General features: G+C 39.4%; 2 protein-coding genes across 6 annotated transcripts; both read right to left on the reverse strand.

The window, feature by feature from the left end:
* Positions 1-6,195: 6,195 nt before the first annotated feature.
* On the reverse strand, positions 6,196-29,081 carry LOC122048019 (kinesin-like protein KIN-8B). 5 transcript variants are annotated; one of them, XR_006130712.1, is made up of 6 exons: positions 28,627-29,081; positions 28,183-28,539; positions 28,025-28,102; positions 27,807-27,925; positions 26,217-26,452; positions 12,192-13,311 (listed from the first exon to the last, which is right to left on the reverse strand). XR_006130712.1 is itself a non-coding variant. In XM_042609614.1 (5 exons), exons 2-5 carry the CDS (start codon positions 28,228-28,230, stop codon positions 8,723-8,725), a joined length of 300 nt encoding a protein of 99 aa, XP_042465548.1. In that variant the 5' UTR covers positions 28,231-28,539; positions 28,627-29,081; the 3' UTR covers positions 6,196-8,722. The 5 variants fall into 5 exon arrangements, 3 of the variants coding, with proteins under 3 accessions (XP_042465548.1, XP_042465546.1, XP_042465547.1); XR_006130713.1 differs by lacking the exon at positions 12,192-13,311 and having other exon boundaries at positions 25,988-26,452; positions 28,183-28,381; positions 28,493-28,539; XM_042609614.1 differs by lacking the exons at positions 12,192-13,311; positions 26,217-26,452 and adding an exon at positions 6,196-8,777.
* Positions 29,082-66,616: 37,535 nt separating this feature from the next.
* LOC122049706 (pterocarpan synthase 1-like) lies at positions 66,617-67,347 on the reverse strand. The gene has a single exon (XM_042611063.1). The coding sequence runs from the start codon at positions 67,330-67,332 to the stop codon at positions 66,823-66,825; it is 510 nt and encodes a 169-aa protein (XP_042466997.1). The 5' UTR covers positions 67,333-67,347; the 3' UTR covers positions 66,617-66,822.
* Positions 67,348-72,089: the final 4,742 nt, after the last annotated feature.

Genomic DNA, 72,089 nt, shown 5'->3' on the forward strand with positions numbered 1-72,089 from the left:
GATCCAAATCACCTAGGTCACGAACACAATTAAATATCTATTTCCAAAATCGGCTTCCAGTACTGCATGGCGAGGCACATTGCCTTCTTGGATATGGGAGCAATCACCACCGACTAGACAAAGTCTTTTAAGGAAATTAAATATTTAACCTTCCCATAGTAACCCTAGGTTAACCACTAAGAACAATCAAATCACAAGGAAAAGAAAAAAAAACAAAAGAACACAACTTCGAAAACTAATTCGAAAAAACTAGAATCGCATGCCTCTTGAATTTGGTATTTTTACAAAGAAACAAAACTAACATGATGCGGAAAATAATTATTAGTTATACCTTTCTTTGTGAATAATGACCTCTTGATCTTCTACCGTATTCCTCTTCTAATCTCGGACGTTGTGTGGGCAACGATCTTCCAAGACAAGAACCACCTAGCACCTTCTTCTCCTTCCTTCAAGTTTCGGCCAAGCACAAAACCTCCAAAGGATGAAGAACCTTTTCCACCAACCAAGCTCCAAAGGATGCAAGCTTTCTCTCATTCTTCTCCAAGCTAAGATCCGGCCACCACTTGATCTCCAAGAGGAAGAAGAGGTTCGGCCACAAAGATGGAGAGAAGAGAAAAGGGAGAGGCCGACCACACCAAGGAAGAAAAGAGGGAGAAATAGAATAGAAGTTGTTACCCTTGAAGGCACCCAAACCCCCTCTTTTATAATCCTTAGCTTTGGCAAATAAGGAAATTTAATTACAATAAAATTTCCTTAACTTTCCTTGACATGAATTAATTAAGAAAAATTAAATAATATTTCCTAATAACCCATGTCATGGCCGGCCACCTCATGGAAGAGCAAATAAGGCAATTTTCAATCAACCAATTAAAATTCCTTATTTGTTTCCAGAAATTTTAAAAAATAAAATTTCTCTTTAAAATCCCTTCATGGTTTATAAAAAGAAATTTCTATAATTTTATTTTTCAACATGTGGATAATTTACAAAGAAGAAAAATAAAATATCCTTTTAATCTATAAATAAGGAAAGAGATTTTAATCTCTTTTCTTAATCTTTTGTAGAAACTTATAAAAGAGATATTTTAATTTTTTTAATCTCTCTTTTAAATTATATCTTCCACATAAGAAAATTTAAAATTAAAATTCTTTTCTATTTTAATAGGGCCGGCCACCTAAGCTTGGGTTCAAGTTAGGGCCGGCCACCCATGGACCAAGGCTTGGCCGGCCCTAGCTTGGTCCCCAAGCTAGCTTGGCCCCCAAGCTAGCTTGGCCGGCCCCTACAACATGTGTATGAAGGTGGGTATAGGTGGGTATAGTACTCTATAACTAAGAGGCTACGATAGGGACCGACAGGAGGAATTGGTTTTGGTCTCCCGATAAAATTAAGCATCCCGTGTTCGCCCCGAACACACAACTCAATTTTATCAATAATAATTCATTCCACTAGAGAACTATTATTGAACTACCGCACCAATCTCAAATTACATTTTTGGGCTCCTTCTTATTATGAGTGTGTTAGTCTCCCTGTGTTTAAGATGTCGAATGTCCACTAATTAAGTGAGTTACTGACAACTCATTTAATTAATAACTTAGTCCAAGAGTAGTACCACTCAACCTTATCGTCATGTCGGACTAAGTCCACCTGCAGGGTTTAACATGACAATCCTTATGAGCTCCTCTTGGGGACATTATCAACCTATATCACTAGGACACAGTTTCCTTCTATAATCAACAACACACACTATAAGTGATATCATTTCCCAATTTATCAGGCTTATTGATTTATCGAACTAAATCTCACCCATTGATAAATTAAAGAAATAAATATCAAATATATGTGCTTGTTATTATATTAGGATTAAGAGCACACACTTTCATAATAACTGAGGTTTTTGTTACTTTATAAAGTCAGTATAAAAGAAACGACCTCTTATGGTCCTACTCAATACACTCTAAGTGTACTAGTGTAATTATATAGTTAAGATAAACTAATACCTAATTACACTACGACCTTCCAATGGTCTGTTCCTTTCTATCTTGGTCGTGAGCTACTGTTTATAATTTATAAAGTTCTGATAACATTATCTTCTGTATGTGACACCACATACCATGTTATCTACAATATAAATTAATTGAACAACTACAAACAAATGTAGATAATTTGACCAAATGTAATTCTTTATTCAAAATAAATGTCTACAAAAGCTTAGGCTTTCAGTATACACTCTAATACAAGTTTGTGTCAATTTTTGAAAATAGGAAGTATTTTCTTAGAAAACTTTTTTTTTTCTTGATAATATATACCCTAAGTAATATCTACATGAATTTTCATAATTTTTAGAGTTTTGTAGAATTTTTGGGGAGTTTTTGAAGTTCACTGAAATCAAACTTCAAAAAATTAGGCATTCAATCGATCACCCGATCGATTGAAGTGCCTCAATCGATCGGGTGATCGATTGAGAAGGTTGTTTTTGTGAGCAGAAGCTGGCTGGATCGATTCTCCGATCGATTCAAATATCCTGAATTGATCCATTGATCGATTGAACAGGCTTCAATCGATTGGGATCTAACCCCAACCGATTGGGAATGCTGATATTGACTAGGCAAGCTTAATTTCAGCACTTTAAATCAATTTTAGTCTAGGTAACCATTCCTAACCCCTCAACACATATTTGGACACATTTAGGGGAAGTTTTCATGATGAAACATGGATGAATTGGTTAAGGGAGACTAAGTAGAGGTTTAGGTTGAGGGTGGTTTCAATTTTGAAAATTTTGAACCTCAAAACTTCTAAATTTGGGTTTCCTAAATATTTGGGGATTCCAAGTCATTGTTGGTGCAATGACAGCAGTTTGAAGCATGTCTTTAGGGGGAGTTACTCTTTAAAGACATGGAACTTATTTTTCGAAACCATAGAAGGTGGTTAAACCTTCGTTTAAGAAAAACAATGCTCAAGGTTGAGTATTGAAAAATATTGGAGAGTTGATATCTTTATTGTGGGGTTATGGATGCTCTAGGATGAGCATCATAACGTGAAGTAATACTCCAAGGTGAGCATTCAATATAGTGAAGGATAAAGGACCTTCATTGTTGGATTGGTTAACGCTCAAGGATGAACGTTAAAGATAATGAAGGGTATGTGACCTTCATTATGGTGTTGTGAATAACGAATGAAGTTGTGAACAACGGTGGGTAACTGATGTTCGCCATTTTGCATGTCACGTGGCACATCAAATTAATATAGATTGGAACCCACATAAACTAAATGAAACAAATGTCGTAATAAGGAGTCCCAAGTCGTATTTTTCCAAGGATAAACTAGTGAGTTGTGTGAGTACTCTAGAATTGATTCACATGAAATTATTGCATCAACAAGATCAAAGAATAAGATCAAATAAGGTTCATTCTCATCTAAACATGATCCATTTCCTTCTCATCAAATAAACACAATTGAATTCGGATTCTTAAGTATCATCTCATCAAATGAGCTAATTAATACACATACCATTCCAATTCACAATAACAAAGCATTCAAACATTCAAATTCACAGTAGCCATTAAACTCAAGAACTAAAGACAATTGCAAACCGAAATCAACATTGCATTCACCATTATAATCCAATTCTATACTCATCTCACCTTCCAAATCTTCAATTCTCAACCACAATCAACAATTAATCTCAAGATCTCAAACACAATGTTATTGGACAAAGTTAACAATCGATTCACAATTTCAATCAACTTAAACATTCAAAATAGAGGTAATAATCGAAAACTCAAGTAGCATTTAACATGGAAACAAGTTCACAGTAACAAGATTGATTGTATAGAGCAAGGAATTGCTAACAAATTTACCTAACCTATAAACAAGCAGTAATAGATTTTCAGAAACATAACAGAACCTAAATCAATTCTAATGGGTTAGTAAAATCTAGATTTGTAAGCACAAAATCAAAATCTATAATATAAAAACTCAAACGAAATTGAAATTGCAAGAGAAAGTATCAGATCTGAAGATCTGAGAAAATTGATGAACAATTCAATGACAAGATAAAGAAATCTAAAACTCTAGCATTCCACGAACTCCAAACCCATAGCAGATCTTCTTCATTCTGCCAGAAACAGAGATACCTCTGGAAAACATCCTTCGGGCAACCACCTTTGAATCTTGAGCTTCCCACTCATCCAGACGAATATTCATAGCCTCTGGAAAACATCCTTCGGGCTCACAACCAAATGAAATTCTCAACGCACAAGGAACAGAGCATGAATCTGTAAGTTGCTACACTCAACCGAATGATGAGATCGGCTGGAGTCGTTGATGGAATGGTAATCGGAAATGCGATCAGAAGCTTCTGGGAAACACCCTCGAGAGCTCCGATGCCGATGGAAATTCAGATCTGGGAAACACCCTCGACCGCTCTCTGTGACCTCGGACGAAGATCGCCGGAGCTCAGGAATCGTCGGCGATGAAGAAGAACTGCTTGCGAATCTGGAATTGGGGAATGGAGTCTCGGCGACGCGGAGAAGAAGAACAGTGAGGAAGTCGTGAAATCGCCGAGCCCAGGGAACTGTAGCTTCTCATGCGGCTTTTAAACCTCCTCAAAATTGATCGAACGGTCCAGATTGATTTGGGATGGATCAACGGTTGGAGCATCTCGGATCTGCTTCAAAACTTCCGGATCTTCATCAATGGACTGGATCTGCTCCTCATTAGGTCGGATGGACCAGATTCTCAACGGATGGTTCAAATCTACTTGATTGTAGATGAACGGTCCAAATAGCTCCAAGGTGTGATCGTCTCATTCAACCCTATATTTGAGCCCGAGTGTGGTCCAATCTGATCGGGTCCATGACCCTTTTGATGCCTACAAAATCATAATCAAATATTAACATCAAATACCATGAAAATAGGTTAATTTGTAATTAGGTCCAAATTCAAATGCAATTATGAAATATGATGTAAAATGTGATATTAAGCTATGAAAACATCATGAAAAATATGCATTATGAATTAAAACAATATAGCAAAATCATGGTTATCAAATCCCCCACACTTAATCTTGGGCGTCCTGTTCAAGTCAAGAAAATTAAAAATCATCTCCACAACAATTCCCTAGAAATACCTAAAAGATGGTAAGAAGTAATTAACTAAGGTCATCTTAAAGATCACAAACAATCATGAATACAATTCAAACAATAATCAGTAGGTATGGTGGTTTCAATCCAATTGAAGAATTAAACAAGTTGCAATCTCACAAGGTATTCACCTATTCTAGCCCTCACACTCAAAAATGCATATAAGTGGAGTTCACACAATGTCACTCACAACATTTCACTACCATAAGCTTGCTTATTTTCTAATTCTCCGCCACTATAAATTTAGCATATATGAATAAAAAGGAATTTATCATGAAGAATTGAAATAGAATCAAAAAGGACAATGAAGGTGAATGAAATAGGCAAAAGAAAAGAATTTAATGAAAAAATTGAGAAGATAAGAGTATTGGAGGAATATACTTGATGAGTTGACCATTTTGATGTGAAAAGAGATGAATATCATTTGTCATTACCAATTCAAAGTATCAAGCTAACCTCTCCTTTAATTTGAATGCAAACATTGAATCTTGATACTCTCTCTTCCATATTTGATACTCTTTTGATGTGCCATTTTTCAACTTTTTCTCTCACTGTTTTTCCATTTTTCCACTTAAATTCCAGCATTTGGAAGCTTAACAATCTCACATCATATAATGGAGAAGAGTTTCCTCCCCCACACTTAAACTTTTGATCGTCTCGGGTAATAGAATAAATCACAACTAACTGAAACGCTTACAGGCACACTTCTTGTTTTCATTCTGCATTCTGCAGAATCTGATCTCTATCTCCCTCTGTTTCTGTGGTGTATTGCAGGTACAAATGTCTCCTAATGCAGCAGAAAACTCTCCATTTCTGAACAATACAGCAATTTCAGATTCAAGCTAAAGTATTTCTGCATCTCCAACATTCAGAAACTAGATTTAATTCATTCAAATTACTTATCAATGAGATAAAAATGGCTTCACTTAGATTTAATGCATCTCCAACCCCTCATTAGTTTCTTCAAAATGTATGCCACTGCTGCTGTAATTTCAGTTTCAGAATTGCGATTTTTGAATTTGCAAAACAAGAATTCTAATTTATAGAACACTTGGATAAGGAAGAATAACATGTCACAATGAGAAAACAAGAAGTTTACTGGAGTTCATCAATAACCAGGAAGCTATACAAAAAATGTGGCACATAACTAATCCAAATTGAGACACAACTGCTACCCTGCAACCAATCACTTGACAGTAGAAGAATCTCAACAAATAACTTCCAAAAGTGAAGATGCCAATTAGCAATGACAAGACCGGAGCTTTATTTCCAAGATTAATTTGGCACTAAACAGTATAGTACAATTGGACAACTCTGGGTTCATTATATGTAGTGAAGTTTCAACCCAAAGCTTTATATCCAGTCCAATATATCCAACATCAGATTCAACAAAACTAGATTATGAAATCTGTAGCTCAGTTTCAGAACTAGGTAGGCACAAACTTCTTCCAGCAACTTCCAAATCAAAAATCAGATTCAGTTTCCTTGTGTCTCATTGGTTTCTATGCCTTACTGCTAGAAAATCAGAACTTCCTTGGTTGTAAAGTTTTGAATTTCCCATAAAATCTCACTTGCAAATTCCATTTCTGCAGATTTCTGATTTAATGGACTGGTTCCTGATTAGCTTTTAACTTTATAACTCAACCAAACTCACTTATTTCAGCATTGAAATGTTGCTGCCAATTTCAGAAATCAGCAGCTCCTGCATTCAACTTTCCTTGAGATTGCTTATGATTAGAATCTACAATTAACTCTGGCACAAAACAGTATTAACTTGATACTTTGCTGCTGGTCAATGAACTCATTAAAATCAGCACAACAACCATAGCCTTTTGTAAATTCTGAATTTAATACCAAGCAAAACAACACCTGATTCAGGAAAATTAAAAGGTATTGAATTCCTATCAAATCCTGAATTTAGATACTCAAATCTGTCAAGGACTTAAAACACCAAAGTTCATTCTCCAGAAGGGGTCCTGTTATACTATTAACAGCAGTGATTCAATCAAAATTCAAATTCCAGAATTAACAACCAGCAAGTTCATCATCAACTTCTACTGTAATTTCAACTGGAAGTGTTGTGTGTCAATTGCAACTTGATACTTCAAAATTTTGTCCAGCAGGTTTGTAAAGAATTGAAAGGTAGTAACATTTACTTGAAACTCAGATTTAGAAGTTGTCTTTATGCATAAATTCGATAGAAATAAACTCACATAGTCCAAGTTGATACTTCAATTTCAGGAATAAACTTTACTGTAAAAGATTGCAGTTTCAAGCTTGATTCTTGCAGATTTGTGTTACTGCAGCCTACTCTAAGCACGCCTTTTCATTGACACCAACAATGTTCAGATTCAGTCATGTTCACTAGCATTCCTTCAGCCTTTCATTACTCCACAATTTCAGTATCTATTCCTGCAGAATTCAGCACAGCAGCATCTCCACTTACTGTCCTCAACACCCTTCACTACCCCAACTTACTTGCTTCAGATCAGAACTGGAATGAAAAATTGGCACAAAAATAGGGTTGGTCTCCAAATTGGCACATAGGTTCAGTTTCTGAAAATTTCAGAAACCGTACACTCAGTTTCCAGCTCCAAAATCCAGGTTAAGTATTCACAAATCAATTTCAAATCCTTAAATGTATTTAGTTCTTGTATATTTCTCTGCAGTAAATAAAAGATTTCACAGCCCTTGTAGAGTTAACTTCAGCAATCTTTCAATTTTCTGCAGTTATCAGCTGACTTCAGAAATCCAAAATAGGTCTGATACACTTTCATCCAGCTTCCAACTTCTGATAATAGTACTGATTCCCAGTTTAAGAAACTAACTCTTTTTTTTTCTTGAACATTTCACACAGCTTCTGGAATTTGAATCTAGGGACAGCAAGGAATTTAGGTTTTCAAATTCCAGAATCAGAATTTTAATCACATGAGACTTGAGAAGAATGACTTATCCTTGAGTAAGCAAGAACTTCACTTGGTCTTTCTACTTATCAGAAACTTGCCACAAAAACTTGGCACGCCACATGTCAAAGTTGATACATCATTTACAGTTTTAAAAATCTGTTGCTGCTGATAATTAGAATTGGATTGAGCTTCAAAGCTACAGATATTCAGCGAAGCAATCAGATTCAAGGTATTCTCTGCATTCAAAACTGAATGATGGAACAAAAATTTAATTCGAATTTGAACTCTACTAGCTGCAAATTCAGTAACCAAACTTACTAATTCAATTTCTGATTTACTGCACACTGCAATTCTGCACTTTTTTTTCTCTACTGATCTCCTTCAAAATTCAAGCTTCATCATTTATCTATTCAATGAACTATCTCATCCATTTACTCATTTCAAGCTTGACCAAAATCGGTTCCAATTTAAAAACTTAGCTAAAACAAAACTAAAGAAATCCCAATGCTGTTCAGTTCTAGATTCTCCAATTCCAGAATTTTGTTTCAGAATCTGTTTACATCTTGAACTTTCTACTTAACAGAGAGTTGCACAAGATTCTTGACACACAACATTTGAATTTGATACTTAGCTCATAAATTCACTTTCACAGATTTGCACAGAATTTTGTTCAATGGTCAGAATTCAGCAAGTTTCAGCAATTCACTTCCTATGCACTCCCCAGATTCAGCACTGCCCAAATTCAGCAATTCATTACTGAAATTGTTCAACATGGTTTCTGGATTGTAACTTCTTCAAATATTCAGAGTTATGGCACCCAAAATTTTTTCCATTTTGATCAAATTCCAGTAGTTACAAGAGCTCAATGTTTCAGCATTTTGTCTTTCTATTTTGAACACTGCATTTCTGTTTTCCACTTTTTTTTTCTTTTCTAATCAACCCACCCTTAAGTCAAGTTAATAAAGAGTTAAACCTTTAGTTCATTTATGACAAGAGTCCTAACAGATTAAAATCTAAATTTGCTTCCAACTACATCACAAATTCAGCATCTTGCAATCTGTATTCTAGCTGCCCTATAGAAGTCATGGAGATAAGAATACAATTTGTGTGTAAATGCAAGGGCTTAACTCTACTTTCTCACTGAATTTAGTTAAAATACAATTCTGGAACTGAAGACTTTGTAGGATTTAAAGTTCAGTTTCTAGCAACTCAACAACAGAATTTCAAATTTCAGCATTTTCAACACCTTCTTCCAACATATGTCTCAAAGTTTCGATTGTATCAACATAGTATCAAGTCTTAAAATTCTAAGCAATTGGAGCTTGCTCTTAACATGATAAAACTCAAGAAATGGATACATTTAACATGAAATCTTAAGAGCACTCCATTTATAAAAGCATTTTCAGAATTTCTTCTTTCAGAACAGTAGAAACCCTATCATTGGCTAGATTTTGAATCCCTACCATTAACAAATGTATCCAAACCTTCAAAAAAAAAAAAACTACACGTCTCCCCCACACTTAATCCTTTGTCATCTTGTAAAATCTAACTCATCAAGTATTCAACCAAAACACTCAATTAAAGAATGACAAGCAAAGATTATCAAGAATTAAAATGCTAGATGAGAATGTATAAGGAAAATTGTGAGGGAAGGAATTGAAAAGTATGAAGGGGAATAAAATTGACAAAATCCTCAATTTTCATGCACACAAATGCTATTGTGACTTTGAAAAGAAACTAAGCAAGTTCTAGAGTTTCAATTGCTATGAGTGCATGCCACACAAGAGAATATAATAGTGTATAGGCTTAAAATGGTCCTCTCTAGGTAATATTCATGCAATCATGCCTAATTGATCAAATTGGAATCCACCACCAAATTAACCAATATCATGCAAGAAAAGCATTCAATCATGTCACATGACCTAAAATTGATGATCAAATTTAAGAAACTTTTACCATCTTAAAGATATTACGTAGAAAACTCCCATGAAGACTCTTATTCAAAAATGACATACTATATACTAAACAAAATGCAAAATATGAAAGCAAAGTGTGGAAGTAAAATGCAAATATAGGAAAATGAAACTAAAGAAACGTATAAAGAATTTATTAACGAAGCATGAATTAAAATGCAAAAGAAAGCTAAATTAGAACCAACTCCCCTTTAATTCCGGCGGTCGAAGAAGATTTAGCAACAAAATCCACACCGGTAATGGAGTACTTTTGGTTCCACTAAAATTCTTCTTATTAATCATTTTTCCATTGAAATCTTTTTCTGGAGGTCGGAGGCGGTTCAGTCTAAGTACCCACTCCGGAAGCTTATGTTCTCCTACACAATCAATAAAAGACAACCTCTCCCACACGCATGTGGGATTAAAAGAAAATAGGAGAACATTAGTGTGGGTAGAAAATATATCAATGAATGAATCACATCTAATAAAATCAATAATTGGTACCTCAATTGAATTTTCTGAAAAATCACAAAAAATACTCACCTTATCATTTTGAAAGGTACCTAGAGTGGTGATTGTTACCTCCTCTTCATCAAGATATGGCTCAAGCTCTTGTTCTATTGACTGTACATCCTCATGTAGTGATTCTTGGGTGCTTAGCTCCATAGCACAAGTCCCTACACTTACATCTTCAATTCTTGGTGATTCTTGAGGTAATGCTTTCAGTAAGCATTCCCCTACACTTAAATCATCTTCAAAAATATGTTCAGAACCTGAATCACTAACAACATCTTCAGCAACAATATCAGTAGGATCAGAAATTTGCATAAGTACATAATTATCACAAAAAAATACTAGAAAAATCATGTGAATTGATAGAAGTAGGGTCAGGCCTGACAGAATCACTACTTTCCATCTCTCCACTGGAATTTCGTGCTTGCAGTTGATTGATGGATGATGCAATTTGATCCAACTGTAACTGTATGTTCTGTATCCTTGAGAATTGTTGCTCTTGATGTTCATTCATTTCTTGCATAATCTCCCTAAGTTTCCATGTTGTCTCATCCATTTGGGGTGCGTTCTGTTAAAAAGGTTGTAGCATAAAATTTGTTGAAACTTCTTGAAACCCATATGAACTCTGGTAGGTTGGAAATGACTTAACAAACTGTCCTTGTGCACTTTCATACCTGAAACATGAATTATCCACCCAATTAGCATTAAAACCATTTGAAAATGATTCATACCTATTTTGTTGATCCATGTTTGGGTAAATTTGATACTCAGGCTGAAAATGATAACTCTCCATTCCACCTCCAAAATTCTGAAAATATGAATCCATGCTAAAGAAATCTCCTGTTCTTCACTACAACACTAAACATCGAAATTAGAAAACTTAAGAGCATAAAGTTTCAATCACATGAAATTATGAACAGTAAAAGCACTTAAAAATTCAAAAACAAACCAACATGAAAATACAAAAAGAATTAAGCAATCAAATCAATCAACATACTAACAAATAAAATCAATCAATGCTAAATCTAAAATAAACACACACTACTAATTGTTCCCCGACAACGACGCCAAAAATTGATGTTCGCCATTTTGCATGTCACGTGGCACATCAAATTAATATAGATTGGAACCCACATAAACTAAATGAAACAAATGTCATAGTAAGGAGTCCCAAGTCATATTTTTCCAAAGATAAACTAGTGAGTTGTGTGAGTACTCTAGAATTGATTCACATGAAATTATTGCATCAACAAGATTAAAGAATAAGATCAAATAAGGTTCATTTTCATTTAAACATGATCCATTTACTTCTCATCAAATAAACACAATTGAATTCGGATTCTTAAGTATCATCTCATCAAATGAGCTAATTAATACACATACCATTCCAATTCACAATAACAAAGCATTCACACATTCAAATTCACAGTAGCCATTAAACTCAAGAACTAAAGACAATTGCAAACCGAAATCAACATTACATTCACCATTATAATCCAATTCTATACTCATCTCACCTTCCAAATCTTCAATTCTCAATCACAGTCAACAATTAATCTCAAGAGCTCAAACACAATGTTATTGGACAAAGTTAACAATCGATTCACAATTTCAATCAACTTAAACATTCAAAATAGAGGTAATAATCGGAAACTCAAGTAGCATTTAACATGGAAACAAGTTCACAGTAACAAGATTGATTGTATAGAGCAAGGAATTGCTAACAAATTTACCTAACCTATAAACAAACAGTAATAGATTTTCAGAAACATAACAGAACCTAAATCAATTCTAATGGGTTAGTAAAATCTAGATTTGTAAGCACAAAATCAAAATCTGTAATATAAAAACTCAAACGAAATTGAAATTGCAAGAGAAAGTATCAGATCTGAAGATCTGAGCAAATTGATGAACAATTCAATGACAAGATAAAGAAATATAAAAACCCTAGCATTCCACGAACTCCAAACCCGTAGCAGATCTTCTTCATTCTGCCAGAAACAGAGATACCTCTGGAAAACATCCTTCGGGCAACCACCTTTGAATCTTGAGCTTCCCACTCATCCAAACGAATGTTCATAGCCTCTGGAAAACATCCTTCGGGCTCACAACCAAATGGAATCCTCAACGCACAAGGAATAGAGCATGAATCTGTAAGTTGCTACACTCAACCGAATGATCAGATCGACTGGAGTCGCTGATGGAATGACAATCGGAAATGCGATCAGAAGCTTCTGGGAAACACCCTCGAGAGCTCCGATGTCGATGGAAATCCAGATCTGGGAAACACCCTCGAGCTGGATTGCGGCGGACAGAACAAGCACTGCAGAATGGGAAACACCCTCGACCGCTCTCTGTGACCTCGGACGAAGATCGCCAGAGCTCAGGAATCGCCAGCGATGAAGAATAACTGTTTGCGAATCTGGAATTGGGGAATGGAGTCTCGGCGACGCGGAGAAGAAGAAGAACAGTGAGGAAGTCGCGAAATCGCCGAGCCCAGGGAATTGTAGCTTCTCACGCGGCCTTTAAACCTCCTCAAAATTGATCGGACGGTGCAGATTGATTTGGGCTGGATCAATGGTTGGAGCATCTCGGATCTGCTTCAAAACTTCTGAATCTTCATCAATGGACTGGATCTGCTCCTCATTAGGTCGGATGGACCAGATTCTCAACGGATGACTCAGATCTACTTGATTGTAGATGAACGATCCAAATAGCTCCAAGGTGTGATCATCTCATTCAGCCCTAGATTTGAGCCCAAGTGTGGTCCAATCTGATCGGGTCCATGACCCTTTTGATGCCTACAAAATCATAATCAAATATTAGCATCAAATACCATGAAAATAGGCTAATTTGTAATTAGGTCCAAATTCAAATGTAATTATGAAATATGATGTAAAATGTGATATTAAGCTATGAAAAGATCATGAAAAATATGCATTATGAATTAAAACAATATAGCAAAATCATGGTTATCAATTGCTCTTCAGGGAGAGAGTTCTTTTTGATGTATGCCAATAGGGGGAGAATGTAGGTTTAAGTTAGGCTTTCATTCCCTAAAGAGGGAGATTGCCCTCTAGGAAAGGGGGAGAATGAAGGAAATCCTCATTCATACTTTAGCAGGAAAGGAAGTTGAGGCTATGAGATTAGCCTAACTTAAAGGTATTGTCAAATATAAAAATGTTGGTGCGGGAAGCATCCGACGATCGAACCTTAGTTTTGATAATGGCAAAGGATTCAAAGTTAAGTTAGTGTGTGATCTAACATGTTTGAATGAGTGTTTCAGGAAAGTCCTAGCTGCGGTTAGGCAGGTGAAAAACCCTAAGGGGTGGTAACCTTAGGTCCTAGGGGACGGTAACCCTAGGTGGAGGAAAACCCTAAGGGGCGGTAACCTTAGGTCCTAGGGGGTGGTAACCCTAGGTGGAGAAAAACCCTAGGGGGCGGTAAACCTAGGTCCTAGGGGGTGGTAACCCTAGGTCCTAGGGGGTGGTAACCCTAGGCGAAAAGTCCAGTCGGTCTAGAGGACCAGACTGGCATAAGGTAATCTCTCCTGAGGGGAGTAGGTGAGGACGCGTTCCCCGTAGAAGGAACAGTAGGCGTCGGGTCGACCTAGGGTTTTCGGTTGGGAATCCGAAGTCAGACTCGGACAGTCCGAAGACTGTCAGTTATTCCTTACTGTGTTTTATCAGATTCTAACACTGTCTTGCAGGGGATTTTGCTCGGACTAACCTGGTTTTGCAGGTGAGGAACCTGTTGGAAAAAAGTGGTCCGGGCGCCCGGGACCAAACTTTATCCCTGCCGCGACTTCGCCACGTGGAGCATCCTGGTTGGTTGGCCACATCGCACTCCAGGCGCCCGGAAGGGATCCAGGCGCCCGGAATGTCATATAAAAAGAGGGTCGAGGGTGCAGCCAAAGAACAACACATTCTAAGCTTTCTTCTGTGAAGTGCTGCCAACGAGACGACCTTGAAGTGCTACTACTCGACGTCGACAACCCGAAGCTCAGACTCTTCGATCTTTTGTTGTCGGTATTAGTTTACTTATTGCATTAATTGTAATTCAAATTGTAATCTTTCCGATATATAGTTGTTGTCCACCGAAAGCGGTCAAGGACCACGGGCCTTCGAGTAGGAGTCGCCATAGGCTCCGAACGAAGTAAAACACCTGTGTCTCTGTGTGTTTGATTTTACTTTCCGCTGCGTTTCTATTCTGTGTTTTAAATCGTTAAAATAGCCACGAGCGCTATTCACCCCCCCCCTCTAGCGCTTTCAATCCATCAATTGATATCAGAGCGGGGTCATTTTGAATCGGTGCAACCACCATTCAAAATATTTTTTTCGTGGTATTTTTTTTTTTTTCGGAGTCGATTAGAATTTAGCCTCATAGTTATATTCTAATTATTTTTCCCTCGAATCGGTTTTTCTCGGAATTGGTGCAACACCACGAGTTCGTGATCCATTTTTTTCCTCTGATTACCAATTGACCAAGTCCTGGGACATTTTGTTGGTTGTTTTCGTTTTAGGTTAATCGAAATGGCCCTTGAGAAGGCTACAAGATGCACGCCTCCGCATTTACGGAGACGACTTGGTCTTGGAAGGGTCGGATGGGCATATCTCCATACTCACTTTGAAGTCCGGATGATTGTCAAAACCGGATTCAAACTACCATCCGATAGCGTCGAAACCACTACCATGGACCGGGATGCAACTTTGATCAAGAAAGTGGAAGCTAATGCCAAGGCAACTGCACCTCGAGTGTGGCCTATCAAAAGAAGAACTCAACGGCGTCGGCCCCTAGTGCAAAGAGTTATGGGAGAAACTAATTGAACTTCACGAAGGACATCCGACACCAAAGTAAGTAAAAGAGACTTAATGTTTAATAAATTATTTAACATCAAATGCAGGAAGGTGAAACACCGACTCCATGCCGGATCCAAGATCCGCTCAATGGTCTTCATGTAATTGGACGGAAGGTAGACAATCGGGACATCATAAGGTATTCTCTAAACGCCTTTCAAGGAACACCTTGTGGGCATCCATGGTAGATGCTTAGTCTCCAAGGACTTATCTACCATTAAATTAGATGAACTCTTTGCAGAATTCGAACTTCACGACTAACGTCCGACCAAGAAAGGGTTGGCTTTGGTTGCGGGAGCAGGGAGATCGCGTGAGTCAAAGATCGGCGAAGAACCAACACGAGTCGGGAAGAAGAACCGGACTCGGAAGACGGCGATGAACTTACACCGAAATAGTCAACTTAGTAAAGAAGCTGCGAAAGAAGGGCTTGATAAAAGGATCTCGGAAGGCCATCCGATCTAAAGAAGCCCAACCAAGCTCGAAGGTTAAATTCAGTGACGTGCTACGGTGCAATCGAAGGGTCACATCAAGGCAAATTGCCCAAATCAAGGATTCAAAGAAACCCGAAAGAAAGAAGGCATTGAAGGCAACATGGGACGAGTCTTCTTCCGAGGAATCCGACGAAGAAGAATGAGCAGACAACTTTCTCGCCTTGCCGGGGACTACACATGGATCCGGAAGTGAGGACGAATCGGGCCGAGTCAGAGAAGCCACGGATCGCGTCCGCTTCGAAGGGCCGAACCCCTCTATAAGTAAAAGTCGTTTATACAGTTTAATTAATTATTTAATGCATAAAGTAGCTAAGTCCAAGATTCGAATTAAAGCGCTTCTAAAGGAGGTAACACTCCTTAAAGAAACGCCTAACAACGAATCCTTAACTGATCAAGTTCAGACTGGAACTTCAACTCAAGTTCAAAAATTTGAGGAAGAGAATTCCAATATGAAAAGTCAAGTCAATGACTTGAAAACAACTCTAGAGTGATTTTCCTTGGGATCCAAGAATCTTGACTTGATTCTTGGAACTCAAAGGGCAATCTACAATCGAACTGGACTAGGATATAAAAAGAAGTATAAATCTTACCTATCCTTAATAAACAAACCAAATAGAAAATTGGTCCAAGCATGGGTTGCCAAGTCCAACCTGATCAATCAAGTTGGACTTGGACATTATTGGGTTCCTAAGGATCAAATACATTACCTCAATAAACCTTATCGAGGCTATGATCCAGGGGGAGCTAAAACAATAAAAATTCGAAATTAATCTAAAAACTCAAAATTAAAAATTCGAAATTAATCAAAAACTCAAAATTCGAAATTAATCTAAAAACTCAAAATTCGAAATTAATCTAAAAACTCAAAATTAAAAATTCGAAATTAATCAAAAATTCAAAATTAAAAATTCAAAATTCAAAATTCAAAATTCAAAACTCAAAACTCAAAACTCAAAACTCAAAATTAAAAATTCAAAATTCAAAATTCAAAACTCAAAATTCAAAATTCAAAACTCAAAATTCAAAATTCAAAATTCAAAACTCAAAACTCAACATTCAAAATTCAAAATCTAAAACTCAAAATTCAAAATTCAAAATTCAAAATTTAAATCTAAAACTCGAAATTCAAAATTCGAAATTAATCTAAAATTCAAAACTCAAAAATCAAATAGAAGGAGGGTCCAGAATAGCTGGCAACTCCGAAATCTATTTACCCGACAGGGTAACCAAACTTAATCTACCCAAAATGGGTAAACTAGAGTAGATTACTCGGATGGGTAAATAAGGATAGATTAAAAAGGGTTAAATTTTAACTTGAAGCACAGTACTGGTGAAGTTTTTGGATGATAGTACGTTGGGAAAACTTGGGCATCGCATGTTTAGGAAGATATGACTTCGACCTGGTGCATTTGGCCAAGTGGAACTAACCGAAGCTACCCTTAAATGGATCATAACTAGTTAGACCAAGGTTTAGTATTAAGCTAAATGGGTAGGACTATTTGGGAAACCTCGAAGGCATGGTTACTTTAATGAGCTCCTTGTGACTCACCATAGCCCAGAAGTTTATCCAAAGAACGTTTACTTGTTGAACCCAAAGCTAAACCCGAATCTAACATAAAGTTAAACATAACCCTATAAATTGAACTAATTCATCTCACAAAATAATAGGATCCCCTGATTGAAAACATACATCGGGTGAGATGACTAAGCAAATTTAAATCTCCCTCCAAATTACTTAAGTTAAAAGTTAAAAATTTCCAAATTAAATAAACTAAATTTCAAATCAAACATTTTTAAAATTAAATTAAATTAAAATTTTTTAATTAAAACAAATCACCAAATAAACTCAGATTAGGTAAGATGCTAAATTAGGGACCTACTTCAATCAAACTGTCTTTTGATCCATCAACTTCTTTAAAGCTTCTTAGCTTACCTGCGAAGACTTTCAAAATTAAAATTTTTCGCGGTTGATACGGAGTCGTGACTCAACCGAGGTCATCAGTTCTAAAATTTCTTACAATGGCTCCTCGGTAAAATTTCTATCCCCTCCTAAACTTTATTTCTTATAATGCTTGTTTATTTCTTAGTGTAATATTAGTTTGAAATTTAGGAAGCGTTCTAAATCTAGTGCTGGGCCCTCTACACCTAGCATTGACCCTAGGTTTCCCACCGATGAACTTAGAATTAAGTTTATGTCAACAAATTACATGGCCATTAGAACCAAATGTATAGATAGATCGTTCTTTCTACGCTCTTGTATTCCAGTCTCCGAGGCTATAAACCACTATAGGTTGCGAAACCTTGTTGAGTGCACCAGCCCAATCAACATAAGTTTATGTGCCGAATTTTACAATAACCTAGTAAAAGTAGACGACTTCTCCTATACCACTAGGGCAGCTGGCACGGATATCACATTATCTCCCACTACCATTCGTGAGTTTCTAGGGTTACGAGAGTCACCCTGCACCTTTTTATGCTATCCTCCTAGGGAGCTACCTTTTGGAGATCGCTACTCACATATTACCCTCGATACGATCTATTCGTATTTCTTTGAGGACCAGCGTGATCCCACTGAGACCCAGTTTAGGTCAGTTAACCTTAGAATTCAGGACTACGCCCTTTATAGGGTTCTAGTGCTTTGTATTCTACCGCTGACCACTCACGACATTACCGTGATGCGTCCATTTCACTCCTTTCTTCTCTATGCCCTGTGTCATAGGTTAGACATAGACATCAGCCTACACATCTTTTCCACTATTATTTACGCATCTGGATACGTGACCAGCAGACGAGTACATATGCCTTACTATTACATTCTGACAGCTTACATGTCCTCATTGCACATTGATGTCACCGGAGGTGACATCCGCCACATGACCGAGTTTGAAACTTTTCCTAGCAAATATCCATATAGATGATGAAGGTACCATGTCCTGGCGTAGGGGCGGGGGAGGCAAAGCAAGATGAGTTCATGTTGGCACTATTTCCTGAGGAGGCTGCTCCTGCCCCACCACCACCTCGAGCACCACACCCAGCACCCCACACTCTAGCTGATCGGGTTTCCGGACTAGAGAGGGCTATGTCGAGTCTCCAGAACGAGAGCTCCGAGTTTCATCAGGCCATGCGGCGAGAGGTCTCCGATCTTCGACGAGAGGTTCGACAGGAGGTCTCCGACTTACGACGAGAAGTACGGCAGGAGCTCTCCGACCTACGCCGAGATCTACGAGAGGACGATCGGGCTCGTCACACTGAGCTCCTGACACTACTCCGGTCGCTGGGTTCCGGACCACCTCCCTTATCATCTCAGTAGCTCCGACTGTAGCTCTATTATGACTCTAGTACAACATGTGACAGCTCTATTATGACTATTTTATCTATGTCGACCTTTTAATCTAATAGATTGTTTTACTTCTGACTTGATTGACTATACCTTAATCTAATAGATCAGTCTTTTAATCACATTTTTGAAATTCTAGGCAAACTTTGATTTTTCAAAATCCCCACTTTACTAGACTTTCAAAAGTTGGAGTTAGCCTAGGATTTCTCCCTAGAAATCATGTTCCCCTAGGACTCAGCCAGAGCATCTCACAAGCACCTAGGTTTACCTTTATTGTGTTTGTAAAACATAGAACGGTGTGAGATGCATAGGGTTCAGCCTGGACTCGAGAATGCTTATTTCTGTGCATCAATATGAGTCTGGGCGTTAAATACGTGACTAAAAGTAATCAAATCAAGTCTTCCAGCCTTAGTCAAATCTAACTGGATCAATTGACTTGACTTGACTAACCAAGTGAACACTGTTGCCCTCTATGCAATCAGCAAGTAGCTAAACGGTTAGACAGTTGGTGAAGGAAATAATAGGTTTAAACATGTCTGTACTTAAGGGATCTGATACCTAATCAAAACAAATCTTTACTCATGCTTGGACTTTAGGGCTCTGATACCTTACTAAAAAATGGTAAGCTATTAAAAAAAAATAAGGCTATCGCTTCTCCTTTGTCTTAAGTATTCTTGAAATTCATTTCAAAGCAACTTTTTCAAAAACTTTCTCCAAATTTTCAAGTGTCCTCTATTTTGAAAAAAAAATTTCTCTTGTTAGAAAGTTATTTAAGCTGAAACCTTTTTCGAAAATTCGTCAAGTTAAAAAATTTTAGAAAATTATTTAAAGCTTTGAAAATTTTTTTTAAGTTGAAAATCTTCCTTGGAAATTTTCTTTAAAAACATGAATATTTTCTCCAGAAAATTTCTCAAGCTAAAAATTTTGTTTGAAAATTTTTTTTTGTATGAAAGCTTCTGTGAAAATTTTGTAAACTCCTAAAACACACTAAGAGTTCCTCTTTGCAAATATCTTCAAGCAAAATCAATTGACATAATTTTGAAATATCGCTTTTATAAGGTGTTACCTTGCTCCTTGCCTAAGTTAAAATGTTTTCTGCTAAATTCTGTCTTGAAAAATTAAGTTTTTCAAAACTAGCTCATTTTTGATATATGGCAAAGGGGGAGAGTAGAGAAATTCAATTCAAAGAAAGAGTAGAGAAATTAAAAGAAAATATTTTAAAAGGTAGCTTGTATAAGGGGGAGAGATGTTTATCTTGCTATCACGCTTATCTTGTTTCTTATGCTTATACATAACTGTATATTTTTTACTTAACATTGAATTTCGGTTGTCATTATCAAAAAGGGAGAGATTGTTGGTGCGGGAAGCATCCGACGATCGAACCTTAGTTTTGATAATGGCAAAGGATTCAAAGTTAAGTTAGTGTGTGATCTAACATATTTGAATGAGTGTTTCAGGAAAGTCCTAGCTGCGGTTAGGCAGGTGAAAACCCCTAAGGGGTGGTAACCTTAGGTCCTAGGGGGCGGTAACCCTAGGTGGAGGAAAACCCTAAGGAGTGGTAACCTTAGGTCCTAGGGGGTGGTAACCCTAGGTGGAGAAAAACACTAGGGGGCGGTAACCCTAGGTCCTAGGGGGTGGTAACCCTAGGCGAAAAGTCCAGTCGGTCTGGAGGACCGGACTGACAATCTCTCCGAGGGAGTAGGTGAGGGCGCGTTCCCGTAGAAGGAACAGTGGGCGTCGGGTCGACCTAGGGTTTCCGGTTGGGAATCCAGTCGACTCGAGCAGTCAGAAGACCGCCGTTATTCCTTCTTGTGTTTTATCGATTCTAACACTGTCTTGCGAGAGTTTTGCGGACTAACTTTGGTTTTGCGGTGAGGAACTCTTTGGAAAAAGGTGGTCGGGCGCCGACCAAACTTTATCCCTATGGCGACTTTCGTGGAGCATCTGGTTGGTTGGCCAGTCACACTCCAGCGCGGGGATCCAGGCGGCCGGAATGTCATATAAAAAGAGGGTCGAGGGTGCAGCCAAAGAACAACACATTCTAAGCTTTCTTCTGTGAAGTGCTGCCAACGAGACGACCTTGAAGTGCTACTACTCGACGTCGACAACCCGAAGCTCAGACTCTTCGATCTTTTGTTGTCGGTATTAGTTTACTTATTGCATTAATTGTAATTCAAATTGTAATCTTTCCGATATATAGTTGTTGCCTACCGAAAGCAGTCAAGGACCGCGGGCCTTCGAGTAGGAGTCATCATAGGCTCCGAACGAAGTAAAACACCTACGTCTCTGTGTGTTTGATTTTACTTTCCGCTGCGTTTCTATGCTGTGTTTTAAATCGTTAAAATAGCCACGAGCGCTATTCACCCCTCCCCCCCCCTCTAGCGCTTTCGATCCATCAAAAAAAAGGGGAGATTGTTGGTACAATATTCCCTGGGTCAAGGTTGACCATGTTGACTAAGGTTGAGTTGGCTCAAGCTTGAGTCTTGATGTCTTTATGTTTGAGTTTCGATATTTGATAATACATAGAGATTACAGGTGCAATCGTCCGTTTGGGGAGATTGCAGGTGCAATTCCCCTTCGGTCAAGGTTGATCAGTTAGAAGTGAAGAAAAGTCAAGTAGGTCAAAGGGTTGATCAGATACTTGACTATGAAAGTCCTGGTGAGTGGAGTGAGACAGATGGAAAACCCTTGTGAGTGAAGCTAGGTGAAAGTCCTAGTGAGTGAAGCCAGGCAGATGAGAAACCTTAGTGAGTGAAGCTAGGTGAAAATCATGGTGAGTGAAGCAAGACAAATGGGAAGTCCTACTGAGTGAAGCTAGGCATAAGTTAAAGTCCTGGTGAGTGAAGCCAAGCACGAGAAATCCAGGTGGGTCAAGGTTGATTGGACATCTAGTATTGGTAAGTCCAAGTGGGTCTAGGCTGATTGGACACTTGGCACGAGGAAAAAAAGTTTAAGTGGGTCAAAGAGATTGGTCGGACACTTGGTGAGGAAGTCCTAGCAGGTTGAGGGTGATCGGATGCTAGGCATAATGTTCCAACAGGTCATGGTTGACTGGATGTTGATTTTAGGAACTTTGAACTTGATTTGGCAAGTCACAAGTGAGCCAATCGATCGGGTGAACGATTGGGTGAGTCCCATGATAACTCTTCCTCCCAATCGATCAGTGGATCGATTGGGAGGGAATTGTCGTCGCACAGAAGCCTTCCCAATCGATCATCCGCTCGATTGGGAGCCTCCAATCGATCGGGTGATGGATTGGGAGGCTGGAAATTATAGGAGAGCCTTGAATCGATCGGGCAATCGATTCCGACTATTTCCATAGAGCACAGAGGCGCTCTGAATCGATCGATCGATCGATTCAAAGCCTCCCCAATCGATTGAGAGAAATTCAATCGATTGGAATCCGACCGTTGCGCAGGTTATAGCCGTTGGCGAGCGATTTCCTCAGAGCTCTTCGATTCCTTCTCCATGCGATCACAGTGATTTCTCCACAGAGACTCGCGCCAGTTCTTGAAGCATTCTTGGAGCAAGGGTTGCTGTCCTTCCAAGATCAAGAGGCGTTCAACACAAGAAGAAGAAGCTAGGGTTAGGGTTTTATGCTGTAAATTTTGTAAGATTTTACTTATATTCGCTACCCTTTCTTTCTTCTTGTACTGAGTGTTGTAAGGCTTCTCCGCCTTCGGTAGTTAGCGTAAAGGAGTGTTTTCATAGTGGAGAGTGCTCGTGTGTGTGGATCCTTGGATTAGTCATATCTTCTTGAGGTGGATACCAAGTAAACCCTTTGTGTTAGCGTTGTATTTTTGCTTCTTGTTCTTTTCGCTACATATCATCACCAAGAAGCAAGCAACGACGAGTGCGACGAGCTATTCATCCCCCCTCTAGCACATTTCGACCCTAACAGTGTGGGGTCCTGCTTTTATTCTATCTAATCAAGATTTTCTTTATTATGTTATTTTTATTGATAATTTTAGTAAGTTTATTTGGATTTTTCCTATAAAAAAAAAGTCTGATCTCTTTGATATTTTTTATCATTTTCAAAAGCATGTTGAATTTTATTTTGATCGTAAAATACTCTCTTTTCATTTTAATTGGGGAGGAGAGTATCAAGCCCTTCATCGTTATCGAGTCTCTTGTCCCCACATTTCAGAACAAAATGGATCCACTAAGAGGAAATATCGTCATATAATTGAAATTGCCTTAGCCCTTCTTAATTATGCATCCGTTCTACTTAAATTTTGGGATGACGTTGTCCAAAACTCAGTATACCATATTAATCGTTTGCCCACTCCACTACTTCAAAACAAAAGCTCCTTGGAAAGTTTTTATAATCGCTCTCCGGATTACTCTTTCTTCCATATCTTTGGTTGCGCATGTTATCCTTGGTTGTGACCTTTCTCTAAACATAATTAAATGCTTGATCTCAATAATGTGTTTTCCTTGGTTATAGTAATTTGCATCATGGGTATCGTTGCCTACATATATCAACTGGGCGGATATATATTTCTTGACATGTTACTTTTGATGAATCTCTCTTTCTATTTGCAGTTGTTCCCTCGGACACTCCCTCAGATAATCAAGCCACTTTTTTTATTTTTACTAATTGTATACCTGAACTATCATAGGTTGCTCCAACAAGACATACTCAAAGTACAAGGGAAAATGAAATTTTAGGCTATGCTCCATCCCCACCAAATCTTGCAGACTCAACATCTAGCAATGTTTCGCTCTCTAGTCCTAATTCCCATCAATTTGACCATTCATCTCCGAGTAGTTCTGATGATGATACTCCTCGTTGTATGTTTCCTCTAAGCGAGATTTATGCTCGATGTCTACCAATTTCCACCCGCTATCCTTTTCCACGGGCTCTAATTACTTCTTCTAGTTTTGTTAAACTAACTAGCTTTACACAGGGAGTCAAAGACCCAAATTAGCATGTTAAGATGACTACAGAGTTTGATGCTCTTCTCTGTAATAAAACATGGACCTTAGTTCCTCGTATTCCGTCTATGAATATTGTAGGCTCTAAATGAGTTTATCGAATTAAATATCACGCATATAGATTCATTGAACGTTACAAAGCTCGCCTTGTTGCAAAAGGTTTTAATCAACAACCAGGTATTGATTTCAATGATACTTTCAGTCCAGTTGTCAAAATTACAACTATCAGATTGTTACTGTCTATAACTATTAGCTCCAATTGGCCGATACAATAATTAGATGTTTCTAATACTTTCTTTCATGGTTAAATTGAAGAAACTGTTTTTATGGAGCAACCACCAGGTTTCATCTACCAGCAATTTTCAACCCATGCTTGTAAACTTCAAAAATATTTATATGGCATTTGACAAGCACCTTGTGTGTAGTTTCATCGTCTATCTAATTGGATTCACATTCAAGGTTTTTCTGAATCAAAAACTGACTCTTTGTTATTCTATGAATGCAATGAAAAATTTATTATATTTTTCTAATTTATGTGGATGACATTTTAATAACTGGTAGTGATCAATAATGCATCTTTTCTTTCCTCCATCTTCTTAATCAAGAGTTTCCGATTCCGGATCTCGGCAAAGCTCATTTTTTTCCTTGGCATTGAGTTTCTTCCACATATTGAAGGTTATCTTCTCTCCCAGAGCAAATATATCATTGGACTTCCTCAACGAGCTAAAATGGATGGCGCGCGTCGTATCTCCACACCAATCATTGAAGGAGGTTTTAATGATCCTTCTTCCTCTCCTTTAATGGCTGACCCCAGATCTACCGAAGTATTATTGATGCCCTATAATATGTTACCATTACATGACTTGACATTGCTTTCGCAATTAATCATGCTTGTTAATTTATGCATTCTCCCACTGAGTACCATTGGAAAGATGTTAAGAGAATTCTTCGTTATCTTAAAAGTATGATTTTACATGGTCTTCTCTTATATCATCAACCCCCACTAGAGTTGAATGCCTATAGTGATGCAGATTGAGCCGGATTTCCTGAAGACAGACATTCGACTAGTAGATATGCAATCTTTTTTTAATGAAATCTTATTTCTTGGTTCTCAAAGAAGCAACCCACAGTCTCTCATTCTAGTACTGAAGTTGAATACAAAGCTATTGCCAATGCGACATTCGGAATTATTTGGCCCAATCTTTTCTTTCAGAATTATATTTTTCTTCACCCGCTACACCCAAAATCTGGTGTGATAATATAGGAGCGACTTATCTTGCAGTAAATTTAGTCTTTTATGTGCATACCAAATATGTGGAAATTGATTTTCATTTTGTTTGTGAATGTATCGCGACTCGACGACTTTTGGTTTCTTACGTCTCTACAAAAAATCAAATTACTGATATATTCACTAAGTCATTATCTAGATAATGTTTTACCAAGTTAGCAATCAAACTTAACGTTCGGACACTCCCGTTGAGTTTGTCAACGACTAATGACAACAAATAATTCACTACAACAAAAATAACTTTTCGCAACAAGAAAATTCACTTTCCGCAGCGTGCATTGCGCGCTGTACAATTAAATGCTATTGAAAGTCCTAGATTATCCGTAGCACGCAATGCACGCCGCGAAAAATATTATCTACAGCATGCAATGCACGCCGCAGAAAATATTATTCGCAACGCGTAATGCACACCGCGGATATTTTTTTCTACGATGTGCATTGTGCACTGCAGATAATATTTTCTACGGCATGCAAACGTATGTTGTTGATGATCTTATCTATATTAAAAAAAATCAATTTCATTAACAAAGACAATAAACTAAAAGTTTACAACAAATTTAGTGCAAATCAAATGCACACCGTTAATAAAAATCATAGTTTTTCATTATAACAAAACAAATTATGAAGATCCAAAACAAGTTACGAAATCTCTACCAAACTAGCTATTACATAATCCTGTTAAATTCTGTTATTACAAACTGGCTATTAATAAAAGTCATAGTTTGTAAGAACATATTTGTAGAGAAAAACACTATCCTGTTAAATTGTGAGAAAAAATAGTGAAATTTAACCGTACTTGTCCACTATACTTTTCCCTTGTTCAAGCTTCTTCAACAATTCAAATGCTTGATCTAGTCTTCCTAAATAGAAATTATCCTTTGCCTTCAGGAGCAACGTCAACGATATAGAGGGAAAAAAGTATTATAAAAGTTGCTAAAAGCTCAGAAAGAACCGCATCCACTCATCAATTTGTTGTCTCAAACTCTATATCGAGCATTGGTCTTCAAGGAACAAACCCAAGGTTCTACATCCCTAAAAACGCATTGCATAAGATACAACAATATTAAAACAAACTAGATTTTTAGAATAATATAAAGGGAACAATAACACTGAAACAATACAGAGGGATTTTGGATGTCAGACTAGAGTATCGGAGTGTCAGTGCTTGAATTTGTGTTAAAAGGGTTCTCTCACAGGAAACTTAATTTTGCTTATAGAATCACATGAATTTTGAAGAAGTATCAATAAAGCACTTACCCTAAATCTATGTGGTTAGTGACAAATTTGTTAATTATCAGCACATTGCTAACATGATGTGAGGAATTAATATTTATATAGTGTAGAAACTATGTCGAAGACCCCATCCTAGAATTTCATATAATATTAGTAGCAAGAATAACATTTCTGAAGCTAACATCAATGTGTATACAATAAGTAGATGACCACTTTTTGTGTGATTGTTGTTTAATTTTAGCCAAACAAGGGACTATAACTCATACTCATAAATCTACACGGCTCAAGCATAACTAAGCAGATCCAACACTAAGTTTTATAAAACAAAGTAGCTTCGAAATGGGTGGCAACGCAGAATATATTTGTTGGTTTCTTCAGCAAGCTTCATTCGACTATTAGTGACTTAAATGAAACATTTCAATCATCCATGCACAAGCATACCTAAGTCATTGTTGTTCATGCCTTTCTTCCAACAGCATACTCACTCTTAATTAGTTGTGAGAACCAAACCATCAAAAATCAATAGGTAACTCTTTCTTCCAAATAGGTTACAATATAGTTAATTATTATGGTTCATATATGGCTGGAATGAGCCAACAGAAAGCATAAATACACATTTTTTCCTTTTTCAAATTACTCAAACCCATTTTATGTATATCTTAGACATTGAGTGGATTCTTCATATAGTTGGACCCTTTAATCAGGTAAAAATGTAATTTGCAAGAGAAACTAAGTATGACCATTATAAGAAAGGTGACTCACTGGTCAGATGCATAAGGGGCCAGAAACACAAAAGTTTATCTCCTTGCATCTTTCTCATAATCACAACTATTATTAATTTATGATCAGAAAAAAAGGATTTTGAGCTAGAAACATAGAAAATACATAAGCATAATGAATCACACCATCCTTATAATTATAATATCAAAATAGAAAAAAAAAAAAAAAAAAAAAAAAAAAAACACCTTTCCTCTTCCTCAAAAATGCACATGAAATTACGAAGAATCAAGAAACATAGAAATAGCTGAAGTTTACACAGGGTGATGCGCATATACAAAAATGAAAAATAAACCAGAAACACAAGGAGAAAGTGGGAAAAAGGGGGAAAATACATAAACCAAAAACACAAGGAAAATAAATAAAAATCACATACCATGTATTGGAACAACTAGGTCCAAATACATTATCAAAGTTATATCTTCTTTCTTTAGTCCGATTTTGTATGAGGTCAAGATAGTCCTTTGACAAGTCAAGATCTAAGACAATTAAGCTCTGTAAAGTAAGAAACAATCATCTCACAGCTAGACTCTAGAGAGAAAAAATTTTACTTGACAAAGAATAGGGAAAACATAAATAATCTGTAGTTAACACCTTATCATCCATAACTTGAATAATATGCATGCACTGCTTTTGTTCTGCTTCAGTCAATGGCCTACATTTTACTGCCACCTACACAAAGAAACTAGAATGTGGCATTACAGTAACTCTTTTGAAAAATTATCAAACTTTTACTAAATTGAAAGGCATACCAATATACTTGTAGTCCTTTTTGATGATGGAGCTCTAATGCTTGGCATTGCTGATCAAGTTTCACCAGGAGTAACCTCTACTAAAATAATTATGATACACATTTGAAATCTCAAATGTTTTTTTTTTTTGACAATTTACAAAGTTGTTCACTTTCTCTGGTACTATCTGTTAGTCTTGTCATTAAACAAAGCTTCGATACTTGTCCAATTACAGCCAAAGCCAACCAAGGATTGTTGCATGTCAGTATAGAAATTGTTCTATCAAACTCGAACAAGATCTAAAAGAGAAAAATCAATATTGCAAACTAACTTATCAGTCTTGTGCAGAGAAATATTCTCCCATAGTAAATCATCCTCCTACAAGAAATCAAGATCCAAACCCTCAAAACCTCAATTTTACAACGACATCAACATATCAACAACCAAAAAGATGGGATTTGGGACCTGAGGCCTGAGGGGTCCAAGTTACGATATGTCGGTCCTTCATCGAGGGGGCAGCCGATGAAGGAGGTTTTTGCCGAGGAGGTCGAACATAAGGCTCCACGCATAGGGTGAGTGTTGGTCACTGAGGTAGAGGGATCCCCCCAATGGAAGAAGCAACGGCGACATCTGGCTGGGAGTAAGAGAACTTGAGCATGACCTCCACATCCTGCGAGGAGACGCGGACGCCAGTGTCATCGAGGGTACGATCGATGGAGGAAGGGGTGGAGGAGGCGAGGATCTCGAAGAGAAAACAAGCGGAGACTCGATGAGGAGGAGGATGAGAAGAGGAGGAGGAGAAGTAGCGGAGGCGAGCGAAGCGGAGGAGTGAGAGGGAGGTGGGTGGTGGATTGACGAGGAGCGGACGAAGGAGAGGGAGGAGGGTGATGAGAATTAGGGATTGAGCGTCTGTCGGGTGAGTGATAAAGTCACGGTCACGGATGTTTAAACATATGGTATTGACGGCATATTTTTTCTACGCGCTTTTGTTAATAATATTAATAAGTATTAACAGCACATTTTGTATTGTTGATATTAAATTTTAACATGTTGTAAAAAAATTTATTGACTTATCTTTTAATATTATAGAAAAATTTATTGACAGTTTATGTTTTATGCATGCTATCGTTGGTATAAATATGATATTATTTGTAGCGTATATAATTGGGCGTACCTTAAAAATATTATTAACAGCGCGCTTTAATCGCGCGCCGTTGATGATGAGTTGCGGAAAGTTATATTTGTTATAAAAGCAGTTATGAAAAATAATTTCGAATTGATTTTAATCAATCAAGATTTATCATATTTGAAATCGTAATCAAAGATTGAAAGTAAAAGATACTATTTCTAAATTTATTATATTCACTATTATTATCATTATTTAATATTATATTTAATATTTAATATTTTCATTATTAGTTAGATAATTTATATAAATAAGTCTTTGACTTCGTCAATAAGATCATCTAGAAATATTGATTCACTATTTTTCTTTATTTCTATCAAGAAGGATGACATGTAAATTAAGTCAACGGACTTGATGCATTCGAGGGACGAGAAATTACGGAAGAGTATACTGGTAGAGAGAGAAGGACACACATGATATTTTCGAGAGATAAGAAGCTTGAGCGAAAGATTACTCAAGGAGAAGATCAAAATTAAATTTGGATGAATTCAATTTAGAAAGACAAAGAGTCACTCAAGCGATAGGAGAAAAAACCAACGGCTGGAGAAGACGCCGGATCTCTCTGACTAGAGAAGACGCCGGACCTCTGGGCCTTTTTTTTCTTAAGCTTTGACCATATATAATCCATGACGCCTGATAGCATCGTCCTTTTCTAGGCCTTGATATGTCCATCCTTCATGGTCATGCATGGATGTTCCTCTTCGATAAATTAAATTAATTTTTAATTGAGAACAATTTTTTATAATAATCTCCCAACAAAACTCAAAACTCAGGACCTTAACAATATTCAATTCAATCATAAAATGTTTTGTAATGACATCTAATAAATCGATGACGCAGTCGCTAGGCATAATTTTACTTATTTAACATTAAAGTCTTCTTAACTGCATTTGGGGATAGCAAAATACTCAATAATTTGCAAAGAAAAAAAATTGCTTAAATATCCACATAAATTTGCATTAGAATACTTAGCATGATTTTTGTTTTTTTTGGGTTCCTTTTTAATCCAATCCTCAAGGCCTTTGCATTATTGCATTACTCATTAAGTTATGATTTTTTTATTAAAAAAAAGTAAAAAGTTATTTTTGAACAAATTTTAATTAGACAAGTGATTTATTTTTTACATTTCAAATTTGATATTAGCGTTGACGGACTTTAAAAAAAAAATCGCTCCTAATTATTACATGTTTATAGCCAACCAATCCATCTTATTATTAAATTATAATAATTTAAAAATGCTCGGATCGGAGATTGCAAATTAAACACAGCAACATGCCAACACACTTCACTTTGTTGTGAAAAACAAAGAGAACAAAGAGATAGACATAATTAATTCACGATATAAGCATTGCAGTAGATTATAAAGCATCCTGTCGGGTATCACTCATGCGGTAAAAAGGTAAGCTCCCTATCAACCCAGTTCATTTCAGGATCAATACGAAAGAGATAAATATAAATAAATAAATTTATGTCTCGTCAATCCGAGATTTAACCTGAAGACTTCATGGGACAAATAGCCAAGTATTTACCACCTAGCTATCACCGTTGTCAAGCCTTCACTACTCTTTCTCCTTTTCTTCGTCGCAACCTCTCAGGCTAGAGACTCCATCACCATTCACCTCCATTTCTTCATCCACTTAATCCACCGTGAGCGAGCTACGTTATAAGTTGAGCAGTCCGAGCCAAGCCATCTGGCTAATGACACCTCGGGGACTATATATGCCTTCTCATGGTTTGTCGTCGAAGACCGCAATGCTGCCGAAGCCGCTGGAGTTGACGACGGTGATAGCGGTGGCGATGAGGCTGTTATCATTCTCGAGGATGAAGAAATGGAGGTGAGTGGTGATGAAGTTTCTCGCTTGAGAGGTTGCGATGAAGAAAAGGAGAAAGAGTAGCGAAGGCTTGAATGAACAATAATAAGTTATATATATTTCTGATTGATATTGGAGAAGATATTTTAAGGTGAGTGGTGATGGAGTCTCGAAGCACTTAATATAATTTTTTGGTTTATATATATAATATATATATATATTAAATCTAAAATAATTAGAAATAAAAAAGTTACGTACTCATGTGGTAAAAGGCGAAATCGCTTGCCCCCATCGTACCCGACCATCACGAGAGAGGTAAATCACAACATTCTGACTGAGCATGTGGCAGGTGGGGTGAGTTGCACAGGGACCGGGGATTTACGCCCCGACTACCCTGAGTTTCGACCCCACCATCTCATGTAGCAAGTATTCTATCACGTACCAAATCGGATAACATGTGGGGTCAAAAAAAAAAAAATTTACGTACTCATGAAGCGTACCACATAGGAAGGAGATAATTGAAATTGGAGGAGATATTTTGAGATGAGGGGTGATGGTGTCTCTGGATGATTGAATGAACAATAATAAGACACGATTAGGAGATGATTGATATTGGAGTTGATATTTTGAGGAAAATATATATATATATATATATAAATAATATAATATCTATCTCCAGTTCGATACAATAATTGAAGAGTGCATGCCGACTATCAATCATATATATCAAAAATCAAATAATGCCAACTGCAGTCATTCCAAGTCCCTTAATAAGGTTAAAACCGTCTAGTTAGAACATGGTTGAGACATAGAGTTATCATATTAAGTCCTAGGTTAAAATTTAGTGTGTTTGAGTATGTCTTTCGTTATATTTTAATCATTGTACCAATGATTAGTAGTCATATGTAATTTATCTTTTTCATATTGACCTAGAGACAAATTGGCGGGAGCGCACTAATCACCTTTTGCCATGTGAATAAGTTAAAATCTCATCCATATCATATTACATCTAGGAAGAGTTTAAAAATTTTATGATCATGAACCATATGTTAGGTATCAACCATCATTAAAAATAGTCAGATTGTAAAAATTTAATATTTGAATTAAAAATAATCATATATATATATATATATATGGTCTTTATATTTTTGAAATATAATTATATATATATATATATATGGTCTTTATATTTTTGAAATATAATTCTAATCCGCTTGTATGCTTATGTAATTGTTGTTGCATATACTATTTAGTGTCAACTTGTTAAAATTGTTAAGATCTTGCGAGTTAAAAAGGGGGTTAAAGAGCTCCAAGCACTTTGTTAATTGAACTTGTACAATAAAATCTTTGATGACACGAGCAAATTAGCACACACAAAATACTAACAATTTTGATTTACTTAGTATCCGTCTCTTAGATGACTAATTCAAAATTTACTCTTAGTGTTCTTGTTTCACTATAAACTTCTTCTTTTTAGATATCTTCCGAAGACAAGAAATCTATTACAAACTTTTCTTACAAGAACACAATAAACAAATACAAAACACAAATACAAATGGAGAGTAAAATAACTTTACAACCAACACTTTGCTTGCTTCTTTATCATTTTGGAATGCCTTCTTGATGGTTGAAAATGTAATAGCACTTCATCTCTAATCTTTTAAAAATTGGCTCCTTCAAATCTTCATAAAATCTTCTTTTATAAGGTTACATTTGAGCTAATTTCTGCTTACTAATTGATTGGTAGACTCATCAATCAATTGTCCCATTGGATCTGACCGCTTAAACCTATAAAACAACTATTTTTTTACTATACCAATCTATTGGCGAGAGTCGATCAAACCAAACGATTCGGAAGCATTTTGTTCACTGGAAATAAGCTATCAATTGATTGCTTCAATAGATTGCACTAATCGATTGGTAAGTAGTAAAAATATAGATCTCCGAACGAGCTCTGTTTCGCACCAAAAATCATCTTCTTCTAATATCAGAGTCAAAAAGTTATAGCTTTTGAAAGTTTGCTCTGTCGGGGTTTCCTCGTTACCTATTATCCGATCACTTTAGACCTGTTGAGACTTTACGCCTTATGTCAACTCCTTGTTGGACTTCCAACGACTAAGTATTTGGTCAACTGTGACCCATTTAGATTTTTCTCATGTTAACTAACTATTGGGCTTCTGATCACCAAGTGTTTGATCAACCGTGACTCATTTAAACTTTCTTCTTCTCATGTCAGCTCCTTGTTGGACTTTTGATCACCAAGTGTTCGGCCCACAGTGACCCACTTGGACTTCTCGTCTTCGTGTTAACTTCCTATTGATCTTTCGATCACCAGGTGTTTGTTAACCGTGACCCACTTGGACTTTTCTCGCCTCATGCCAATGCCATGTTGAACTTCCGATATCTTCAAGTATCTGATCAATTTTAACCAACTTGACTTCTCGTACCAACTCGGGGTTGGACTTCTAACATAGTCAAGTATTCGATGAATCTTGACCTACTTGACTTCTTGTGGCAATTCCATATTGGACTTCTGACATCATCAAGTATCCAGTCAACCTTGACTTCTTCTTCACTATCAAATATCTAATCAACCTTAAACTACTTGTCATCTTACTAACATATTGATCAAACATTGAAATCCAAATTCAAGTCAACTTAAGCTTAGTCAGCCTGATCAACCTTAATCTGAGGTCTATTGCACCAATAATCTCTCCCTTTTTAATATTTGACAATATGTTTAAGTTAAGCTAACTCATTAGCCCAAATTTCCTTCTTCATCATTCTTCTCATGCTAAAGCATGAATAACGGTTTCTTATCTTAAACTCTTCATTCTCCATCTTTGGCACATATCAAAATTTTTTTCTCGAGATCCATTCATCTTAAACTTCCAATATCACAATAGGGGTTCCCTAATTTCTTATGGCTGAGTAATTCGTAAAGGTTAGGGTATTCAGGTAGAAGGAAGAGATGTGGTATAACAATTAAAGCTTAATTTCCCAGCCTGACATTAATAGATGTCTTTCTTTAAAATCTGTACTTAATAAATTTCAACTGTTGATCAGTTATAGTTAAGTATGGAAGCATGTCTAGCGAATTGCAACTGTTGATCAGTTATAGCGAAAACATGAACTGATATAGTATCTTATCTACTTGTTTCTGGTAAGAATTTCTATGGTAATAAGGCGACCGAGGAACGACGAGTGGATTGCAAAAGAACAGGTCCTAACTTGGTTATAAAGGCAGGAAGCCTAGAGTAAAACCAAGGGCACACCTGTTTAAGCAAGAAAACTTTTAGAACCTCCTAAGCTGTAAGCTATAGAAAATATCTAATCAGAAATCCGTAGTAAATGTCAAAACACTGGGAAGAACAAATACAAAAATGGTACACCAAATCTCACACTTCAAACCTTGAATACCTTGACCTTGCTCAAAAACAAGAACAACCAACCGAAAGAGAATTAGCTCACAACCTGTCTGTAATCTATGATAGAATCTGTTTATCCTGTTGAGTACATCTAAAAAATTTTAAGCAACTCCAGGAACAAATAGATTCGTTGAAACTTGAAAATCAAAAGCTAGGAAAGACAGTAGAATATTTAACACAAGAGGTAGTTCAGAATAAACCTCTTACTGAAAGACAATTGAAAGAAATAATCTTGAAGACCATAGAAAGACCCAAACAAATTGAGGAACAAGCTTTAAAACTATCTGAGGAATTGAGTAAAAAACTAAGCAGGGTTGAAAAACGACTGCAGAAGGTAGAAACTTGGGTTTCTACATGAGCTTTATAAATACTCAAGCAACAACCTCTTACAAAGAAGCCTTACAAGCAACAGAGGGAATAGAATCACCAGCCTTAGGATTTTGCAAACCATCTGAATATAAGGGAGGCATAAGCAATAACATTGCCCTTATTAAACAAGCAAATACCCAGATCCAGTTACTTGTGACAATTTTGGAAAAACTTGAAAGTTTAGAGGAGCGTGTTAAAAAGCTTGAGACAAAGATAGTCCCTCAACAACCACAACCTTTGCCTGAAAATATAATTCAGAGCCTTACAGAAAGAATTAAAACTCTTTCCATTCAAGAAAAACCAAAAGAAGAAAAGGGCAAGTTAAGGGTTTTCACTGATCCATTTGTAATATTAAAGGAAGAGAAGGCTAAACTCAAGAAATGACTACCCAGACTTCAAATCCTCCTGTTACAACCCTTACAAGAGTAGCTGAAGAAGCACCCTTATTTGAAGACCAGGTCAAAGAATATCGTCAAAATCAAAGACGACGATATAATGTTCAAAGAAGAATTCAAAGAATAACTAGAAGGCTCACTGGAGGAAGATTTCAAAATTCTCTAGAGCAACAGCTTGACCCCCAGGTGCAGTTAAGACTATCTATGCAGGAAAGAGCAGCAATAGTCCCTGCTGAAGTTCTCTATCATTCCAGAAGAGATGATATGCACCATCGAGTTTATATGCACAGGTCTGAAGAAGCTATGCTGGTTACTAATAATCAAGTTGATAGAGCTTTTGTTCAACCGGAAAGCTTTATTCAACTACAAAGAAGTGGTATGCGATTTTTACATATGGGAGTTATTCAAGTTCGAATACAAATCCTCCATCGACAAGAAGAAGGAACCCTTGCATTAATAATCTTCCGAGATAATAGATGGCAAGGAGATCAATCCATATTTACAACTATGGAAGTTGATCTAACTCACGGAAGTCAGTTAGTATATGTAATTCCTGAGACTATGCTAACAATTTCTGACTTCTACCAGAATATTCAAGTTTCCATCCTTACAAGGGGCTATGAGAATTGGCGAAATGGTGAGGCAAACTTATTAATCACTCGAGGATTAGTAGGAAGACTGTCAAATACCCCAAATGTTGGCTTCGCCTATAACATACAAAATGTTGTGGATTATTTAACAAGTCATGGTGTTCGAGCCCTTCTTGGACCAAGATACAACACCAGAGATATTCAAGGACATAATTGGGTAATACGACAATCAATGGTAAGAGTACCAATGCAGCCTACGGAGGTAAATACAAGAAACCTTCTAGATGGAAGTATTTCCTTACAATTTGATACTTACCAACCTGCTACAACATCTTCACCAGTACGATATAATTCTAAAGATGAAGAAATTTTATCTGATGAAGAAGAGATTACTAATCATACTATTGCAGTACTGGTAGAGGACACAATAGAAACAGAGGAACTATTAGTTCAAAGACTCACTCCTACAGCATTACTACCACAACGAAAAAGTCAAGGAGCTGCGGGCTATGATATTGCTGTTGACCAAGAATACAATTTGATAGCACAGAAACAAATGAGTCTTACAACAGGGATATGTATTCAAGTTCCCAAAGGAACTTATGCACGGATTGCTTCAAGATCTTCATATGCACTTCAAGGTATCATAATTATGGGAGGAGTAATTGATTCTGATTATCGAGGTGAAGTCAAAATCCTGGCTTACAATTCTTCTGATGCTGACATTTATATTAAAAAGCAAACGTTTGTTGCACAATTAATTCTGGAAAGAATTTTAACCCCATCAGTAAGGGAAGTGACTTTATTACAAAATACACAACGAGGAGGTCAAGGCTTTGGATCTACCACAATACAGGTATGTTCCAAAAACAGAGCAAACCCTTTATGTTCTGGGTGTTATTACTGCTGCAGTGATGAAGATTGCGCTCAAGAATATGATTTCTATGTGCAACCGGAACGACCTAGCAAAGGTAAAACTCTTGTAGCACAAGAAGAGCAAATAGAAAAACAAGCCCGAAGAAGACATGTGGTGCAGTATAAATTATTTGAAGAGGAAGCCTATCAAAATCTTATTTGTGGCCCAAAGTCATTACCATTAGCACAAGCTGCGAGACAATTACGAAGCTCCAGGGAGTATCGACAACAACTACAGATATTGCATTCCCCCCCTCCCCCTTAACACTGAGTCCTCGCAGTCCTCTAGTTCTACACAATTTTTAGCTGTTTTTAATGATTCTGACACTGATGATGATAATTACCTTCAGTATCTTGCTTTACAAGATATACCATCTACCTCTGAGGAAGAATTCATCAACCCCTTTGCGAAAGGTGGTGGGGATGCATTATTGCTGCTTCAACAATTTCCAATCCTAAAGATGACTGGGTTTCAGAATACCCTCAATTACAACAGCTACAGGAGACTATTTACTCTCAAGAAGCGGCCTCAAATTATCAACCTCCTGCTGATACCACTATGAATCCGATAGGTATCCTCCCAATCGGCAGACCAAGGAAGAGCCGGTAAGTCTTGCGCCCCCAAGAGAGCCACGAGGGACATTCAAGAGAAAAGAAACTTCTGAATGGTGGAACTTACCTACTGCACATCAACAAACAGGGGCAATACTCACTCTACCAACACAACTAAATAGAATTGAAGACGTATTCTTGAGATGGGAAGCTATCACAAAAAATGTTGTGGCCTTGCAAAATTTCACTGATACTCAAGATAAGGCAGAATTTATTGAAAACTTACTGGGAGAAGCAGAAAGATTAACCTGGATACAATGGAGGATGACTTATCCAAATGAGTATCAAGAATTGATCAATGCCAGTGAAGGCAGAAATGGAACTCAGAATATTATCTCCCAAATCAGAAGAATATTTCTTCTTGAAGATCCATTTCAAGGATCAACCGATATGCATGACAGAGCTTACAGAGATTTGGAAAGATTATCCTGCTCCCAGGTAAAAGATATTATTCCATTTATGAATGAATATATGAATCTTGCTGCCAAGACAGGAAGGCTATTCACAGGGCCAGAATTGTCTAAAAAATATTGGCTTAAATTACCTGGAGACCTCGGACGAAGGATAAAAGCGGCATTTGATGAAAAATATCAAGGCAATACCATGGGGGTACACCCAAGGGTAATATTTACATACAAATACTTAGAAGAAGAATGCAAAAAGGCGGCATTCAGCAAATCTCTCAAAGGTCTGACCTTCTGAAGCCAAATTCCAATTCCTGGCTATTATCAGAGTCTAAAGAGAAAGTACGGAGTAAGGAAGTCAACAACTTACAAGGGCAAACCTCATCAATCTCATGCCCGCATTGAAAAGAAGAAGCATCTTATCAGAAACAAAAAATGTAAGTGCTTTTTATGTGGAGAGGAAAGACATTTTGCTAGGGATTGCCCAAAGGAGTACAAAAACATTAAGAGGGTGGCCATATTTGAAGGGTTAGAACTCCCGGAGGATTATGAAATTCTCTCAGTCAAAGAAGGAGAAGAGCAATCTGATGCTATTTATAGTATTTCTCAAAATGAAGACCACCAGGCTAATTCTATCCTCAGTCCAGAATTTTTATGTGTGTTTATCGAACATACCAATACTTACATGATAGGAAAATCTGGAGGATGGCAACCTATGGTCCGAGTTCCCAAAATACAACATGATTGAAATCATATATGGGAGATTAATGGTGAAATAAATCCTCAATATCAGAAGTGTACATGTTGCAAGAGAGAGACCATGAAGAAACACCGAATACATTGTAGTTCTTGCAATATCACTTCCTGCAGAATGTGCACTTGAAATTACTTTGATATGGTAATACCAGTTGACAGGTCAGTCCCTATACCATTTGTTCCGCAGAATCTAATACAGGAACAACAAAATTACATTTTATGGGCAAAAACAGAAATAGAAAGATTACAACAAGAAATAGCAAGAATCCAATCCCTTGCATAACATCAGCAGAATATTCTTCGGCAAGAATTCAATAAAGAAAAAGAAGAAATTCTTAGAAATGCAAGTGTAGATAAGCTCGAAGTTGACACCGAAAATGAAGAGCTTAAGCTCAGAAATGATGCCCTAGAACTTGAGAATGCTGATCTCAAGAAGATACTTCAAAGGAATAGTGTACCAGAAGACTATGATGCCGAAGAGGAAGTTAATGTTCTTATTGACTCAGGGAGAGAAAAAGTATTTTCTGTAGAAGAAGCTCAGCAACCTAAGAAAAGAAGTAATGGGTTATTTAACCTAATAGTTGAGCTGGACATTCCGGGAATCGAAAAATTCAAAGTAAATGCTATTCTAGATACAGGAGCAACCACGTGCTGTATAGATCAAGTATCCATACCACCTCTAGCTATTGAAGATAATACTTTTGTTGTAAATTTCAGTGGAGTCAACTCCAAGACAACAGCTAATAAGAAGCTGAAGTACGGAACTATGAGGATAGGAGAACACAACTTCAAGATACCCTATACATATGCGTTCCCCCTTACACTTGGAGGTAACATAGCTATGATCCTTGGTTGCAATTTTATTAGAGCTATGTATGGAGGTGTCAGGATTGAAGGAGATGAAGTGACTTTCTACAAGAACGTCACCACTATAAAGACTCAGCAAACAGTCCCTGAGGTAGCTGCACTTGAAGAACTTGAATTAGAAGAAGAAGAATATTATCAGATTCAAGAACAGGTTTGCACCTGGACACCCAGTCAAAATTTAACTGATTTCATCAAAGACTTAACAGATACTGGTTATATTGGTGAAAATCCAATGAAATATTGGGCCTCTAACAAGATTCTTTGCAGCTTAGATATGAAAAACCTTGATCTTGTGATAGAGGACAGACCCCTTAAGCATGTTACACCAAAGATGCAGGATTCCTTTAGACATCATATTGAGGCATTACTAAAGCTGAAAGTTATCCGGCCAAGTAATAGCAAACACAGAACAACCGCAATTATTGTTTATTCTGGAACAACAGTAGATCCGAGAACTGGTCAAGAAAAGAAAGGAAAAGAAAGAATGGTATTCAACCACAAAAGATTGAATGATAATACGCACAAAGACCAGTACAGCCTACCTGACATTAATACAATTATTCAAAGGGTTGGAAGGAGCAAAATTTATTCAAAATTTGATTTGAAAAGTGGATTTCATCAGGTTGCAATGAGCCCTGAATCTATTCCATGGACAACCTTTTGGGTTCCAGATGGGCTCTATGAATGGCTTGTTATGCCATTTGGTCTTAAGAATGCTCCTGCTGTGTTTCAAAGAAAAATGGATTTTTGTTTTAAAGGTACAGAACAATTTATAGCAGTATATATTGATGATATTCTTGTTTTCTCAGAAACGGAAGCAGAGCATCAGAACCATCTTCAAACACTTTTTCAAATTTGCAAGAAAAATGGGCTCATCCCAAGCCCAACAAAAATGAAAATAGGAAGCCCTACTATTGAGTTCCTCGGAGCAACTATTGGTCACTCAAAAGTTAAGCTACAGCCTCATATTATATCTAAAGTAGCTGACTTCAAAGATGAAGAATTGCAAACAACTAAGGGGCTCAGGTCATGGCTCGGACTTCTGAATTATGCCAGATCTTATATCCCTAATATGGGAAAAATCATAGGCCCTTTGCATTCCAAAACATCACCAACAGGGGAAAAGAAAATGAATTCCCAAGATTGGATGTTGGTAAGGCAAATTAAGAAACTAGTCAGAAACCTCCCAGATTTGACAATCCCTCCAGCCTCTTGCTATATTATAATTGAAACGGACGGTTGCATGGATGGATGGGGAGGAATCCTCAAATGGAAGCCCCAGAAATTTGACTCCCCAGCTTCAGAGTTAATCAGTGCATATGCTAGCGGAAATTTTTTCCCACCAAAGTCCACTATTGATGCAGAAATTCATGCTGTAATGAACAGTCTGAATAATTTCAAGATTTACTATCTTGATAAAGAAGAAGTATTAATTCACACTGACTGTCAGGCAATAATTAGCTTCTTCAACAAATCTGCTCAAAATAAACCATCAAGGGTTCGGTGGATAGCATTCACAGATTTCATTACGGGGCTAGGAATAACTGTTCGCTTTCAGCACATTGAAGGTAAAGATAACACCTTAGCTGACGCATTATCTCGCCTTGTTTGTTCCATGACAAGTACATGGCATCCTCAAGACAAAGACTTAACTATTCTAGCCTAAGTGGAGGAAATCTCGAAGCAACTAACACAGAAGCCCAGTATCAAAGCATCCCAACAGTTAAGGGACCTTATCGACTGTTGGATCAATATGAATCACTTACCCAAGGAAGAAGCCCAAATCTTGAATTCCTTGGGCCTGGAGAAAAAGAGCTCAGAACCCACCTGGAAGACATCGAATGGACTGCAGCATCCCACGTCCTCAATCACATATGGGAGCTCAAGCTTATCCTCAACGCTAAAGAAAAAGACTTTTATTACAGAGGACAGTACAACAAGGGCCTTTACTTTAAAGATGCCCTTCCAAAAGTGATAAAGACAAAAGAAGCATTATTGGACCTCTTTATTCGGGCACAGAACATCGTGCAACGAGTAAAGGACACACCACCTTAGAAAACGGAGCGTAATGGACCCAAAGAATCCAAAAGGAAATCTATCTTTATCAGAAATGTGGATTGAGCCTCGGGGAGCCATCCACCTGTCTATAAAGAAGATACTTCCTCATTAAGTATTCTAGACTTAGTTGTAAAGGTCTAGACTTAACTGTAAAGGCAACTAGTGTGTGAAATAATTGGGGAAGAAAAACAAAAGAGATAAGAACCCGTGAATGTTGATGGAGCCCAATGAGCACCCAGTTCACGCTTCAGACTCTCTTAAGTTTTTCTATATAAATGCAACCCAAGCTCATTGCTGGACACACATCGCACTTCGATACAAGTACAACTTTGAGATCTGATATTTGATTTTGTAAGTCTTTATAACCTTAGTCTTGTAATTTCTAAGTTCTCTTTATTACATTATCTAAGTTTGCAAGACCGTTCTATGTATATCACGCCTTTTTTTGGTATCGACGACGCCTACTCTAAGATCGAGACCTTTCGGACTTATTGATGGGTAATCTACTAAATTCTCTATCAGTAAACTCCCGATAGAGAAATTGAATACTAGAAGACTATAGGATAGCGTAACAAGCTACACTTCCTTTAAGCAAATATGAAAAAAAATTAACTTAGTCACCAACACTGAAGATGGAAATCTGGATACGCTCGTGTGATGGTGTTAGTCTTCTAGCAGCGATCGGGCGCAGTGGAGTAGTAGTGTAATTGCAGTGTGAAGACAAAGTAGCAGAACAATCGTTTGAGCTCGTATGAAAGTTTTGTTTGAAGTACTATTCGAACAAGGCATTTAAAGAGTGTTGAGGGCGCCTCCAACCTCATCTGAGACGCTTCCAACCTCAAATCTGATTATGTAATCTTCTGCCGCTTATATGCTCTGATGCCTGCAGTTTCTATCCGTGCGAGGGTGCTTCGAAGCGCTTTGAGGTACCCCTAATGCACTTCCGAGGCACCTTCAGTGTATTCTAGGGTGCCTCCTCATAGCGCAAACTTTATCTCTGTGAGGACGCTTTCATTCGAGCTCCAAGGAATTGATGACTAGTAATGGTGCATGCATTACTCTGCGGTGGATGCATGATAGTTGATGGATATGAAGATATGCAAGCTCAAGTTGACATCTAATTTATGTCTAATTTGTTGGATCGAGACCGCGCTAGAGGGGGGGGGGGTGAATAGCGCTCGTGGCTAAAATCGTTCGATTATCGGAATCGTAAAACGTAAGAGTTAATGCAGCGGAAATTAAGTTAAGAGACACAGACACGAAGGAGTTACTTCGTTCGGAGCCTAAGGCGACTCCTACTCGAAGGCCCGCGATCCTTGATCGCTTACGGTGGGCAACAACTATAAATCCGTTAAATAGTTACAGATTGCAAGTACAATAACTAATAAAATATACCAACAACAATGTAGAATCGAAAAGACTGAGCTCCGGGTCGTCGGGGTGTACTTGCAGCACTTCAGGATGGTCGTATTCGCAGCACGTTGCAGAAGATTGCTTTTGAAAGTTGTTCTATTGAAGCTGCACCTCAACCCTCCTTTTATATGTGGTTCCGGGCGCCTGGATCCCTTCCAGGCGCCTGGAGTGTGATGTGGCCAACCAACCAGGATGCTCTATGTGGCGAAGTCGCGCAGGGGATAAACTTTGGTCCCGGGCGCCCGGACCTGTTCCGAGCGCCCGGACACTCTTTTTCCAGCAGGTTCCTCACCTGCAAACAAAGGTTAGTCCGAGCAAAATACCCTGCAAGACAGTGTTAGAATATGATAAAACATAGTAAGGAATAAACGATAGTCTTCGGACTGTCCGAGTCTGACTTTGGATTTCCATCCGGAAACCCTAGGTCGACCCGACACCTACTGTTCCCTCTATGGGGAACGCGTCCTCACCTACTCCCCTCAGGAGAGATTACCTGATGCCAGTCCGGTCCTCCAGACCGACTGGACTTTCCGCCTAGGGTTACCACCCCCTAGGACCTAGGGTTGCCGCCCCTTAGGGTTTTCCTCCACCTAGGGTTACCGCCCCCTAGGACCTAAGGTTGCCGCCCCTTAGGGTTTTCCTCCACCTAGGGTTACCGCCCCCTAGGACCTAAGGTTGCCTCCCCTTAGGATTTTCCTTCACCTAGGGTTAAGATAACAAGGAATCTTAACTTTGAATCCCTTTGCCATTATCAAAACTGAGGTTCGATCATCGGATGCTTACTGCACCAACAATCTCCCCCTTTTTGATTATGGCAACCGAAATTCAAAGTTAAGAAAAAATGCAATAAAGATACGCATAAATAAGCACAGGCATAAATAAAGCATAGGCACATTCACAACAAAATTTTCGTTTTAATTTTAATTTATAATATTCTTTGAATTTCTTCCTACTCTCCCCCTTTGCCATATATCAAAATACCCAAGAGAGTGAAGAAAATCTGGGCCTTAGCTTAACTTTCAAAGATAATTATCAATCTTATCTTCCAATCTTTTAATTTACTTTTGATAAACACTTAGTTTTTCTTGTAAGACTTTTAGATAGGTGAAATCATAATTTTGAAAGCAAAATTCTTCCTTTAGTTTGAGAGATACTTTTAGCTGAGATAAAGTTATTTTGTCTTTAAATAGTAACTTAGCAAATTTTTGTGATTTCAAAAAGATTTAGTTTTTTTTTTTTAAAAAAAAAAATTGTTTTGATGAAATTTCGAGAATGCTTTGGAAAATACTTAGCATTTTCAGCAGAACTTAGCATTTGAAGACTCAAAATCACTCCCCCTTAATTAATGCCTTAATAAATTTTTGAGTTCAGGAGTTCAAGCATGAGAGGTTAAAAAATTATTTTCCTAATTTTCCATCTCAGTCATTCTAGATTAACAAGCATGTTTAGCATATGAGTGAGTGTGAGATGCAGTTTACTTTAATTTACAACATTGAAAATATCAATTAGAATTCCAAATAAGTGACAATTATTTTGAAGATTTAAAAATTAATTGAGTTTAGAATTTCAAAGAATTTAATAACTTCTGAAAAGGGTTTTGAAATTAATTTTTCAGAGGATATTACAAATGATTTTTCAAATAATTTTTTAAGTAGTTTTGAAATAATTTTGAAATTAATTTTTCAAGGAATTTTTCAAATGATTTTGAAATGATCATTTTTCTAATGATTTTACAAATAACTTTTTAAGTTTTAAAAGATTTTTACAAGATTCTTCAAATAATTAAGTTTTTAAAAGATTTTTAAAATAATTTTTCAAAGATTTTTCTAATAATTTTTAAATGATTTCTTAAAATATTTTTCAAATAAATTTTAAAAGAATTTTGAAATTAAGTTTTGAAATGATTTTGAAAAGATTTTTCAAATAAACTTTAAAAGAATTTTGAAATTAAGTTTTAAAGATTTTGAAAAGATTTTTCAAATAAATTTTAAAATAATTTTGAAATTATGTTTTGAAATGATTTTGAAAAGATTTTTCAAATAAATTTTAAAAGAATTTTGAAATTAAGTTTAAAGATTTTGAAAAGATTTTTCAAATAAACTTTAAAAGAATTTTGAAATTAAGTTTTAATGATTTTGAAATAATTTTGAAAAGATTTTTCAAATAAATTTTAAAATAATTTTGAAATTATGTTTTGAAATGATTTTGAAAAGATTTTTCAAATAAATTTTAAAAGAATTTTGAAATTAGGTTTTGAAATGATTTTGAAAAGATGTTTCAAATAAATTTTAAAATAATTTTGAAATTATGTTTTGAAATGATTTTGAAATGATTTTTCAAATAAATTTTAAAATAATTTTGAAATTCAGTTTTAGAGATTTTGAAATTAAGTTTTAGATTTTTTTTTTTTTTTGAATAACTATCAGTTTGATTTTTTTTTTTTTTATTTCCTTAGTCATCTCACCCATCTAAATTTTCAATCAGAAAATCGTATAATTTTTGTGAGATGAATTGATGTTCAATTTAAGGGTTTGGTTTAACTTTGTGTTAGATTCAGGTTTAGCTTTGGGTTCAACAAGTAAGCATTCTTTGGATAAACTTCTGGGCTATGGTGAGTCACAAGGAACTCATTAAAGTAACCATGCCTTCGAGGTTTCCCAAATAGTCCTACCCATTGTACTTAATACTAAACTTTGGTCTAACTAGTTATGATCCATTTAAGGGTAGCTTCGGTCAGTTCCACTTGGCCAAATGCACCAGGTCGAAGCCATATCTTCCTAGACATGCGATGCCCAAGCTTCCCTAACGTACTATCATCCAAAAACTTCACCAGTACCGTTGGTTAAGTTAAACCTAATCCATTTTAATCTAACCTTAATTACCCTGCCGGGTATTCTACTCTTGTTTACCCTTATCGGGTGGATTAATTTCGGAGGTGCCAACTATTCTGGAGCCTCCTCCTATGTTATTGATTTACATTTTATTAAGTTAAGTAAATAAAAGGTACTTGATTATAACTTGGTTTGTACTGTTTAAGTTTTACTTTAGATTTATAACCCAAGTCTAGATTTCGTGATTTGACTAAATTATTAACAATCTTCTCTAATTTATCAATTTTATCTTTTAAAATATTATTTTGTATTTCTAATTTTCTAAGATTTAATTTCTTATTTTTATTTGAATTAATTTTGTTCATTACATTATTAGCATGCATATCTAATTTTGAAGAGAAATCTATACTAGAGCAAGCAGGATTAGTTAAGCTAGTGCGATCATGTGTTGCAAAAACTGGATTTTCATATAATGTAAATGTACTAACCTTGATTTCTCCCTCTGGATTCTTGGGTCTTCTTTCTGGGCATTGTCTTTTGCAGTGACACATTAGTTTGCATTTGGAGCATTTGATGTATTTCTTCCCTCTCCTGATCATTTTCTCCTTCTCCTCCGATTGTGTCGGTTGAGTCTTACGAGTGGGGCAGTCGTTTCTATAGCGCCCTCTCTCCCTACACTTAAAACAGATTATGAGAGATTTACAATTTGAATTTACAATTTTACCTTTTAGATCCGTGATATGATCCTCCCCCTTGACTGTTGCCATTTCAAATTCGACTTCGATTTAGATCTCGTCTTTGGCCATCAGTGCTATGATATCGGTTTGCTCTGATTTTTCTGAGTCTGGTTCGGAGGTTGACTCTGAGGATTCAATTTCAAATTCGGACTCAGGTTCTATTCGATCTTCTAACTCTGAAGGGATCTCATAAAGCTTGAGCACTTTCTCCCAAAGCTCCTTAGCATTGTTGAACTTTCCAACTCGATCAAGATCTGAATTTGTTAGTCCGCATAGGAGAATGTAAGTTGCTTTTGCATTTGCCTCGAATGTCCTTATTGTTTGTGCATCCCACTTGTCACAAGTGATGGGTACACTTTCTTTAGTGGGAAGAGTGAATCCAATATGGACTATGGTCCATATTTCTGCTTCGGTCTTTAATTGATGCTCCACCTGGTCTTTCCAGTATTTGAGGTTCTCGTCAGACAGCAGTGGTAGGCATGTGGAGTTGTACCCATCTTTGTAGGCCATTAGAAGGAATCTCGCAAAATAACCACAATAAAACTTGTTCCAAGACTTGGCCTTGGATTAGTAGTGCGGGAGAGAAATAAAAATAGGAATTCAGGAATTTCGAGAGAAAATAATAAAATATTATAAAAATATTATAAAAAATATTACTACAAATTTTTGAAAACACGATATTTCACTAATTCCAATCAATGGTGAAAAGATGAAAATGAATTTTTTTTTTAAAACAGTTTTGGAGGGAAAAAAACGAAAGGCGTAAGGTTATATTTTCAACCTATACAAACGACAAAGCCACGAAAAATGCTTGAATGGTGGTTGCACCAGTTCAAAGCAACCCCGCTCTGATACCAATTGTTGGATCGAGACCGCGCTAGAGGGGGGGGTGAATAGCGCTCGTGGCTAAAATCGTTCGATTATCGGAATCATAAAACGTAAGAGTTAATGCAGCGGAAATTAAGTTAAGAGACACAGACACGAAGGAGTTACTTCGTTCGGAGCCTAAGGCAACTCCTACTCGAAGGCCCGCGATCCTTGATCGCTTACGGTGGGCAACAACTATAAATCCGTTAAATAGTTACAGATTGCAAGTACAATAACTAATAAAATATACCAACAACAATGTAGAATCGAAAAGACTGAGCTCCGGGTCGTCGGGGTGTACTTGCAGCACTTCAGGATGGTCGTATTCGCAGCACGTTGCAGAAGATCGCTTTTGAAAGTTGTTCTATTGAAGCTGCACCTCAACCCTCCTTTTATATGTGGTTCCGGGCGCCTGGATCCCTTCCAAGCGCCTGGAGTGTGACGTGGCCAACCAACCAGGCTGCTCTACGTGGCGAAGTCGCGCAGGGGATAAACTTTGGTCCCGGGCGCCCGGACCTGTTCCGGGCGCCCGGACCTGTTCCGGGCGCCCGGACCTCCGGGCGCCCGGATCCATTCTGGGCGCCCGGACACTCTTTTTCCAGCAGGTTCCTCACCTGCAAACAAAGGTTAGTTCGAGCAAAATACCCTGCAAGACAGTGCTAGAATATGATAAAACATAGTAAGGAATAAACGACAGTCTTCGGACTGTCCGAGTCTGACTTTGGATTTCCATCCGGAAACCCTAGGTCGACCCGACGCCTACTGTTCCCTCTATGGGGAACGCGTCCTCACCTACTCCCCTCAGGAGAGATTACCTGATGTCAGTCCGGTCCTCCAGACCGACTGGACTTTCCGCCTAGGGTTACCACCCCCTAGGACCTAGAGTTACCGCCCCCTAGGGTTTTTCTCCACCTAGGGTTACCACCCCCTAGGACCTAAGGTTGCCGCCCCTTAGGGTTTTCCTCCACCTAGGGTTACCGCCCCCTATGACCTAAGGTTGCCGCCCCTTAGGGTTTTCCTCCACCTAGGGTTATCGCCCCCTAGGACCTAAGGTTGCCGCCCCTTAGGGTTTTCCTCCACCTAGGGTTACCGCCCCCTATGACCTAAGGTTGCCGCCCCTTAGGGTTTTCCTCCACCTAGGGTTATCGCCCCCTAGGACCTAAGGTTGCCCCCCCCTTAGGATTTTCCTTCACCTAGGGTTACCGCCCCCTAAGACCTAAGGTTACCCCCCCTTAGGATTTTCCTTCACCTAGGGTTACCACCCCCCTAGGACCTAAGGTTACCCCCCTTAGGATTTTCCCTTGCCTAACCGCAGTTAGGACTTTCCTGAAACCTTATTTAACCACGTTAGATAACAAGAGGAATCTTAACTTTGAATCCCTTTGTCATTATCAAAACTGAGGTTCGATCATCGGATGCTTACTGCACCAACATAATTATGTATAGAAGAAGAGAATGAAAAGGTCAAATTATAGCAAGACTTCAAGCATGAATTGGTAGGATACATGAAATGATGACTTTGTTTAAAACATAGTTTGCAACTTGAAGTTTACTAAACGGAAATTGATAAATGTCGAATTTAGATTACTACCAAAGAAATATGAGTGGATCAAATCTAGTCACATATGAGAGAAAGGACTAGGAAGAGATAGTTTTATATTTGGAAAGCAATCGACAATTGTAGAGGAAGACGAACGGAGCTCAAGTCGATCTCTAATCAAATCGGATGTGAATGTAATGTCAATATCTCCGACTTGAGATGTATATGTAAGATCATCTAGTTTGATTAAGTTGTTATAAAATTTAACGCAAAGATCAAAATTGATTGTCTGATCGCAATAAATAAGTTTAGATAAACCATCGTGAAATATAATTTCAATCATGACTAGATAATGATTTAAAAGGAATTATTAATTGAGATACTTAGGAGGTATGAGAATATAGGTGTTCTATTCATACTTAAGCGTAAGATCCTCAGAAAAAAAAGATAGTCATTGGAATGATGTGTTGCGGTGTTGGCTTCAGTAGATTGACATCTAGATCTAACAAGGGAATTAATCAAATTAGGAAAAGAATTATTTGCGCATAAGAAAAAAGAAAACTAATGATTGGCACATAAGAAAAAAGAAAACTTACCTAGGCATAGTGATTGAGGCATACTGATTGAGGCTTTGAACTTGAGGCACGAATTGAAGATGAGCTTAGAACCGAGATTAATAGGAAGCAAATCGAGATTTGGATGAAGATTTTGAGGTTGTATATATGAGGGTCATACAGTCGACTGAATAGGTCACCAGTCGACTATATTCCTAAAAATTTATAAAATTTTATAGAGTTAATTTAACGGTATTAATTGTTAGTGTAGTTAGTATTGACGGTCTAACTCATGTTTTGATGAATGATAAAATAAGGTTAAGTTGATTTCAATCTGATCTAACACTTTGACGAAGTGTGCAGGAGAAGTCCAGCTAGGTTGACGGGCCAACCGGATAGCTGGCATGAAACCTAACTAGGTCGACGGACTGACCAGATAGCTGGCACGAAATCCAGCTAGGTCGACGAGTTGATCAGATAGCTGGCACGAAGCCCAGCTAGGTCGACGGGCCGACCGGATAGCTGACACAAAGTCCAACTAGGTCGACGGATTGACATGATAGCTGGCACGAAATTCAGACGGGTCGACGGGCTGACCGCACATCTGACATGCAAGTTAAGGTACGCCACTGGAAGGGAGTGACTTGGTGAGACACGTTCCCTGTTCGAGGGAACAGTAGGCGTCGATCCAACTTAGAACCATTTCGGAAATCTAAGTTGAGATCGTGACTAGATTCCGATCTCGGTGAGACAGAATTTAATTACTACCTCGAAAATTTAAGATTTTTCTTAATTTCGGTATTAACGAATTTTTTTTACCTAAAATACTCTTAGATAAAAGGAAAATGTGACAAAAAAAAAAAGAAAAACATAAAGAAAAAAATTAAAAATTTAAATAAAAAAACTTAAATAAAAAATAAAAAACGTTAAAAAATAATTTAAAATGTAAAACAAATAAAAAAACATAAAAAATAGAAAAAATGTAAAAAAATAAACAAATAATAAAAAATGTAAAAAAAACGTAAAAAAAAATAAAAATAGAAAACATAAAAAAAATGAAAAAAAAACGTTAAAAGATTTTTAAAAAATAAAAACAAAAAAAATTAAAAATGTTAAAAATAAAAAAATGGGGGAAAACGTAAAAAATTAAAAATAAAAATAAAAAATAAAAAAAATAAATAAATAAAAAATGAATAAAGAATAAAAAGCGTAAAAAAATAAAAAAAAATAAAAAAATAAACATATAAAGTTAAAGAAAAACATGGAAAAGAAAAATAAAAAAAACACCTAGAGTTTAAATAATAATAATAATATTATTATTATTATTATTATTATTATTATGTATGTTAAGTTTTGTCATTGAGAGTAATATAGTAAAATATTAAATTAGGTTATTCATTAAATCTATAAACAAATAAATTTTTATTGCATTACCTATGTACGTTGAACCAAACAACATTTAGTTATGTTTTATTCCCTATAATCATGATTATATGTGTTGGAGTGTATACTGAAAGTCTAAGTTTTTGTAAACATTTATGTTAAATAAAGAATCACATTTGGTCAATTTATCTACATTTGTTTGTAGTTGTTCAATTAATTTATATTGTAGATAACATAGTATGTGGTGTCACATATAGAAGATGATGTTATCAGTACCTTATAAATTATAAACAGTAGCTCACGACCAAAATGGAAAGAAACAAACCATTGGAAGGTCGTAGTGTAATTAGGAATTAGTTTATCTTGACTATGTAATTACACTAGTACACTTAGAGTGTATTGAGTAGGACCATTTGAGGTTGTTTCTTTTATACTGACTTTATAAAGGAACAAATACCTCAGTTATTATGAAAGTGTGTGCTCTTAATCCTAATATAATAACAAGCACATATATTTGATATTTATTTCTTTAATTTATCAATGGGTGAGATTTAGTTCGATGAATCAATAAACCCGATAAGTTGGGAAATGATATCACTTATAGTGTGTGTTGTTGATTATAGAAGGAAACTGTATCCTAGAGATACTAGGTTGATAATGTCCCCAAGAGGAGCTCATAATGATTGTCATGTTAAACCCTGCAAGTGGACTTAGTCCGACATGACGATAAGGTTGAGTGGTACTACTCTTGGACTAAGATATTAATTAAATGAGTTGTCAGTAACTCACTTAATTAGTGGACATCCGATATCTTAAACACAGGGAGATTAACATACTCATAATAAGAAGGAGCCCAAAAATGTAATTTGGGATTAGTGCGGTAGTTCAATAATAGTTCTCTAGTGGAATGAATTATTATTGATAAAATTAAGTTGTGTGTTCGGGGCGAACACGGGATGCTTAATTTAATCGAGAGACCAAAATCAATTCCTCCTCTCGGTCCCTATCGTAGCCTCTTATTTATAGAGTACTATACCCACATATACCCACCTTCTATACTCACCTAAAGGGGGCCGGCCAAGCTAGCTTGGAATCAAGCATGGTTTAGGGTGGCCGGCCCTAGCTTGAACCCAAGCTAGAGAGGGCCGGCCATAATTAAATTAAAAAGAATTTTAATTTTAATTTTTATTATGTGGAAGATATAATTTATTAAAGAGAATTAAAATTAAAATATCTCTTAAAAGGATCTACAAAAGATTAAAAAAAGAGATTAGATCTCTTTCCTTATTTGTAGATTGGAAAGATATTTTATTTTTTTTAAAAAAATTATTCACATGTTGAAAAATTAAAATTATAGAAATATTTTTTTATCAACCATGAAGGGATTATAAAGGGAAATTTTATTTTTTAAAATTTCCAAAGACAAATAAGGAAGTTTTAATTGTTGATTGAAACTCTCCTAATTTTTCTATTTGAGGTGGCCGGCTATGATTAGTTGATTAAGAAATTTTATTAAAAATTTTCTTAATTAATTATTATCAAAGAAAGTTAAGGAAATTTTATTATAAATAAATTTCCTTATTTGTCAAAGCCAAGGAATATAAAAGAAGAGGTAGGGGTGCCTTCATGGGAAACAACTTCTATTGTTCTCTCCCTCTTTTCCTTGGTGGTGTGGTCGGCCATCCTCTCTTTCTTTCTTCTTCTTTGTGGTGGCCGAATTCTTCATCTCCATTGGAGCTCTTGTGGTGGCCGGATACTACTTGGAGAAGAAGAAGAAGAAGGAGAGAAAGCTTGCATCCCTTGGAGCTTGGTTGGTGATTTGTTCTTCATCCTTGGTAAAGCTTCCTTGTTGTGGCCGAACCTAGCTAGGAGAAGAAGAAGGTGGTTGGTGGTTTCTCATCTCGGAAGATCGTTGCCCACACAACGTCCGAGGTTAGAAGAGGAATACGGTAGAAGATCAAGAGGTCTTTCTAGAAGGTATAACTAGTAATTTTTCCTTTCCGCATCATACTAGTTATTTATGGAAATAATACCAAATACAAGAAGTTTACGATTCTAGTATTTCAAATATGTTTTTCGATGTTGTGTTCATTTGTTTTATTTTTCCTTGTGATTTGATTATTTTTTTCGGTCAACCTAAAGTTATTTTAGGAAATTAAATATTAGCTTTCCATAAAAGATTTTGTCTAGTCGGTGGTGGTTGCTCCCATATCCAAGAAGGTCGTGTGCCTCGCCACGTCAGTACTGGGAACCAATTATGGAAATTAATATTTAATGGAATTAATAACTTAAGGTGATTTGGGTCGAACGTGTTAAGTTCCGCAGGAGACCCAAGTCAAAACCTAAAAGAACGAATAGATTAAGTTTTGGATCAAACGTGTTAAGTTCCGCAGGCGATCTAAAATTTAATTTAAAAGAACACATGGTAGCTAGGAAAAGGTTCAGACCTTTGTACAAAAATTTTGTACAGTGGAACCTCTAGGTTTTCCGAGTAGCAACTAATAATATGATTACCGGATAATCATATAATTAACGTTATATATGATAATTTGAATCAAATACATCCTTGTATATTTGTATGATGTCGACTACCTAAATCTAAATCTATAGGTACATATAATTTATGGTTAAACTTTGGCTAAGCCTATTGTGTAATGAACCTTGGCTAAGTCTATTGTGTAATGAATGAAATAAGGAAAACATATCAATTTTAAAATCATAATATAATAATATTAATTTTGAAATAACATATGTGCAAGTATGATTTGGATTATTCTTAGTTTAAGAGATCTAAAAATATCTCCCCCTAACAGATTCAAAGTGAGGAGCACATTGAAATCAGGCGTAGTGTTTACTCTGAAGAAGAAAAACAAACTGTGAGCACATGGAAATGTCAAAATATCAATAAATTTTAAAATAAAATATAATTAATACTACAAATATTATATTAGATGTATACTGTGAATATTGACATAACAGTTCAATACAAAGAGAATAACAGCCGTGTAGCACTGTCAACCGATCAAGATCATATCTATTCTACTCTTATGGTAAAAGGTGTTTCGTTCACTCTCAGTATCCTCATCCATCTGTCCCTCGATTAATATGGAGAAAATAAATCATGGATGACTACTAGCCATTAGTACAAATGATCAAGATATGAGAAAAATTATACTTGGTTACGCCAAATTTCAATTCCAAGACCTCATATAATAACATCCTATGTCTTAATCATCGTATTATCCTACTCTTGACGTTCAACCAACAAGCCATTGGCAGTGTATTTCGGCAGATTTTGAACAGTTGTTGCATAAAATCATTGAAAAGTAGAACACCGGTAAACAAAAATGATTGAACCGCGTACGTGGAAGGTCAATCATGATGTCACAGTTGAACATTTGGGCTTACTCTGGCCCGTGCGCTGGGCCCATATAGTGTTTTAAAGGAAGTTCGGCAGAGCCTTTGCGGAGTCTGGATCCTCTGGATCATTTTCTGCGGTTAAAAAAATGATCCCTAGATATGTATTAGTAGAGATGAATGGTCCCCGCCTACTTTATAAATGAGGGTCATGTATTCCATCAATGGATGCTTAAAGATCATCCTTTGGACCGCAAAAAGCAGTACAAAGGATCTGCCCTCGTCTTTGCGATGATGCATCGATACAATTTTTTCCTTTTTGCTAATTGATCCTGTCCGAACCAGAAGTCAATAGACGCTGGGCACGTGGCGCCCCCTGACTCGCTGATGTAGACCTCCAACTGGTGGCGCGATGCTCCGACTAACCTGCACAGAAGTCGAGCCGGGAAGGGGGTTCCCGGCGACGACCCTCCGACGCTCAAGTCAGGTAAATCACGATGAATAAAGTGGCTTCCGAAGTCTCAGAGTACGTACCTCCCCCTTCTCGGTGAAACCTGAAGTTCTTTATATAGAGCTGTGAAAGGTTTGGGCACGCGTACCAAGGTGCCTAAGTGTCCTCTGTCTTATCCTAGGTATGCGGCTGTCAGAAAGCTTACCTGTCTTTTCCTAGGTACGCGGCTGTCAGAAAGTTTACCTGACCCATATCGCTACAGCCACAGCATGCCCTCGATGGGACAGCAGAATCCCCTGTCGCAAGATTTGGAGCGTGACGCACACGTGAAACCTACAGGTTGTCAGAGAAAGAAATCCTCTGGCCCTTTCCTTTGCTCCAAACTTGTAGTCCGAGCGGACAGATACCTAAACATCCGATCGGACATCCTTGGTGGTTCACTTGTGCTTTGTGGAGACTAACGAACAGGGGTGCTCTATGACTGTGATCGGTCAAAAGGTCAGCTCGGTCCATGGCCTTTTTAACTGAGCGTCGGAACCCCGATTTGACAGGGTGCCTTCCAACCATAAGTGCGAGCCGGCCAGACCCGTCCGGGTATTCGATTCCATCGGCCCGGCCGTCTATGGCCATCCGTCCGGTCGGACCACACTCCTCCCGGATGGGCGGCTACTCCGGTGACTTCCACTCGGCGTTGACATTGCAAGAGAGAGGGGGGGGCCCGTTCTTACCACCGGATCACTTGCCTCCCTTTCAAGTCTAGTCGAAGGAGGCGAATAGTCCGACTGACTGGACTGTGAGTCTAGCCGAACGGCTCCTCCATGCTAATATTCTCCGCTCGGTCAGCCGGGGAAATATCCTTGAATGAATCAACGATGGCCTTCACCGGATCTCCTCGCGTTCTGCGCCAATCTTCGACATCAAGGTCGATCATACCTTCATTAAATGCTCCGAATGATTGACTGCCACGTGGAGCAATGCCACCAGAGTACGGAGGCGGTTGCATGATATTTTGATGTGATCGAAGCAATTCGAAATAAACGGCTAGATGTATGCTTTGATTCCCGTGACCTGGATCCGACGGTGGAGGCCGCCCGGCCCTCACCCTAAAAACTCTTCGTTTCCTTCTCACCTTCACACGCTCCCATTACCTCTACTACTGCTCTCTGCGCTTTGGAGCTCCGGCGATCTGGTTGCTGCCCCCTGACGCTCTCCGGCGCCTTTCCCCGATCCATCTCCCTTCAGTAAGGTTTTAGGTCTTTCCTCCTTCCTTTCCGGTATCTAATTCGCCTTTCTTTCCCTAGCTTCAGTCTTTGAAATTCCCTTTCTTCGTCTTTGGAACTTCCTTTTTTGATTTCCCCTATCCGGATCATGGCCAATTCCTCTCATCCCGAAGAACAATCCTTAGGCCCATGGTATACTACCATGCGATCCCGTTTCGAACAACGGGATTTTGATATTCTAGCTGACAATTTCGAAATCCTCGAGGATATCGAAGTTCGTCTAGCTGGTCCCGCCGCTCGGCCACACAGACCGCCGCATGGTGGTTTCTGTGTCTTTCGCGACCAATTTACCGCCGGTCTACGGTTCCCCGTGCATCCCTTTATAGCAGACGTCTGTAATTATTTTGGCGTGCCGCTCGGAAGTTTAGTACTAAATACCTTCCGTCTCCTCTGCGGCGTTGTCGTGTTGTTTAAGATTCACAACATTCCCCTCCGCCTGGAGGTCTTTTTTTATTTCTATTATCCTAAGCAAGCCGAGCCGGGCACCTTTATGTTCCAAGCTCGGCCCGGTCTGGTCTTCTTCAATAAACTACCCACTTCCAATAAATATTGGAAGGACTATTATTTCTACATCCGCATGCCCAGTCAGCCAAACTTTCCGACCCAGTGGCAGGTCAGTCTACCTCCCACTCCCGAGTTGAAGAAATTCAAGACCCGACCGGATTATCTCCACGCCGCAAATGTACTAGCCGGTCTGCGGCTCGACATCAACAAACTTCTTCACGAGGGAGTGATGTACATTTTTGGGCTGAGTCCTATACGGACCCCACTTCCGACCGGCTTCGGTAAGAATTTTGCTTGGGCACTTGCTTTAATTGCTAACTGATTTCTTCTTCTTTTCATGCAGCTGAAATCGTCATGGACTCGGTGATGGCCGGCGTTCTAAAGAGAAGGGCAGCGGCGCTGGAGGCCGCGGCGGCCAAGGAAATGGAGGCGCTGGGCATTCAGCCGGTCGGGTCTCACGAAGGAGAGAGCGGCACCCAGGCTGAATCGGCCGCTCCGACCTCTCAACAGCAGGCGGCCAGCGGAGCTGCCCCCTCCAGGGAACTAACGGCCCCCGAGGAAGGATCCGTTCGGGAGGAGGAACAACCACTACAAAAGAGGCGCCGGGTGGAGACTCCGCTGCGCTCGGCTACCTCCGCGGTCCAACCCTCTGACCGGGCCGCTGCGACTGCTAAAGGCAAGGCGCCAGTGCCCGAGACCATCTCGTCCGATCGGACACCTTCTGACTGGGACGAGCTGACTACTCCGGTTGAGGCCACTCCGGTCGACACTCTCCCCCTTGCTCGCCATTCAGTCCAACGCTCGACCATCCATTCGCGATTTTCTGCGCCAACTTCTGATCCCGGTCGGGCTATCCCTGGTCACGGCCGCACGGTACGAGTTACTCTTCATCTTCCAACTGAAGAGTTGCTACCAGAAGCCGACCGGCCCACCGCGCCCGAGCACACCATTACTTTGAAAGGGCCTCTCGCCGAGATGTGGGCCGACGCTCGGGCGCGAGTAGCACTGATCCCTCTACAGAACCTAGCCAACAGCCACATGCAAGCGGCTACGGGGGTAAGTTTGTTGTTGTTTTTTTTTGAAGTTTTGCCTGAATATTTCCGCTCGGCTTTTAACAACTGCGCCTTGTTTCAGAGATGGGTGGAAGAGATAGCAGTTGCCAGTCGCCTGGCTATGGCGGACGAGGAGATAAGGCAACTGCGGGCGGCGGGCGGTCCGAGCGGCTCCCAAGGCCCTTCCTACTCCGAGCTGCAAAAAGAACTAAAGAAAGCTCAAACTCTGCTGGCTGCTGAGCAGAAGAAAACAGCTGACCAGGCCCACGCCCTAGCCGAGTCCGAGCGACAAGTCAAGTCGCTTGACACAAAGATAACTCTGGCCACCACTCGGAAGAACACAGCCATCTCCGATCTGGAGAAGAAAAACGTGGAGGCCCGGGGCTTGGAGTTGAGGATAAAGGAGCTGACGGAGAAGCTTGACCGGGAGAAGGCAGGCCGCTCGGCTGATGCGGAGGAGATTGAACGTCTGAATAAGGCCCTGACAAGCTCCCAGGCAACCTTTAAAGAATACCAGGATGCCGAGCCGAGCCGAGCCGCCGCTCTCCGACAAAGTCACATCCGATCGCCCGAGTTCTCGGAGAAAATTTGCGAGCGGATGTACTCGGCTTTCGACTTGGCCATTACGGCCACTATGACCTATCTGAAGTCGAAGGGCCTTCTTCCGGAGTCCACCAATATCCCGGCCGGCGACCAAGTGGAGCTCCTGAGCAACATTCCGAGGGACCTCTACGACTACATCGAGTAATTCTTGTAATTTCGCCGCTCGGCTGAACATGAACCTTTTTGTACTTAGGCCACTCGGCCTAAGGTTCTAATTTTAATGAAATGCTTTCCTTTCGGGTACTCTATCTTTTTACACTTCCCTGGCTAACACTTGTACGGTCCGCTCGTCTTCTATCACATCATACCTTGGGCATTCGAGGTGCATTCTTCCAAGTGTTTTCCCCAGCTCTTCCGTCCGGCCGAATATCAATCTGGGCTGCTAGCCAGAATCGCTCGTTATAAGCCGATCCGAACCTTTTATACCTCGAGTCCGAGCGGAAAATAGCTTCGGTCTGACAATCGGCGGAGAATACGGATAATTGCAGTGTCGACGATATTCCGCTCGGATTATTTATAGACGCCGGTTCGTCTCTCGATTTTTAACGACGGAGCTCGTCGGCGCGGATATTTATAGCCGGACGGCACGGCTCTCGATCTTTAACGACGGAGCTCGTCGGCTCGGATATTTATAGCCGGACGGCGCGGCTCTCGATCTTTAACGACGGAGCTCGTCGGCTCGGATATTTATAGCCGGACGGCGCGGCTCTCGATCTTTAACGACGGAGCTCGTCGGGTCGTCCGCTCGGATTATTTATAGACGCCGGCTCGTCGGCTCGGATATTTATAGCCGGACGGCGCGGCTCTCGATCTTTAACGACGGAGCTCGTCGGTTCGTCCGCTCGGATTATTTATAGACGCGGCTCTCGATTTTAACGACGGAGCTCGTCGGCTCGGATATTTATAGCGGGACGGCGCGGCTCTCGATCTTTACTGACGGGGCTTTTAACGACGGGGCTCGTCGGCTCGGATATTTATAGCCGGACGCGCGACTCTCGATCTTTCTCGTCGGGTCGTCACTTCGGATTATTTATAGGCTCGCTCGGCGGGTCGTCCGCTCGGATTATTTATAGACGCCGGCTCGTCTCTCGATTTTTAACGACGGAGCTCGTCGGCTCGGATATTTATAGCCGGACGGCGCGGCTCTCGATCTTTAACGACGGAGCTCGTCGGGTCGTCCGCTCGGATTATTTATAGACGCCGGCTCGTCTCTCGATTTTTAACGACGGAGCTCGTCGGCTCGGATATTTATAGCCGGACGGCGCGGCTCTCGATCTTTAACGACGGAGCTCGTCGGGTCGGGATTATTTATAGACAGCGGCTCGTCTCTCGATTTTAACAACGGAGCTCGTCGGCTCGGATATTTATAGCCGGACGGCGCGACTCTCAATCTTTAACGACGGAGCTCGTCGGGTCGTCCTTCGGATTATTTATAGGCGCGGCTCGTCTCGATTTTTAACAGCGGGCTCGTCGGCTCGGATATTTATAGCCGGACGGCGCGGCTCTCGATCTTTAACGACGGAGCTCGTCGGGTCGTCCACTCGGATTATTTATAGACGCCGGCTTGTCTCTCGATTTTTAACAACGGAGCTCGTCGGCTCGGATATTTATAGCCGGACGGCGCGACTCTCGATCTTTAACGACGGAGCTCGTCGGGTCGTCCGCTCGGATTATTTATAGACGCCGGCTCGTCTCTCGATTTTTAACGACGGAGCTCGTCGGCTCGGATATTTATAGCCGGACGGCGCGGCTCTCGATCTTTAACGACGGAGCTCGTCGGCTCGGATATTTATAGCCGGACGGCGCGGCTCTCGATCTTTAACGACGGAGCTCGTCTCGTTTGAAGGCTAACTCCTTACCAGGTCGAGCGACCTTAGCTTTCCTTTCCGCAGAGAATACTCAAAGTGCTTCCATCTTTCTACTTCGCTTAGCCGACCGGTTAAGGATCTGCTTCGCCGAGTACTTTGGCTCGGATAATTCCCTCCGTCCGGACGGTACGGGGCCCTCGATACTTGATGACGATGCCTTATATTTGTTTATTTGACTTTTCATTTCTGCACTTCAAGTATTCAGTCGAAAAATGTACACAGGATGATTTACATAGGCACACCTTTCACCCTGCCCGGTAAGGCTGGAGGTGGTTCGCGCTCCACGGCCTATCTAGCTGCCGACCGTCCTCATCCTCCAGATAATAAGCGCCCGAGCGGAGCTTTTCGATGACTTTGAAGGGACCTGCCCAGGGAGCTTCAAGCTTGCCGACGTCGCCGACCGGCTTGACTTTCTTCCAGACAAGGTCGCCGACCTGGAATGATCGGGGAATGACGCGCCGGTTATAGTTTTGCTTCATTCGTTGACGGTACGCCATTAGCCGAACGGATGCTTTGGCACGCTCTTCGTCAACCAAATCCAGCTCCATATGCCTCCGCTCGGCGTTGCCTTCATCATAACATTGGACCCGGACGGACTCGATGTCGACTTCAACCGGAATGACCACTTCGCCGCCGTACACCAGATGAAAAGGTGTAACGCCCGTTCCTTCCTTAGGAGTCGTCCGGATGGCCCATAAAACGCCCGGCACTTCATCCGGCCAACTTCCTCCCACGTGGTCGAGCCGAGCGCGCAGAATACGGAGAATTTCCCGGTTGGCTACTTCGGCTTGACCATTGCTTTGGGGGTAAGCCACGGACGTGAAGTGTTGCTCGATGCCGTAGCTTTTGCACCAATCTTCCAGCACCTTCCCTGTGAATTGCCGCCCATTGTCGGAAACCAATCGGCGAGGGATACCGAATCTACAGATGATGTGTTGCCAAATGAATTTTTTGACCATCTGCGTGATCCCGGCTAGTGGCTCCTTCTACCCATTTGGAGAAATAATCGACCGCCACCGGCAAAAATTTCCTCTGCGGCGCCATTGGGAAAGGACCCACAATATCCATTCCCCATTGATCGAGCGGACATGAAACCGGTTGATGCTTTCATCACCTTTGCCGGTCGGTGAGAGAAGTTGTGATACCTCGGCATGAAAGGCATGTAGAGACGGTCCGGGCGGCGCCATTTGTAAGGTCGGCCAAAGTATCCCCAGCAGAATCTTCTTGGCTAGTGATCGTCCGCCCTCCTCGCATGATCCTTGATGTACCTCCCGGAGGATGTCCGAATCTTCCGAGCTCACACACTTCAACAGGCGAGAGAAAGCCTTCTTGTAGAGATCGATAAGTGTGAACCGACCGGCTCTCCTCCCGAGCAGGTGGGCTTCATCCCGATCGGCCGGTGGCCCGAGCGGAGGAACTCTATGATGGGCGTCCTCCATCGCTTGGAAACGTGAGGCTTTCCATCCGTCGACATGCGATACCAGTAGTACTTTTCAATAGGTTGTTGAATGGTGACCGGCACTATAGAACTTGCTAGCTTGGCCAAGTCATCTGGTTCTCCGTTCGGGAATTTTTGAATAAGGACCTCTCGGAAAGTGGCTTTGAGTTTTCAAAGGCTTCAACGAGAGCTTAAGCCGAAAGTTGTTGATTTCAAAGATACAGAAAGTTCTTAGCTGTGAATCGAATAGAGAGTCACCGATGGCACCCACATGTGCCTGTGCAATCCGGCTATGAGGGCCTCATACTCGCTTCATTGTTGGTGGCTTTGTAATCTAGTCGGACGGATAGGTGCATCTTTTTTCTTGAGGTGAGAGTAGCAATATTCCGATCCCACTTCCGAGCCGAGTGGAAGACCCATCCACATATATTCTCCACAGAGCTTCCGGCTCGCCTCTGCACTTCGGTCACAAAATCAGCCAAGGATTGCGCTTTGATCGCCGAGCGGGGCTGATATTGGATGTCAAATTCACTTAGTTCTGTCGTCCACTTGATGAGCCGTCCGGACGATTCAACAGCACTCTTCCTAGTGGGCTATTCGTCCGGACGATGATGGTGTGAGCCAAGAAATATGGTCGAAGGCGTCGAGCGGCGAGAACCAAAGCAAGACCGGTGTAACGAGATTCGACATCTTTCAAAATGTGGCTTAGAAAATACACTGCTCTTGCTCGCCCTCACAAGTGCCGAGCCTCTGACGTACTCGATTGACGAGATAAATATAAAGTGACTCACCCCGATCGGCTTAGCTAACTGGCAGAGAATTAAGATATGTCTTCAATTCTCCGAACGCTCGGCCACATTCTTCATCCCACTCGAACTTAGTAGCCTTGCGAGATCTTGAAGAATGGAAGGCTCCGGTCGCGGTTTTGGAGATGAATCGACAAAGCGCTTATCCGACGGTTAAACGTTGCACTTCTCTTGTATTTCTTGGGGCGGCATGTCTTGCAGTGCTTTAACCTTTGCTGGGATTTGCTTCGATTCCCGCTCGGTCACTATGTACCCCAAGAAACTTTGGCTCCGAACAGGCACTTTTGGGGATTTAGCTTGACTCCATATTTGCGCAGCGTTCGGAAGGTTTCTTCCATATCCTTGAAAAGATCGGCCGCTCGGACGGATTTGATAAGAATGTCGTCCACATAAACTTCCAGATTCCGCCCGATCTGTTCCTTGAACACCTTGTTCATCAAGCGTTGATAGGTGGCCCCGGCATTCTTTAATCCGAACGGCATCACATTGTAGCAATATGTGCCGTCGGCCGTTACGAAGCTTACTTTTTCTTGATCTTCCCGGGCGAGCGGCACTTGATGATATCCTTGGTAGGCGTCAAGCATGCAAATTAATTCGCAGCCGGCCGTAGAGTCCACCAGCTGATCTATCCGGGGCAGAGGATAAAAATCCTTGGGGCATGCCTTGTTTAAATCTCGAAAGTCGATGCAGACCCTCCACTTGCCCGGCTTGGAGACCAAGACTACGTTGGCGACCAACTCGGAAGCGCACCTCGCATATGTGGTCGGCTATCAGTTTTCCACTTCCTGGGATAATGGCATTACGCTCGTGAAATCCTTTTCTCCCTTGGCGGCGTCCGGTCGGACATGCAATTCATGCTGCGCTAGGCTCGGCGCAATTCCGGGTAACTCATGTGTCGACCGGCGAAGACATCATGATTTCGTTGGAGGCATTGGATCAGCTTCTCCTTATGTTCTTTCCCAAATCGAGGCGATAAAGTCGTGGCCTCCGATCGGTCGGATGGATCTGGACTTCCTCCTTTTCATCATAAATTAAGCGGGAGGTTTCTCGGTTATGGCGTGTACCTCAATTCGGGCGCCTTCAGCGGAACAAGCTTCCGCTCGGATCATCTCTATATAGCACTGCCGAGCTGCTAGCTGATCTCCCGCACTTCTCCTACTTTGTCTTCCACGGGAACTTTATCTTGGTGGAAGGTTGAGACAACCGCTCGGAATTCCGGTCGTCCCAAAATGACGTTGTAGGATGAGGAGAGTCGACCACCACGAAGTTTATTGTCCGGTCCTCTTGAGCGGTTCTTCTCCCAGTGAGGTGGCGGTAGGATTGTCCGGCCAGTGAACCTCGTTGCCGTAAACCCGTAAGCGGGGTCGTCATGGGCGGCTCGGCTCGATCAATTTGCGGTGATCGAACGCCTTCTTGAATATGATGTTGACCGAGCTCCCTGTCAACAAATACACGGTGAATGGTGTAATTTGCTATTACCGCTTTAATGAGCAGCGCGTCGTCGTGGAGCACTTCTACTCCTTCTAAGTCCCGGGTCCAAAGTGATTTCGGTCCACTTGCCCGCTCTTGGCTGCAGCCGACCGCGTGGATCTGCTCCGGACGCCTGCTTCGGCTCGGTTGGAGTCTCCTCGGTTGGCCCACCGGCAATAACGTTGATCTCGCCCGGAGGTATTGCTCCTATTTTCCTCCTCCCGCGGACGGTCGTGGCCGTTCTCTAGACGCCGATTCTCCTGTCTCGAGATCTATGCCGTCGGGTGTCTGCTGATGTCGCCTTCGGTGCGGGCCGGTTAGCTTCATGGGTCCTTTGTCTCTGTCGATGGGAGGAGACCGTCGCTCGGCCTCCTGGGAATTGGCCACGAAGGGAAGACTTGACAATCCCTCGTGTTGTGCGTGTCCGCACGGTGGAAGGGCAGAACATAGGGGTCCACCTCTTCTTTGGCTTGGGCGGACCACCTCTTGTCGTGCGATCTGGCGTGGGGATCGAATTGCTTGGTCCTCGGTCCTGCGGTGGGCTGGCGGCGGCGTCTTTGTTTCTCGGCATGAGCAGTGCAGCTCGGCTAGAGTTTCCTTTTTCCGCGGCTTGCGCTTCTTCCACATTTATATATTCGTTGGCGATGTAGCATGTGATCATAATCTCGGGCGGCTTTCGGATGAGCGACGGAAGAAGTCCCCATCCACAAGGCCTTGCGTGAAGGCGTTCATCATTGTCCGAGTGGCCGTTGGGATATCCATCGCCACTGGTTGAATCACTGGATGTAAGCTCGAGCGATTCTCTCGGCTCTTGCTTGATGGCAAACAAGCCGACACTTGTCTTCGATAACGTCGACTGCTGGCGAAGTGGTGGAGGAAGGCCGTTCGGAAGTCCTTGAAGCTAGTGATGGATCCGTCCGGCAGCCTCCGAAACCACCGTTGAGCCGATCCCGAGAGAGTGGTAAGAAAGACTCGGCACTTTACTCCATCTGTATACTGATGGAGCGTAGCTGTGTTATCGAACTTACCCAGATGATCATCCGGGTCCGTTGTTCCGTTGTATTCGCCGATCGTCGGAGGTACGTAGTGCTTAGGCAGAGGGTCTCGTAGGATAGCCTCCGAAAATTGGCGATTGATCCGCTCGGGGGAGGAGTCCGCCCGGGGAGCTTTCCCCTTCCTGTCATCCCGCCTTGGCATTTCATCTGAGGAAGATCCTCTATCTCTTCGGGCCGGTATGGCTTCAGGGGTGCGAAATAAGGCCCGATGGAATGCGACGGTGGCTGGAGGTGCTTCCGCTCGGCCGCCAGACGCAGATGTTGCTTGTTGCTCCGCCCGCTCGGCTGATGCTTTTTGCTTTAGCTCCATAAGTTTGGCGGCCCTCATCTCGACCAGAGCATCGAGTTCTTCTGTTGAAAGCGCCACTGTGTGTTGTCGTCCAGCCTCGTCCATTGTTCTTGTTCGAATGCAGGAGCGTTCCCACAGACGGCGCCAATTTGATCCTGTCCGAACTAGAAGTCAACAGGCGCTGGGCACGTGGCGCCCCCTGACTCGCTGATGTAGACCTCCAACTGGTGGCGCGATGCTCCGACTAACCTGCACAGAAGTCGAGCCTGGAAGGGGGTTCCCGGCGACGACCCTCCGACGCTCAAGTCAGGTAAATCACGATGAATAAGGTGGCTTCCGAAGTCTCAGAGTACGTACCTCCCCCTTCTCGGTGAAACCTGAAGTTCTTTATATAGAGCTGTGAAAGGTTTGGGCACGCGTACCAAGGTGCCTAAGTGTCCTCTGTCTTATCCTAGGTATGCGGCTGTCAGAAAGCTTACCTGTCTTTTCCTAGGTACGCGGCTGTCAGAAAGTTTACCTGACCCATATCGCTACAGCCACAGCATGCCCTCGATGGGACAGCAGAATCCCCTGTCGCAAGATTTGGAGCGTGACGCACACGTGAAACCTACAGGTTGTCAGAGAAAGAAATCCTCTGGCCCTTTCCTTTGCTCCAAACTTGTAGTCCGAGCGGACAGATACCTAAACATCCGATCGGACATCCTTGGTGGTTCACTTGTGCTTTGTGGAGACTAACGAACAGGGGTGCTCTATGACTGTGATCGGTCAAAAGGTCAGCTCGGTCCATGGCCTTTTTAACTGAGCGTCGGAACCCCGATTTGACAGGGTGCCTTCCAACCATAAGTGCGAGCCGGCCAGACCCGTCCGGGTATTCGATTCCATCGGCCCGGCCGTCTATGGCCATCCGTCCGGTCGGACCACACTCCTCCCGGATGGGCGGCTACTCCGGTGACTTCCACTCGGCATTGACATTGCAAGAGAGAGAGGGGGGGCCGTTCTTACCACCGGATCACTAATTATTAAATGAAATGGATTCATGATAAGAAGCGTTCAATGTGGATTAATTATATTCCTCTTTATTTTTATATTTATTAAAAAATAAATAACTTTATAAGGGTTAGGAATACCATCCAAGGCTCACTGAAAATACATAAAAAAAATTATAAATTTCAAAAGATGAAAAATAACTTCATTTCATTTCATTGGTATAACATCTTTACATCTTTTGATAGAATTTAAAAATTCATGAGGATTTAAATTTAAAGTAAATAATATCATATCATTATAGAGATATATCAATTTTTTTAGTCTCAATAAATGATATCAAAATCATGATCTAAATCGGATATCATGTGAGATGACCTTACACGAAGTTGAGGAGACCAAGAGCAGGTCAAGCGTGATAGACTTTTAGACCGACTCTAAAAATATACACAGGTTTAAAAAGATGAAAAATATCTATATTAGTATTAGATTTTTAGACCGACTCTATAAAAAAAAAATCTATGAAAGTTTAAATTAAAATAAATAATATCATAAATACTGCATATAAGAGAATACTTATTATTAATCCAAGCATCTTATTATTAATAATTCGATCGATAATGTAAACATGCCAGCTCATAATTAAGAAATTGAGACGGCATCCACAACAACACACTCTTATTAATTAATGCACGATATAAGCATCGTAGTCGGCGACTACGCATGTAAACATGCTAGTTCATAATTAAGAAATTGAGATGGCAACCACAGCAACACACTCTTATTAATTAATGCACGACATAAGCATCATACTCGGCGATTACGTGTCCTGCCAAATCACCATATTGCAATGTATTGATGGTGTAGCCCCTCGCCATTCGAAATTTTCCAGTGCCACCGATGATGCTGCGCTCGATGGGTCCCCCGAACGTCGCCCGGCCCGCCGCCGTGAGCGAGCTACCGTTATACTCTCCGTCTGTGAAGACGAAGTCGATCAGTACGGACCAAGCCCTCTGGCTAAGCGACACCTCGGGAGCCATGCCTTGGGCCCTCCCAATGAGCTTGGAGTTGGCGCTCGAGCCTTCTCGTAGTTCATCGTCGAAGATCCAGATCCTGCCGAAGCCGCCGGGGTTGTTGTTGGTGGAGTTGACGACGGTTATAGAGGTGGCGTTGGGGCTGATATAGTTCTCGTGGAGAAAGAAATGAAGGTGAGTGGTGATGGAGTCTCTAGCCTGAGAGGTAGCGATGAAGAAAAGGAGAAAGAGTAGCAAAGGCTTGAATGAACATGAATAAGCCATATCTATTTCTGAATAATATAGCAGACGATAGATAGCATATATATATATATATATATATATATATATATATATATATATATATATATATATATAAAATATACTGATATCCCGTGTCCGCACTATTTTTTTTTAGATTTTACCTATAGGGTTTATACTTTGGATTATAGTATCAAAGCTATTTAGGGTTCAGACTTTCAGTTATATTATCAAAATTATTTTTTTTTAGATTTTATCACTAGGGTTCAGGCTTTGGGTTATAGTATAATCAATAATAGATGATTGATATTAGAGGAGTATTTTGATGTAAAATACAAAAAAAAAATAGTTTTGAACATTAGTTGTTAGTACGCGGCAGCGAAAAATAAAATACAAATTAATAAGAAGAAAACTTAACCCTATAAATAATAAGGAAAGATAATAAACCAAAAATAAACCGTAACATAAGGCGTTTACGTGGTTCAGAGATTAGGACTCCTACTTCACGGCTGTCCGTAAGGTGGACGATCCCAATCCGTCGGTGGATGACTCCCTGGAAACCTCCGGCTAGCTCAAACCTCCTTCTCGGTGGAGAAACTTCACCACAACCTTGATTCAAAGACTCTTAGATCACAAGAAGAGCTTGGAGGCTTTGGAAGACTACTAATAGGGGTAAACCATCTCTATTTCGTCAACTATGCCCAAGCACCCCGAGCTCTATTAAATAGAGTTCGAGAGGAAAACACTAAGTTATTTTTCCACTACCAGTCGACTGGTCCTTTAAGTGAAGTCGACCGTTACCCAACGGTCGGCAACCAGTCGATTGCTACAGTGTACCAGTCGCCTGCTACAGTGTTCCAGTCGACTGCTACAGTAACTGGTCAACTGCTATAGTGCTGCTACAGTGTCACAACAGTACCACTACAATGCTGCTACAGTATACTACTGTACTGCTACAGTGCGTCAACAGTGCCCCTAGAAATAAAATCTTAAAAAAATATTTTAATTAATTTGTTAATTAATTTTTTTTAAAAAAAATTAAAAAATAAAATAAATAAATTTAAAAAAGTATTATTTTTTTTAGATTTTAAAATTTTAAAAAATTAATATTTCCTTATATAAATCCCTAATATATTAATATATTCCCTAAACATATTACAATTCTCCGTAAATATTTAAATTTATTTATTTTTAATTTTTCTTTTTCGGCAATTTACCAAAAGACGTACTTAGGTTTTTGAATTTACTAAAAGAAGCATACTACTTTAACATTTACCAAATGACACACCTTTTTAAGTGGTCTTCCTATTCTACCCTCCTGACAAATTTAATTGATTTCCTTTTCTTTTCTTTGTCATTTCTCTCTCTTCTCTTTCCTATTATGCATACAACGTATCTTCTCTTTCCTTCTTCTTTATTATCTTCTCTTTGTTTCTTTTTCAATTTTTTTCTCAAACATGTTATAAGAGATCAAACCCACGTTGGGCCTGATATCTCTCCATATTGCAATCATTTCAAATCCTGTAGATTTCTAAAATTGTAAGGAGTCCAAATATGCTCTTCATTATTATTTTCGACATTTCTAGTAGTGGACCAGAGGTGTTGAAATATCTAAATCTCTCTTTTTTTTTTTTCTCTGTTGTTAGGTCTGATATCTCTCCATATTAGACCCACATTGGGTCTGATATGGAGAGATATTAGGCCCAACGTGAGGTTGATCTCTTATAATATGTTTGAGAAAAAAAATTGAAAAAAAAATAAAGAGAAGATAAAAAGGAAGATACGTTGCATGCATAGTAGGAAACAGAAGAGAGAGAAATGACCAAGAAAAGAAAAAGTAAATCAATTAAATTTATCAGGAGGGTAGAATAGAAAATGTGGGTCTGATATAGAGAGATATTTGGCCCAACGTGAGGTTGATCTCTTATAACATGTTTGAGAAAAAAATTGAAAAAAAAAAAAAACAAATAGAAGATAAAAAGGAAGATACGTTGCATGCATAGTAGGAAAGAGAAGAGAGAGAAATGACAAAGAAAAGAAAAATCAAATCAATTAAATTTATCAGAAGGGTAGAATAGGAAGACTTTTGTAAAATGATGCGCAATTTGATAAATATTAAAGTAGTATGCTTCTTTTGGTAAGTATGTCTTTTAGTAAATTGTCAATTTTTTTTTATTAAATACTATAATCTAATTGTGAAGTTTGAACTAAAATCTTAAAAAATATAGTTTGAAAATTATAACCTAATTAGGAAACATAAATATTAGACATAAATTTTTTTAAAAAAATATTTTAATTATTTTTTAATTCAAAATTTAAAAAATAATATATATATATATATATATATATATATATATATATATATATATATATATATATATATATAAAATTTAATAGACGTAAATAATTGTTGGAATGTACTTTTCAGTGTTTCAATTTTAATATTTGACATGATTGATAGTTGGATTGTACTTTTCAATAATATTGTATTAAATTTAATCAATCCAACATTCAGTTAGATGTACAATTTAATAGACGAAAATGATTGTTGAAATGTCCTTTTCAATTATTGCTTCAAATTTAATATTTGACGTGATTGATTGTTGGAATGTACCTTTTTTTTAATAATTATTACATCAAATTTAATCATCAAATTTAATCTTTCCAATGCATTCATTCAGTTATATATAGAGATTTAATTTATTAAATTATATTTTATGCATGACCCTGAGCGAAATTTAATATAGATTATTTAACATGATAAAAATTTATTTTTTTTAATTTTTCTTTTATCTGTATATAATAATTTTTATCTCTTTCTTTTTAATTAAAATTAAATTATATCTTCTCTCTTTTATTATTACATGCAAAAATTATTGTGATAATAATAATACATCGTTGTAACAGTTAGTATGTAGTAGCTGCTACAACAATACAAAGGCTGTTACAACGGTGCAGAAGCTGCTACGAAGGTACAGAAGCTGCTATCACAGTATAGTAGCTTCTACAACGGTGCAGAAGTTGCTATAACGGTACAGAAACTGCTACAACAGTGTAGAAGTTGCTACAACGGTACAGTAACTGCTTTAACGGTACAGTAACTGCTATAATGGTGTAGTAACTGCTACAATATAATAGCTACACAATAACACTGTTATACATTATAGCAGTTATTATACAAAGACTATTACAACGTATAGCAACTATTATATAATAATTACTACAACATTAGCAGCTACTTCACCTTTAAAAGTTAATAGCACGGTATTTTTTCCTTTTCGCAACAACTCAGACGAGACTCCATCACCACATTTCAATTTTATATATATATACACACGCATCCGTGCGATTTGATGTGGCGCGCGTTAAAATTCGTGTTGAATCGATCCAGTGATTGATCCACCTCACCGATTCGTACAGATGCATACCGCAGGATATCTTCTCTATATATATTGATACGGTACAGGATAGAGGGGTCGGATAGTTGACGTGGTCGGAAGTCAAGCCCACGTGGCGGTCAGAAGTCAAACCCACAGGCCGGTCAGAAGTCAAACCCACGTGGAGGTCAGAAGTCAAGCCTACGTGGCGGTCAAAGGTCCAGCCTACGTGGTGATCAAAAGTCAAGATTACATGGCAGTCAGGGGTCAGACCTACATGACAAGTAGGAACTCAGAAGGTAGGACGTACAGTTCAGGATATGCGGACTTAGGCTTACAAGTTAGGACTTACAGGATAAGATATGCAGAACAGGATATGCAGATAGGATAGGCGAACTGAGGCTTACAGGTCAGGATTTACAGGATAAGACATGCAGAACAAGATATGCGGATCAGGACGTGCAGTTCAGGATAGGCGGACTGAGGTTTACAGGTCAGGACTTACATGATAAGATATGCAGAACAGGATATGCGGACAAGATAAGCGGACTGATGCTTACAGGTCAGGACTTACAGGATAAGACATGCAGAACAGGATATGTGGACCAGGACATATAGTTCAAGACTTATAAGATAAAATATGGAGCAGGGCCGTGCATATAGGCCAAGACTTAAGGAACGACAAGCGAGAGTCTCGATTAGAAGGGCGGTAAGCGCAGGTCTGGATTTACCGAATGACAAATGCAGGGTTGGACATATAGATATGGATTTACGGGGAGACAAACACAGGCTAGGGAACGCAGGTATGTGCCCACAGGTCAAGGTTTGCAGGTACGGGGACCTAGTTCAAGGTTAACGGACCTGGGTGGGCATGCATTATACGACAATCAAGTCAGGGAATCGTAACCACCTATCAGAGAATAATCACCGCATGTCAGGGAATATGCTAACGGTCTAGGGCTCATGGCCCACCGATCCCTCCTCCAGCCCATAGGAAGATGCCACGTGTCATTCACCATCAGGTAAATCCTGACACCCAACATTCCCTAACACTTGTCAGACTTCAGAAGTACTCACTGCCATATAAAAAGGGAGGCTTTCTCCCTTACGCAGGTACACTCACTCATCCTTTCACATTCATCCTTTACCTTTCGTCCTTTGGTTTCACTATACTTCTGGGGAAAAAGTACCTGACTTGAGCATCGGATGACCTACCCCGGGGACTTTTTCCTTGGTTCTTGACCTCTAACGTGAGGGTGACTTGTCTGAGTGTGTGCAGAGCTCTCGCCTCATCTTCTTAGTCATCACCCCCCATCATTCGCCCGTGGGAACCTTTCCGATAAGTACCAGGTCAACAAGGCGTCTCCACGACTTTCCGTCATCATCAAGGATAGCGCAGCCAGC

Source organism: Zingiber officinale, chromosome 2B (genome assembly GCF_018446385.1).
Source record: "Zingiber officinale cultivar Zhangliang chromosome 2B, Zo_v1.1, whole genome shotgun sequence".
Taxonomy (NCBI): domain Eukaryota; kingdom Viridiplantae; phylum Streptophyta; class Magnoliopsida; order Zingiberales; family Zingiberaceae; genus Zingiber; species Zingiber officinale.

Excerpts from the sequence above, each read along its gene's own strand:
- LOC122049706 (XM_042611063.1), bottom strand. The coding sequence starts at position 67,332 with ATGGCTTATTCATGTTCATTCAAGCCTTTGCTACTCTTTCTCCTTTTC.
- LOC122048019 (XM_042609612.1), bottom strand. The coding sequence starts at position 28,230 with ATGCCAAGCATTAGAGCTCCATCATCAAAAAGGACTACAAGTATATTG. Across the intron at positions 28,103-28,182 it reads AAAGGACTACAAGTATATTG|GTGGCAGTAAAATGTAGGCC; the intron begins GTATGCCTTTCA and ends TTCTTTGTGTAG. Across the intron at positions 13,312-27,806 it reads CCTAGTTGTTCCAATACATG|GCATCAAAAGGGTCATGGAC; the intron begins GTATGTGATTTT and ends ATGATTTTGTAG.